The following is a 72089-nucleotide window of genomic DNA, read 5'->3' as shown; positions in this document are numbered from 1 at the left end:
ATGCTCCTAGGGTTTCATAACCTAGGAAGATTGGCTGCCCTATACATGGTTGACACGTGTATTAGGGTTTCCTTCATGCTAGGCATGTTTCCTTAATGGGCTTGGAGCCCTTCTTTTTCTGATATCTCTCCTTAGGCCACGTGTCATGCTCTTATTGGCCTTTATTTAGTTGAGCAGGATGCCACGTGTCGGCTTACTATTGGGCCATTTGTTAGCCTCTAATTTGTCTATAAAAGGGGGTAAAAATACCCCGAAACAATATGGATGAGAAGGTTTGAACCCTTGACCTCTTTGAAGAAATACTATTGTTTAACCATCTAGACAAATAGTTGATTATGCTTTAATGTTGAACACTAAATAATATTATTATATAAAAGTATTGAATAAACACACTACATACACTATATATTAAATACTATTTGTAGGGAATATTTCAAGCATTATCCTAAACTTGAACCCCACTGTGATCATACACTTAATTAGGCATGGTGGCGTCCAAAGGGAAGGAAGCTAGAGCAAAAGAGTCGCCAACAAGTTTTAGGAACTTGTAAACTGTTCACAGCAGGGTGAAGGTTACACCCCTTAACGATCCAAGAGATCGTTAACTCCAATAGGTCTGGAACCAAAATTGGAAGTTCGGGGATGAAGGTACAAATCCAATCTAAAAGAGAAAGAACCAGCCCTAATAATAGGTCTCTACTTTATTCTTCTCGTATTCATGTGCGCTTTCTGACTAACATGCAATCATTAGGTTAACCCTAAACCTGTTAAATCTATGTTGGTTGAATATTAAGGCACAATAAATCTATTATTGGCGATCACTTTAATTATAATCATATTAACCCTAAACAAGATTATTAATTATCTTATTAAGTGTGAGTACAAGTAAAAATTCCCTTTAAACATGCATAAAAGGTGTGGTCAAGCAATAACAAATCAAGCAACATAATAATAATCAAAATAATTATCATAATAATAATAACCATCATAATAATCATAATAACAATTATAAAAATAATCATGTTTACAATAAAGCATAATAATAGCAAGATCCTAGGCATGATACTAACAAGATTAATAACAAACCCTAGCATGTCACTAAACAATAAAAATTAAAGCTTTAGCCTTAACATGATACTAACTTGCTATTAAGAAAGAAAATCGGAAGCACCATAGAAGTCATAATTGATATAATTAAGAAACTTATTCTTACCATAAACATCATACTAAGAAAAGCATTCTAACATGGTACTAGGAATCAAAATAACAACCTAAACATGATATCTATATCAAAATATCAATAAAACAATTAAAGCACTTACTTGAATGCCTCGTACCTCTTTCTAATAACAAAATACACACGTTAGTAACTTCAAGGAAAATAATAAAATCAAATAATTAAATTAAATAATTGAAATAGAGATTTGGGACCAAACCCTCAGAAATATTAAACCTTTCACGTCTAGGGCGAAGGCAACTTCGAATTTGGCTAGGTGTGTCTAGATCTTGTGAATGCGGAATTTTGTTTGTAAAAGGGTTGGTTTAGAAAGAGAGAGAGAGAGAATCAAGAAATTCTTGATGAGAGTAAATGATTAAAAATGGAGGTCTAAGGACGCTATTTATAATGAAATAGTCCAGAATTGATAAAAAGAATTAGAGTTCGAAAAGGAATAAAATACGCCTCCGTCGCCAACAACAGGGTCTGTCGCCAGGCGACGCATAAGGTTTTCCACGCGTTTTTTACTTTTTTGATAAAATCAAGTCGTAAAAGTCCGTACGAAGGGTAAAATCGTAATTTCATTTAAAACACTTCTTTTATTCCAAATAAAACTCATAAAACATAATTGTCAATCCCAATCCCATTAGGATTAAAAATAACCTTCTAGAAGATTCCAGAAAGCTATAATCATTCCTAATTGCATTAGGAATGATAATTCATAATAGGCCCTCCTCTAGATCATTGGGCCGCGTATAAAAACCAAACCGGGCCCAGTTTAGTATTTAGGCCATAACTTCCTCATTATTCATAGGAATTGGGCTTATAATATATCGTTTAAAAGCTCTTTTCGAGCCCAATACAACGACACCATTATTGGAACCTTGTGATGGATTAAAATAAACTGGATTAGCTATTTTCATAAAATAGAGTAGGAAAAGAAATATTTTCACTTCATTCGATTATGATTCGACGCGGAGGGTATTCATCACTGGGTTTGGTTTTGGGGAGACACAAATGGGTGTCTACAGAAGCCCCCACCTTGACTGAGTTTGGAGAAACGCGAGTTTCAAAAACAAAAGTCAAAGTAGCGATAGAGACGGAGAATGATTCAGAACGTTCTGCAATCCTAAATCATTCTTGTAACGTCGATACCTGCAAACTAGCATTAGTTAAAACAGATAAGAGAGTTAAGAAACGCGTATCTTGCACCGTTGAGCACACGTCTCTGTAGGTAACCGATTTGCTGCATTTGCTGTTGTGTCAACCTTCCACAAGCTAGGGAATGCTATCTTGCTGTTTTGACGATCTTGCTCAAGCTAGAGGATACTTACTTAAGACTGCTTCGCTTGTAACTCCCTCCAATTTCCGCTGCGATAGTCTTTTGCAAGCCAGAGAATACTATCGAAGATTGCTTCGCTTGAAACGATCTTTTACCGCCTTGTGACCATCTTCCGCAAGCCAGGGAACATGATTAAAGATAACTTCGCTTGAAATCACCTCCAGTTGTTTGTGAAAACCTTCCGCAAGCTAGGGAACGTTGTCGAAGACATCTTCTCTTGAAGTCATCCTCATTTGTTGCGATAATACTCCGAAGAATATCACCGAAGATTAACGCTTGTCGATCCTTCAAAAGTTCGCTTAAACTTTTGCCTTTGCTATGCCAGTGCGTCGGCACTTTTGCTGCTTGTGAACTGTTATGTCGTTACTTCTGCTATTTATGAACCATTATGTCGGTGCCTTTGCAATGAGCCAATGTTTAGGCGCTTTAAGCTAAGTGAGACGATCATTTATCAGGTCGATCACTTAATGTGATTGTAATCGTGCCGATTATTAAATCATGTCAAGTTGATTAGAGGGGCTAACTGGCATAACAAGGAACCCGAAATTGCTGTATGAGGTCCGCATAACCATTTTACGAGGCCTCACGTTCTGTCGTCGTGCCAAAGGCTGCTGGAAGTTGCTGTCGCCGCAAATTCCTCCTGTCGCCAGACGACAGACTCTATCGCCAGGCGACAGATTTTTCGTGCGGCGCTGCACTCGGGATTTCCGAATAAATCCCCTTTCTTCTTCATTTCGCCGTTGCTGCTGTTTTTGTTCGTAATTCGCCTCAAAACTTCAACTTACTCGTTCTTGCTCATTTCTCAACCAAATTTGCTCAAACGTTTTGCAAATCAAAGCTTAGTTCATCATCTATGCTGATCTATGTAAGTTTTCTTCAAACTCACTCGAATTTTGCTGAATTTTGACATGTTAATTCATGAATTTTCTGAAAATTCAAAATTCATTTTTCTTAAATTGCTTTGTTTGTCGAATTTTATACCATGAAATTGTTTTATTATGTTTGTATATTGCCTTGGGAGTATTTTGAGACTTGTTTGACTCAATTTGGTGGAGAAACAAACAATTCACCATTGTTGAACCCCTTGAGGTCGTGAGAACAATGCGGCTTGTTCGTCGCGTTTTTGCTAGCTATTTTTGTCCGATTTGTCACAATAATTGTCATAGTATTGCAAGAAATTGTTTGACTGCTTGAAAATGCTATATATGCTTGAATTGAAATCGTGCTCTATTTTAGTACTACGTACTATGTTTTTTGCGAACATAGTATCATGCGGCTAGGCGAACCTTGGATACTATAGAGCCTTAATTTTTGTTAATTTGCATAATGTAGCATGGCTAGACAACGCGGTTCTGGTTCCCGCTCTAGAGATACTCGACGGGAGCACGAACCCGTGGATGAGGGAGAGGAGCCATCCACCTCTCTTAGTCCCTTCCCTAAGTGGGATGAGCGGACTTTGTTTTTCGCTCCCGAGCACCACATTTCTGAGCGGGTGCGACGCGTAGCCACGGCTCCAGCAACGAGTGCATTGGCTACTTGTATGACAAGTATTTCCGCAATGATGAGGGATTGCGACGACTTTGGGACTCTTGTGGACCACTCAGGCCATGTACTCTTTTTACGCGAGCCATCACGTGGTTCGAGGTTTAGTGGAGTTCTTCTGGGACACCACCAATACTTTTCACTTTCCCTGGGTGAGATGACTGTCACCCCCGCTGACTTCAATCTTATCTCGGGACTGGAGTTCCGCTCGACTGCGCTGCCATTTAACAGTACGATTTTTGTCCTTTCTCCGATAGTTGAGGAATTGTTGGGTCCGATTACTGTTCGGGCCTGTGCCGAGGTTGAGCCGTCTCGACTTAGCGCTCGGTGTATCTGCCGATCGGGCTATGGCTTTCGAGGATGATGCGACCACCTGTGAGCAGCGGGTGCGCATCTTCGTTCTCATCTTGTTGTCAAGGACTTTTTCCCATGACAAAGGTAGTCGGGTACTTCTCTACTACCTTCCTTCTCTCCGCGACCTTCAGCTGGTCAAGACCTATGACTTGGCATGCTTGGCCTATGTTGATTTCTTGTGGGGCTTGCAAGGCTCCTGTCGTCACAGAGCCTTCACAGGAAACATCGCACTCTCCATCTTCTGGAGAATCGTAGAGGTATACTATATATCTTTTTAAAAGTTAGCTCTAGATTCTTATTAGCATTTGCTGATCTTCTTTTGTATTTGTATTTGTTGGCGAGAGCATCTTCTCGCGAGCTCCCTGTTTGCGCCTATTGGGGAGGTCGCATCAATGATCAGGCGACTACTGCCCATGTCCAAGAGCTGATCCTCTGGGTATGTGTAGACACCCATATGTGTCTCCCCAAAACCAAACCCAATGATGATTACCTTTCACGTCGAATCATAATCGAATGAAGTGAAAGTGTGGAAAGTTTAGTGTTGCGGAAAGTTTTAATTTCTTTTCTCTTCTCTCTGTTTTTGAAAACCTATTTTAAGAAAAAAGCCAATTCAGTTTGGTTGGTCCATGATATGGGCCCAATAGTAGTGTATTTGGATAGGGCTTGAAAAGAGCTTTCCAACGATATATTATAAGCCCAATTCCGATGAATATTGAGGAAGTTATGGCTAAATTACTGACCTAGGCCCGGTTTGAGCCTTATATGCGGCCCAATGATCTAGAGGAGGGCCTAATTAGGATTTATCATTCCTAATGCAATTAGGAATGGTTTTAGTCTTCTAGATTCTTCTATAAGGTTCTTTTCATTCCTAATTTAATTAGCATTGATAAATTGACTTTTGTTGACTTTTTAGAGTTTTTATCAGAATAAAAGAACGTTTTTTGAAGAAAGTACGATTTTATCCTCCTGTACGGCAATTTCTATCTGATTTTAAGAAAACGCGTCAATTTCTTAGTCAGCGCCAAACGCCAGCAGTAGCGCCTGACGCTACGCTTGGCGCCTGGCGCTAACGTCAGCGTTTGGCGCTAACCTGGTTTTGCGCGTCAGAACTCTGTTTTTGGTTTTTCTATCTTTTTGGCTGATTTTCTCTATAAATAGCTTCCTAAAAACTTTGTTTTCATTCACCAACTCTCATCAAGATTCTCTTGATTACTCTCTCTTTCTCTCTTTTCTAAACTAGCCTTTTCTCAAATATAAAAATTCCGCATTCATTAGATTTAGAAACACCTAGCCATATTCGAAGTTGTCTTCGCCCTAGACGTGAAAGTTTTAATTTCTGAGGGTTTGGTCTCAAATCTCTCTTTCAATTATTTAATTTAATTTAATTGTTTGTTTATTATTTTCCTTGAAGTTACTAACGTGTGTATTTTGTTATTAGAAAGAGATACGAGGCATCCAAGTAAGTACTTTAATGGTTTAATTGATATTATGATGTAGAAATCATGCTTAGGTTGTTATTATGATATTCCTAGTATCATGTCTAGGGTAACTTTAATATTAAGTATGATTAAAAGGATGATGCCTTTTATATTCTTCCTAATATTTATGATTGTTAGTATCATGTTAGGGTTAAAGCTATGATTTTTATTGTTTAGTGACATGCTAGGGTATGTTATTAATCTTGTTAGTATCATTCCTAGGATCTTGCTATTAATATCATGCTTTACCATGATTATTTTAATTATTATTTTAATTATGATTATTATTATGTTGCTTGATTATTTTATTGTTATTGCTTGATCACGCCTTTTTGCCATAAACCAACCCAAAACAACCACCCTCATTCAGCCCCAAAATCACCCTCACTCACCCTAAACCAACCCAAAACTACCCTTACCCACCTTGAACCACACGAAAACCACCCCAAATTAGCCCACTCACCCCTCAAACCATTAGATCCAAAAAATTAAAAAAAGAAGAGAGAGAAATGAACAATATGGGGCGACTTTGAGTATGGTGATGAGCGGCGATGAAGTTGACGATGGCGGTAGATGCAGCGGTGACGTTGAGGGTGGCGGTAGATGCTGCGGCAACGTTGATGGTGGTGGTTAGATGCGGCGGTGATAGCGACGTTGAGAGTTGAGGATGGGGTGTTGGGTGTTCTGACAATTTTGTGGGAGTTACCCACTTGAAATCTTGAATGAATCTTTGGAATGGAATTGTTTTAATTTATGTTATTAGTTAGATTATGAGTTTAATGAAATCTGATTTAAGTAGTTAATAGTAATTATGAGTTTTTTAGTAAGGGTATTTTTGTACATTCATTTGAAAAAACTTACTAAAATAGGAAAAAAAAATGGAAAGTTGCAACTAATGTGTAGCACCCCATTTTGACAAAAGTTGCAACTAATATGTAACGGTAGTAGATAAAAATGAAGAAAAATAAGAGAAAAATGTAGAAATTGCAGAAGTGAAACAATTGAAGAAAAGTTGAAAAAGAAAAGAGAGAAAATTAGTAGAAACTACAATGGAGAAGAAAAGGAAATTGAGTTGAAAATAGCGGTTATTTTGGAATAAGAAAATAGAGTTGAAAATGGTGGAATAAGTGGAAAAAATAAATATGGCCCTTTTCTAAAAACAAAATAAAAATGGGCCAGGCCAGAATTTTAACTCAGTCACACAATCTCTTGGATGCAGACGTCCACACCAAATAGTTTGTGAATATTAGTTCATTTTTTTTAAAAGTGTTAAACTTTCATTGACATATAGATTCAGGAAATAATATTCTTAATATATGTACTCTAATTAAAGGGTTATCCTTTCATTGACATTATCTTTAAAATGAAGTCTATCATGATTAAATTAAATGTAACACTAAAAAAAGGAGATATGGTGTCTTTTATAAATAGTTTATTACTCGGTACAAAAAATTATATTTCTTCCGTTTTTTATTTGCATTGTTTTCCTAAAAATGAAGTTTCAAATTAATTGTATCACTTTTCTTTTTATCTAATAAATTCTCCCTAACTCTCTCCTACTCCCTCCTTTTTTAAATACTTGTTCCATTTCTCCATACACGAAATTTTCGAAGAAACTAGATAAAGTAATAAAATATGGAGGTAGTGAGATAGGTAGAATAAAAAAATTGTAAAATGAAAAAGTAGTTGAGAGGATTGGAGGAAAGAGAACATGAAATTAATATAATATGATTTATATTGGTTCTACACTTCTACTAGTTGAGATTAATGAATTATATATTGTAAAAAGTTTTCCAAATAAGAAAATGAAAAAAGTATTTAAAAATAGCCGAAAATGAAAAGTAAAACAAGTATTTAAAAATAGAGGAAATATTATTATTATTTTTTTCTCTGTACCTCTCTCTACACCAAAAATTATTTAGAAATTCGTTAATACGAAAGTAATGGAATTAAAAAGACGGAGAAAGTAGTTGAAAATTTTAACCTAAACATAATACAGAGTAATCAAATTATGTGTATAATTGTATAAATAATGTAAAGGTAAAAGTTATCAATTAATCTATTTGTAAAATAGAGGGAGTACCAAAACATCACTTATCCTTGTAGAGTACTCCGTAAATTTTTTTAATTTACCAAGTTGGTTAATTAGGCTAGTTATTAGGGGTGCTAATCGAGCGAGTTGATCACGAGTTGAGAAGTGCTTGACTCGACTCAAAAACCATTTACATGCGCTCAACTCGTACTTGCTATACTTGCTAAAGTTTCGAATCAATAAAACCTGCTCGACTCATGCTCATTAAATTTCGAGTCTAAGTCAAGTAGAGTACCTCATGATATGCTTGTTAAAGTTTAAATTTCAACCCTTTTAAAATCATAGGACTTTATTTATTTTGTTATTCACTTTGTATACTCCCTTCGCCCACAATTATGTTCAACAAAGGGGTAATATTTGTAGAGTGATACTGGTCTCATAGTTCCTATATGCATTTGTTGCATATAGGGGGGCAATTCTGTAAATGCTCCTTGGTTTGTGTTATTTGACTTCATGTTGACCCCGTTCTAATTTGAAATGTTACGGGGATGCTTATTGGGGATATGAAAAGGGTATTTCCTTCTCTTTCTCTTATTTCGACTTCCTAAATTCTCTCTCTCCTGAAACTCCCTCTTTCTCTCTCACTCTGTCCAGTAATTGAAACTCCGGAGTTGTCCCACTTTCGTCCCTGAAAAGGCTCCGGAGCAACCGGATTTTTGGTGTTGGTGCGGCGTTGGCGATTTGCATCATCCGTTGTTGCGATTTTGGTGGAATTTGTCGCGTTTTGTAGGTACGAGTATCACTCTGCTTCCATGTATTATTTGCCGTATTTTTTTCAACTTTCGGAATCGTTGGGGTGGAGTGATTTTGATTTCATGTTGTGGTTGGTAGTTCGCGAATTAGGGTTCCAATTACTCGTTTCGAATTGTACATCTTAGTTTCTAGGGTTTACATTCATAATATTCATAGTATTGTTGTTCTCATATGTTATCTTGCGTGAAATTGTTCTTATGTGTTAAATTGTTCTCAAAATAACACTGAGATACAAGTTTTTTGGGTTAAATTGTGTAAAATTGTTGTCATGTGTTTAATTGTTCTAATGTGTTAAATTGTTCACATGCTTAATTTTGATAGCTTTAACTAATTTCAATTGAACATGCATAGTTTACTTGTTGTTAGTTTGGCATGGTTTATTTTGTAATTGTTGGGTTTGTTTTTGAGATAATTTTTCCTTGTATGAGTTAATTCGTATTTCCAACCCACTGTGTTATTGCTTCATTGCTACTTGGGGGGGGGGGGGGGGGTCTGAAGCATGTATTATTATTATGGCAGCGGGTTTAGGTTGTTCTTAGGTTGTTGGTTAGTTCTGATGCGTCTGCAAAATTTGCGGATTTGCTAACCAAATGATTAATTTATTGAATTGTTGTAAATGTAGTTTTAAATATGGAATTGATTATTTTCTATAATTTAATTATACTGTGTATGGTCTGAGGCATTTGTGTTATATTAGAGTTCCATCTCTAATCTTGTAGTTGACTCTGGTTTATTTCCTAATTAGATTAGTGTAGTTTTTGATTAGTTATATGGGTTTTTGGAGCAAAGGCTTAAAATTTTTGGAACTGCTGCATTTGAGGTGTATTGTTTGTTAATGTATGGTACTATGTAGTTGTAATGGTATGTAAATTTTGATCCATTGGAAGTGTTTCTACCAGAGATGTCAGAGTATATTGTGAAGTAGTTTTTATTGATAATTGTGGTAATTTTTATTATTTTCCAGGGTATTTTGTGCAATGGTGAAGAGGAAAGTATCAGGAGTTGCTTCTAGCAGTATAAATAGGAGGGTATGTGTGTGGATCATTTATATGGTATTGAATTATGTTTTATTTTTTATTATTTTTTTTGCTGATGTTATATGTAATGTGTAGGGTCAGTTAAAAGGTTTGAATGGAGAGGGTGTAGTGCCTATCAAGAAGGGTCTAAACAAAGGGAAGAAGAAGGTGAGAGAAGATCCAGTCTTTGAGGAAGAGGAACTGGAAGACACAAGTAATGAGTATGATGATGAATATGATGAATATGATGAGTATGAGGATGATGAGGATGGAGTAGAGGATGATGAGGATGCAGAAGATGATGCAGATGAAGAGGAGAACGAAGAATTGGTAAATCAAGCAAGAGTCTAGGGTATGTTCCTGAAGTTTCTTCAGGAACAAGCTAAGTATAGAAAGAGGAAAGCTGGGGGAGGGGTTGGTAAAAAAAGTTGAAAAGAGCAAAGGTATGTGTTAAAAAAGTTGTAAAATGAATTTGAATACAAAGTGAGGGATGATTATTAAATTTGGGTGTCATGAAATGATAATGTAGGTTGAGTCTGATGTGAATCTTGGTCAAAGAGTGATGCAGAAAGGAGTTGTTATCAAAACTCAATCTCGGACAACACAGAAGGTAAAAGAAATTATGTTTTGGTTTATGTATCAATTTAGATGTGCGTAGATGTTTGTTGGTTTCTTCCTAGGCTTTAGTATAGGTTTTACATAATTTTCATGTTATATCTCTGTTGGCAACTTGAAACTAAGGAACTGTTTGATTTAATATCCCCTACCTTGCTATTTTTCGAGTGGGTGCCTCCCTTGTCATATAATTATAAGTGGTTATCTGTTTTAAGATACCTCTCTGCCAATTGTGTTTCCATATGCCTCAACACATGGACTATAGTATAATTGTCCCATAACCTTATTTGAATCACTTTATATGCTTTTCAAATCCAAGTGATTTATATGTTAATTTAGATGGTAGTGTTAATTTTCTACTTTTTAGGTTAATTGGACTTAGTATTGGTAGTACATTGATGTATGGATTTAGTATTGTACACTGAGTATTTCTTGTATCTTGTGTATTCTAGGCCCCCAACTTGAATGGTGTAAAGGCTTTTGCAAATCTGGTGGTTCAGTTTGATGAGTCTAGGAAGAAAGTCGTAACTGAAATGGGTTTTGGGAGCCTGTTAAAGATACCGGTAACTTGTTTTCCTCGTAAATTTGCGTATTGGCTGTTGACTAGAGTTGGTGGTGATGGATCTGTAATGTTTGGGGATGGATATGTATTTCCACTTAGCCCTGTTCAAATCCAATGTGTCCTTGGCATCCCGATGGGTTCGAGACAACTGCCGTCGAACATTCCGGATGATGATAATGTGAAGGCTGAAGTGAGTCGTATTAAGGGTTTGTTTGCTAAGGGGAATAGTATATCAGTGCCTATTGCAGGGGCTACTTTGTTTAGGTGGGATAGTAATGCTCAGTTGGTGCCGCTAAGATCTGAAGCGGAGAAGTCGCATTTTAGAATTGCTTTTCTCATAGTTGTTCTTGGGTATTTGCTTTGTCCAACTACGAACACAACCAAATTGGCAAGAAAATTGACACCAACTTTGATAGTGTACCAAGAAACGGGGGAGTATGACTGGTGCAGTTGGACTCTTGATTGGCTTTGTTGTGCAGCAAACAAGTTTCAAAAGAAATTCACAAGCAGAGGATATGTTGCGGGGTCTGGGGGCTGCTTTCTGTTTTTGTTGATAAGTTTTCTCTTGGTTTCCATTGTACCCTTTTTTAATGTTAATATTTATCTTTGACTAATGTCAACTACTGCATATCTGTCATTTAGCTTTTTTACATCGACCATTTGAGGCGCGTGCCGGTGCAATGGGGAGTGATGCCGAGGATTACGGTATGGACTCCGAAGAAAATCAAGGACGCGCTTAATGCCGACATATTTCCCAGTGGTGATTATGGGAAGATGAAGGTACATTTTATTTTTTGCACAAATGTATGGCATACAGTTGTATTTCAAATAGGATGATATATATCAATGAATTTATTGTTGGTGTAGTCAATGAATGTAGCATATGGTGAGGCGCATCCATTAGGAGATCGTGATACAACAAAGAGTGATGTGGATCACATAACCGCGGTGGTATGCCCTAAAATTTGTTGCTGATACTTTGTTTGCTTTAAAAGCAGTTTCATCTATGAATCCAATTTGTTGGTGTGTTGTGGCTTTGTGTAGGTTGCGGAGAGGGTTACTCCCCAACTAATGTCTGCGGTTGATGTAAAATTGAATAGTGTCATTGAGTCAGTCAAGTCTATGAAAGATTTGTTGACAAGGAGCTTTGGCTCTGGTACTAGCAAAGTGATAGAGGTAATAGACAATGGTAAAGAAAATGAAAGTGAAGTAGAGACGGGGAATGTTGGTAGTTTAGATAATAGGGATTTTAAAAGTGTATGTGATGCTGCTGCTTTGGAATATGAGTATGAAGCTGGAGGTTTGGTCCATCCTGGTTATGATGGTGTGGACCAGGGTGTGGATCATGGTGTGGATATGGGGCTTGGTTGTTATAATGCTGTGGATCATGGCCTTCAAAAGGGTGAGGACCATGTCAATGAAATGGGTCAGGCTAAGGGCCTTGAAAATGCTCCGGAAAATGTAGAGACTGAGGTCACTTCTGGCAACAAGGTTGGTGATCAATGTAACATCAAGGGGGTTGAGGACTTAATTCAGTCTGAGGAGGACGATAAGTCTGAGCCGGAAGATGAGGATGCTGCAGCAGAGAACCCTTGTTCACAGGTTGTGGTGGGGTTGGTTGGACATAGGGGCACGAAAGTGTGGGTGGATAATGGAGTACAAGAGACAGAGAATTCATCTGAATCTGAAGGGGAAAACTCGGGGCCCGGTGATGATGAGGGGATGGGCAGTAACCGAAAGCGGGCCGTAAAACCAACTGAAGCAGCCTTGTGTGCCAAGTCTTCAAGTACACGAAGGCATACACCCTTTGAGTCTCGAATGTTGAAGTTTTTTCGCGGATGGAAAGACAGCCGTGACCCGCTAAGGTACTGATGGGAATTCTCTCCTTATTATAAGTCTTTGGTTAGGATATCATGAATTTTGCCCTAATGTTGTTGACTATTCCTAATACTTTTGTGAATTATGTCCTTCACTTGCATCCGTAGCCATGGTCCGGTGATGATTTGCTGCGAAAAAAATACAGCCACCCAGAGGGACTGTTTTGGTGTTGTTCATCCACGATCTCGGGTAGGAGATGGATATGTACGCACTGTTAGTGCCTTGTACAACAAGCATTGGGCCACAAAACAGTTCGTGAACAGAAGCAAGAGAATTATGCTTGACCCGAGCTTCTCGGTGAGTTTGCTTGTGATGGAAATATATTTTTTCCCATGTTCCAGCCACTTATTATCATAGCTGAGTTGTTATGTATTTTGTAGAATCGAATTATGCTAAATGAAAACAAAGATGAGCACATAACTAAGAAGTATGGGAAGGCATTGCTTGTTCATAAACTATGCAAAGTTCGAACTGTAAGTTTTTAAATAGAATTAAAGGTGTTGTCATCGAATATAAAACTTTAGAGGAGGCATGTGATGTTTACCTATTTCTGTTTTGGACAGGTTTTCATACCAGTGTTGGAAGTCCCTCCTAAATCTCCGGACGATTCCCATTGGTGGTGCCTTGCTATTGACTTGAAGGGGAGAAGTCTTTGGATGATAGACTCATTGTTTCCAGATCCCTATGCCAAACATGAAAGCATAATTGAACTTCTGGTTTGTATTGCAGTGCCTTCTTTTTTAAATTAGTTGTGCAACTGCTTCCCTGTGGTGGTGCTAATACATCATATAATAATTTCAGGTTAGGGGCATTGATGTTATGTTCAGTTTGTGTGATCCCGGGTGGACTACTGGTGAGATGAAGCAGTGGACACGGTCGACAATATCAGTGATGGAGCCATTTGACACGTGAGATGATTATCCTCTTACATTAACATAGACTTTTGTGGGCAAATCAAAATTTTTAATGTAATAAACCTTGTGGTTGCTACATTGGCAGGTCATACTGTGGTGTGTTCATGTTGGCTTGTATCAAATTCTGTGCCCGTAGGTTCACTACAAAATTTGGTTTGGTGAGTCATATTAACTGAAAATGTTTATTATTGTGTCAACTGATGGTGATTACTTGAGCATTGATTTAATAGTTTAAAATAATGTGCAGGGAAAAATTTCATCGGCCAGGGAAAACCTTTTCTTGGATGATCTTCTATCGGATGAGAACGAAATGAAAGAAAAGTTGGAAAGCATCCTACCTGCTCCCAGGAAAACCAATCGCTCTCACTGATTTTTCCAACCAAAGTGTTAAGGAATGTAAAAACTACTTTGTTATCTGTTTCTGGGGTTTGTGAATTTATGTTGGAGGAAGACTATGTGTTGTAAATAAGTTGGTATTTTATCAGGTGACTTAGGACTCGACACTCAGTGATTTGGTCACTAAAGTTGCAGTATTACTGGTGGTACAACTGGTACAATTAACAGTATTTTTGGGTGCCATTATCCATGATCATGGTACCTTTTTTGTGCTTTATTATGTCAATGGCACATTGTATTGTGCTATTTTATCTGAATGGTACATTATGATGTCTTCTATTTTATGTGATGGTACATTTTGTGAATGATATTTGCCTTTAGGTCCCTGAATGGTACTACAGTTTGTGGGCAAATACTGCTGGTGCAATTATAACAAATTAAAATAATATTAATAAAACATTGCGAATGGAAAGTTTGAGGTAGTGCAGGAATCGGAATCGAGTTAAGCATTACATTGGATAATTAAAAGAAGTCTTTGAGGATAATAGGCCTTAGGAAATACATAAAATTCAGAAATACGAGTTAAACAGTTCAGTTTATTAGTTTACGAAGCTGGAACAAAGGAACTTCAGCAGTGCACACTCCAGCTCGTTCTTTCTTCAGCATAGGTCCTTGCCCATTCCCAAATGGTGGTAGGAGCCATCGAAAGCCAATCCGGAGTTGAAAAAATAGCTCCCTGGTTCAGCCTCTTCGTCGGAGCTACACGGGTCATTGTTGAACTCCACAGGGGGCTGGTAACGCCGTGGAGTGTAGCCTGGTGGTGGCCTTGCCTACAAACATACAAACATAAGGACATGTGTGAGTAGGGAATAGTGGAATAGATTCACACATATTAATATTAGAAATGGTACATTCGTGTACTTTTAAATCAAAATGGTACAGTAATATGCTATTTATTTTAGTAGGGTACTTAGAAGTACTGTTTTCTCATACTGGTATACAAAATGGCGTATGTAATTGCCTTTATATTTTTCCCTGAGATTTATGATTGTTAATGGTACACAGTAAATGCTATTATAGTTTTAATAGTATAAATAATTGTATTACAAAGGTGAACTAGTGAAATAAATCAATGGGTGGTGCTATTTTACGGCTTCAGTATTACTTAATCAAAAGGTTGAATTCATAACCCAACCTATTACTTATCACAACACAGTACATCCATAAAGGTACACAAAACTAGTAATTAGGATGAATGTGATTGAAGACATTACCTTGAAAACGGCATTCAAAACCATCCCGGTTGGGGCATCCGAAGTGTACAAGAAGTTGCCCATTAGAGCTCACGGATTCCACAGCACCAACACCCCACCTGGCCTTCTTTGAGGTCCACAGTGATGCACCTCATACGAACCAGGTAGATCATACATAAGATATGTGGTAGATTCGGTAAATATTCGGGCTTCCAGAATGATGAACATCAAAGGGTTGAACTTATCAAATAGAGTTGTGAAGTGCTGAACAAACGAGGGCCTGGTGCATCCTCGGGTATTCCAAAATAGAACCACGGATCCATGATCTAAAAATGAATCAACACTAGACGAAATGTATTCTCCCCTGTAACTTATGCGTTGATAGCGTTTACGGATAGGCAGATGTTGTTGGACTTTTGGCTTCAGTGTGGAACCCTTAACTTGGACCCTCAGTTGTGTGTAAGATATGTCGACTCGCATCACGTGGAGTGTATCTGTGTACGATCCTACAAAGATATGGCGCCAATTCATGGGAAAGCTATAAATTGGGGTGGTTTCCATGTTGAGAATGGGTTTCATGTCAATTGCTTCAGCCAAATCGCTTGGTATAGTTAACCCAGTAGATGAGGAGTAGAACCCTTGGAGCATCCAATACAACAGGATACAAGCCCCTTCACTATAGCAACCCACCAAGTCCTTGATCAGTGGGAGATGTCCTAGAACAGGGCTCCCATCTGGCACAACCATGAATTCGGTTGGCGAGCACATTGACTGAAGAAGATATGCTCTTAAGCTTTGTGTAGGGTAGCTAACCCCATTAAGCAGCTCATCATTCCCCTTGAAATATTCAACAAGGTTAATGTTAATTTCATTATCTTCCCTTTGTAATTTTTGAAAGTACATAATGGGCTTTTCTGGGTGGCATGTGTTAACATCAAGTGTCGGTGTTTGTGTCACTACAGAGGTGGAAGCACGGTGGAGGGACTGACTCATGTTGTTGGAGTGAAAAGGTTGAAGCAGGGGCGGGGATTGGAGAAGATGATAGGAAGAGTTCTAAAATTAAAGAACAAGGTGGAATAATACGGTCAAGCCTTCAAGAGCGGGAAAATTCTTTTTCATCAAATTTGAATTTTCTAATATATACAAAACTCACAAAACAGAAGGTTACTGAAAATTGTAGGGTGGTAAAATAGAGTGGTAAAATGTATCACTACCTCTCTCTTTTACAGAAAATGGAAGTTAAATTAACAATATTAAAATTATGTGGTACAAATATGTTCTTCCATAGGTTGTAATAATACCATTAACTATCATGTTGCAACAGAGAGGTACATAGAATAATTAAATAAAATAAATTATTTAGTTGATATAGGGTGATTCGTGATTGATAGTCTACGCACCTAGGGACTGTACTGACTTGACAACACGTCAGGACAGTCAAAACGAAAACCAAGGTGAAGTACTACAGTGTACCATTTTAGGTGTAACTTGTACTGCAGAATGGGCAGTATGTACCGTTTTATAATTTTCAAACTCGTTAAAAACACAAAGCGACTAAAGTCAGAGTGCACCATTATTAACATAATGGTACATTATACAACCACTTTGTATGTTTATTGTACCATCACAAACTAGTAAAGTCCCAACTGTAAATGGTGCATATATTCTGTTTCTGGGGTTTTTTTACAATTTTTTTTTACCATTTTACATTTTACTTAGCCAAGTCTACAATTTAACACACATGTCTACTTCCTTGGCTTTAAAACCACTAAAAGTTCTCTGTTTATCCTGTTACTAATAACTCTAAACTCCAAAAACTTACAACTATGGTGAAAAAAAAGGAAAATAAAACCATGATCACACCACCTGGTGTTATGGAAAAGTTGGAAAAATGGAAAAAACAGGGCTACCATGATGCAAATGGTGTTGTTAGGGACTTGTTCTTTCTTCGAAGGAGTAGGGAGATGATTTTTTGCCATCAATCCGCTACTATTGCACGTGGTGGTTTAGAAAAACCCATACTCGGGATAGATTTCCACCCTGAGTACCCTTTCCTAACCCCCTTTAAAATTGGTAGGGCACAATTTTTTAGGAAGGAAGCTTTTTGTTGCATGCACTACCTCGTTAATGCATGCAAAATTGTTGTTGTTGTCAATTTCAAAGAGTTCTTAAAGGACTTGAAAGAGTGCTTGCAATACATATACTGGGTCACTTACTTAACCAAGTTTTGGGAGTTGTTCCTACCTCTTCCACTGTGGCATAAGCATGTTGAGTACATGTTGCAAACACATTGCAATGACACAGATGAGTACGGTTTGCTTTTGCTAGGCCGCAACTTCGGCGCTGATCAAGAAAATGGTCGTGTCAACGTCACAATGGAGTGGCTTAATCTATCTGAAGAGGATCCTTACGAGACTATAGTACACCATGAAGAGGAGCGCATGCATTTTAGGAGTCAAATGTTGGCAGAGAATGGATATGATGAAATGAAGCATTTGAAATTAATCACAGCTGAGCCGTTTACCTACGACGACTACCCAAAATGGTATGTGAAAAGGCTTGAGGAAGCAACAACTCGGTTTCAGAACAAGACAGGACTTGACTCAGCAGACTGCTATGAAGGGGGGTATGCATCAAGAGACCATGAAATGATGAATGAACAACCTTGGCTTGTTTATGAATGGGATTGAACAATTCAAGTTGACAAGAGTTCTCAATTTTTTGGTTTGTTACCCCCTGTTTTAAAAATTTGCCCTTTTGTAAAGTTCAATTCAGATTATGGTTTATCGAAGTATTTTGTATGATTGGTGAACACTATGATGGGAGTAGTATTATTTGGTAGGGGAGTGTTTTTTATTTATTTAGCCAATCCCCAGTATTTCATATTTTGAAGGATCAGGGAGTAGTCGTTCGTCGTAGGGCATTGTAATGTGACTACATAACTTTTTGTACATGAAATTGTTGGTGTGTTGAATGGATAATTAGATTGATCTAACAACTAAAATGATTGCATTCAAAATACATTTAATTGAACGAGTTCATCATGGACAATAAGTACTTATCACAACACAGTACATCCATAAAGCCTAATACTTTAAATACAATACAACTGCTATGAGAAACAGAGTAAGCCCGATTTTAACTAAATTTATATTATGGTGTTCCAACACCTCCACCCTTTCAACAATTGCAGCAATATTAGGTGGAGGACCGTCTTTAACGAGGTCACCATCGACAGCCCATTCCCAGTTGCCGCAAAGACGACATTTGTAGTAAGGCCTCATTGGATTCATCTCGGACATTGATATCCGGAACTCCACCAAGTTTGATCCCGCTCCGGAACAAGAACAATTTTTGGCCGATATCCATGACGTTTCAGCAGTTGCAACCGGTCGCCTAATAGATCGTCGCACCGAGGAGGATGATGTGTTTGATTCCATGAACAGAATGCTTAAGTTTGATTTCATAAGTGGTGAGTCAATTGGGAAAAATGACAAACATATTTATAATAATTTTAATTATTTACTATTGAAAATACAAAAACTCATACATTCACAAAATACAAGGTAGGGTGAAAAATGGCGCCAATACACGTTACCCTTTCGCGCCAAATCAACAAACGGGCACCAACCCTTGTTAACCACAAAGAGGTAAATTTATCATTACATCGGTACATTTAAACTACCATTATTATGTCAAATTTTTAGTGGCGGTACAAAAAAGTTCCACTAATAAAGCATTTGAGATACACAAGACACTAAAGGGGTTTGAACAAATTAAAAATGGCGGTAAAATTTGTTTGGTCTACGCGCCAAATGAGCAGTGGGGCCCTACCATTTTCACATCACTTATGGTACAGTAGCAATTTCATAAACAAATACAATGTACCGTTAAGTATCTTAACAACAAATTATGGTACAAAACTATACTAATATTAAAGCGTTGGGTTGTATAGGACATGTCCATCATCTAAATGTTATAGGGACTTAAGTACATGATCATTTTGATTTATTTACTTCCAAAAGGTTGAGCCAAATTTGTAAAACCATTTGAATATGTAATGTTACTATGGAAAGTTCTATAAATTCAATTTTAAGTTATGTTCATTTACAACAAAACTCGTAATTCAGTATCCAAGTGCAAGTACATATGGGTACAAATGAGTTCCTCACCTACTATGTCTGACTACGTGAGTAGTTCATGAAGCGTGGTTTATAACTTACCAATATTAGATTTGATTATAATTTTAACTTGTTACAGTGCTTAGATTGAATATAACCTATCCTCCTAGGTTACACAAAATCATAATGAGTCCTTTAATATTCATTAAACTTACTTTAATGACGATTTTCATTGACACAAGGGTCATAGGGTAAAGAATGGTACCCTATATCCACACCAACCCTGATAGTGGTACCCTTGGTTATTTATCCATTGCAACGTTGGTACAATATCCTCCATAATAGTACAATATGATACCACTTTATTGCTGAGTTATGCTACCATACCGTTGATGGTACATATGAAGTCCTGTTAATAAGGTACACTACATGAATCAAAGGGCCCCAAATGAATTCATATATATATTTATGGGATCCAAACTTAAGTACAATGCGAATTCATAATCCAACCTAATACGCAACTCCAAAAACCACTAGTCAGTCACTGTTGTATACATCTATGGGTACATGGGTACAATTCGATGATTGACGCATGGGTGCCATGGTGGTATGTAGGTCTTTACTTTGCACTTCGAGTGGATCATTAATTTATTTTAATATTACAGTACAATACCTTAAGTAGGCATGGGTGATTTCACGTTAGTACATTATAATAATACTTAAGATGGTTAATTGTCATAATTAAAAAATTGCGCCACATTGTCAATTTTTAAGGACAATTACCAAAGTACACAACTTATACATAGGCGGGAGGAAAAATGGAACATTAAATTACCATTCCTGAAAATTATAAAAACTGCAGCCTCAATGGTACAAAATAGTACACCTATTGTTAAAAAGGTAAATATAAAGTACCATTACATAACAAGTAGTCAAGTAATAAGTCATAACGGTAATTAAGAAATACCACCTTATAGGGCATGCACAACTTTTGTTGCTTATCAACAAAAATCATGTCAAATTACAATATTACCGACAAAAATTCCACAATCACATTCATAGAGTAATAACCAAAACATACGTAGTCTACATATTAACTGTCGTACCCAGTACAAGTGAAGTTTGCTATGGAACCATCAAGGTCTGTCATGTGCACTCCAGCAGACCTGATATACTCATGGCTGGACAATGTGACACTAGTGGTGCTGTTTTTAGCAGCTAGCTTCTTCGCCGCGTTCTTAGCTCTTGCTGCCTTTTGTTTTCCCTTTTTCTCCGTGCATGAAGGATATCTTTTATTAGTGGTCCTGTGATTCTTCTTCTTAGGTAATGGTGGATCAGGAATGACACCTAATTGGTCAGGAATGGCACCAGATAGATCAAGAATGGCACCTGATAAATCAGCAAAAGACCCTTCACAACTACCCTGAAAAGCACTACTTGGAGTTACAGGAGCTGTGTTACGTGCACTGTTATGTGATACCTTGTTCTGTCCCACAGATGAAGGGGTAAGTACCAAATCTTTCCCACGCCCACCCTCATCCTCAGGTTGCTGTTGTTCATTACCATTTTCCTCCATTTCCTGTTTTCGCTTTTTTTCGACCATAGCAATTACCTCGTCCACTCTAAGGTCCATCAACTGCAATAAATCATTCACAGCAGCCACAGCCTCCTTATAGGAAGCTGCTTTAGAACAAATCGGTTCATAAGCCCCCATAAGGTTGTGGTACTGCCGAACCTCATCTGTCTTGAGAGGGTCATGGTATGCCACTTTCACTCTTGTATGCTTTCTCTGCATATCTTTCCTCTAACGGCGAAGAATGTATTTCTCAGGTACTATACCTACACCAGAAAGATCGTACACAAAGATCATATGCCGACAAATTATTACATGGCATTCAAAATGCTTACAGTCACACGCTGCCTCAAATGTACTACTATCATACATAACCCTGTAACATCTACGAATTTTCGTTACACTCTCCTTCCTCGCATTCTTCGGCTTGATCCAAACACGATCTTCAAGAATGTACTCCACAAGTTTGTCAGAAATTTCTATTTAATCTATACAACGCACATACAAAATTTTTTTACACTCCTGCTAGACTTCTTTGAATTTTGAGTCCGTATAGCACTTTTGGAACACCTCCTCGGCAGGAAATGCTGTTGCTAATTCCCGAACATATCGAAGCGTGTTAGAGTCCGCAATTCTTTCTGCTTCGGCTCTAATCTGCATGGCATCACAATATCGGAGCACAAACTCTGACAAAGTGGTGTTCTTGTCAACATAGCCTTTAAAAAAATGATTAAAACTCTCGGACCTCTAAGTCGTTCTCATCCCTGCCCAGAACAGATGTTTCAAGTATGCTGGCACCCACATATGTCTTTCCAAGTACAAACCTGCTCAGAAAATATGTTAACTTTGTAACAAAATTCCCAACAAATGGCACTTCATTTTATAAGCATAAAACACACATGATACAACAAAAGCAACAGGCAACGCATTTACAATATACCGGGGGGAGGGAGTCGTAATAAGAGCTATACTTTTAAGTCTATGATCACCACAACAACAACCATAAAGTATACGTTCACATTCTTCAAATACAACACCTAACACCAAGTTAGGAACAAATCATTAACAAAAAATTCTAGTAAGGAACAAATCAAACACTTTCCCAGATATCTATTAATTAAAACACAACCATAATGCAAATTAAAACTATAGAACCAAATAAGAACTACCATACCTTCAAGCCAATTATTATTTTGCAACTTATAGTGCTCAATTGCATCCATCCAACGATCATCAAACTCCTCAGGAACTAAACTCCCATATATTATATTTTCTAATTCATCACTCAATTCTTCATATTTCTCCAACTTCCCAAGATACTTTCCAAACTTCTGCAGAATATGCCATATGCACCACCTGTGACATGTTTGATTCAAGACCAAATGAACAGCTTTGCGAATGGCAGGATCTTAATCCGTAAGTATGGATGTTAGAGCTTTATCACCCATGCAATTCAGCCAAGTCTTGAACACCCACGCATACGTCTCGACAGTCTCACGGGAAATCAACGCACAACCTAACAATATACTCTGCCCATGATGGTTAACCCCAAGAAAGACAACAAATGGGAGATGGAATCTGTTCGTCAAATACGTATTGTCAAAGCATACAACGTTGCCAAATTCTTCATAGGCAGCCCTACTCCTTGCATCAACCCAAAGAACATCCTGCAATGCACCATCCTTCCCAAACCTACAGAGGTGGAAAAAATTCTGATTGTCGGAACTCATTTTTTGGAAATACTCAATCATACCATTTGCGTCACCCTCGGTTAACTCCAATTTCTTCAACTCAGAAACTGCATTCTCCAAATCTTTTTGCGTAAAGGCCAACTGATCAACCCCATTCCTCTCCCGAGCAATACAACTGTACGTTTGTGAAATTTTCACCCTTGACTTCTTGGCATTACAGGCCTGTTTAACCAAATGCTTATTTTTAACAACCAACTCATGCTTACGAAACATGGCAACATCCCTTGCTTTTCTTGGAGTGACTATGTGCCTTTTATATTCCAAATAAACCTTGCGAATAACCCAATCCCCCGCCGCATTTACACTAGCATACAACTCCACAGGGCATGAACACTTCTTCGTTTTCCTTTTTTCAACAGAGTCATCATCTTGCGCCAATCCTTCCTTAAGAGGATCAACCTTTCGCTTCCTAGAGGGTACACCATAACACTCACAAGTCCACTTCGCATTCCTCCTTTGTTGGCAAAACTTACCATTTCCCAATTCACTCTTCACCTTAGCCCAACCAGATGCTGCTCTAACTATGCCAAATCCCTTCTGCCTCGCATACCTCCAGAAGTAGCTATCAACTTCATCCCAACTACCAAACACCATACCAATGGCAGGTGGTTCCAGTTCCTCTTCCTCCCCTACAAAGGTATCAACCATTACCTTCCTCTTGGGGGTAACAAAGGAGGAACCCCCAACATTTTCACCTCCACTAGATACCCCACCATCCTCATATTCCATTTCAATACCATCTTCAACCTCTTCCTCGTAACTAAATTCCCCATTTTCTTCACCCTCACCCTCTTCCTCACACCAGATTTCCTCAACATCTTGACCATCATCATCATCACCATCTTCCTCATCTTCATCAATCATATCATCATTCCCAAATTCTACACTACCCTCCCTTTCATTTGATCCATTTAGCCCCACAACAGTATCATCAAACCCACAACCCTACAATAAACATAAAGGCACAAAAAAATACACACAAATTCAATACAACATCCAACCAATCAATAACATCAACACACATTCTTTAACTCAACACACATACAAAAAATCAAATCAACTCCATTATCAAAGGTCCATATTTTCTACGACACATTCTGTTAACAATTCTCCATATCCACACATTCAACATTTTAAATTAGCATTTCCAAACCTAAATGTTGAGCAAAATTTAAATCAATTATGTTGTGAAGACACAAAATATTGAATTCTTCTAAAAAACCATGTATTAAATGAAATTTAATTGAATCTACTACTTACATTGTCATTGTCGAATTGAAGCTCTTTCGCGCAACCTAAATTGGAGCCTTCACTCAACGCCTCGGCTAAATCAACGCCAAGCAACTCCGACAACGTCCTCATTCTTCACATATCAGCCCTCCGACTGCAATTTGAAGGCTAAAAAGAGTTCAAGAAGTACAGATGCATGTCTTGTTTGGAAGAGAGAAAATGCTACAGTATTAATGTTTCCCCCAAATCAATTTCCCTAATAATTTAGTGAAGACTAAATGAAATTAGATTTTCCCGCTTTACAAACAAAGCCCGTTACACTCATATTGCCCCGTTATGCTTTTCCATGCCAACTATACAAGGCCCCACCTTCAACTTCTATTTATTAACACTTTTGCCATCCTATGGATTTCTTAATCCATAGGAACTATGCGCCAGAGGTTCTCCATATTTGTAAGATACTTCATCCGTTTCTTTTTAGTTGACATGTTTCTTTAATCACGTTTGTCAATGCATTATTCAATCATTAATATCTTTAATTATCAATAAGCAAAAATTATGAAAAGTTGATATTTTGAAAGTATATAACGTGACAAATCTAACAAGATCACACATGACTAAATTTTTCATTACGTATAAAGTGCAAAACACGGTCAAAGGGAGATGTGTAAATAGTGCTAAAATCAAAACTTGTCAACTAAAAAAATGTAGGTAATATAAAATATTCTTTTGTTGCATATAATTGTGGACGGATGAAGTAGTTTTCTTTTATTTATTTATTTAGTTATTATTAAATATTTATACTTTCTTTTTTGATAACATAAATTAACTCTTATAAAGTGTCAAATTATTTAAAACATGGTAACTTCTTTTGTAAATTATATACTAATATAATGTATTATCGAGTTGCTTACAAGTATATCGAGTTGAGTTAGATCTTACTCAACTTGTACTCGTTAACGTCTCAAGTCGGGCCAACTCAAGCGAACTTTGACCAAGTCAAGTTCAATTTGTTCGCGAGCTGCTCAACTTGATTATCACTCGTAAGCTAACTCTTAGGATTCCTTGGTTACTTTTTCTTTTAACTTTTTGGGAAGCCTCACATTGTAGGGCAACCATCTTTCTCCTTCCGTCAGCATTCAGCAACAACACTGTTCCTCTTCCTCAAATAATCTTCCAAAATCACCTGAGTTCAATACAACAGAAGACAACCCAATTAAATAAAACAAAACCCTTCATTTTTTTTTTATTAATTATTGTTTCCTTTTCCCAAACAGAGCTCGATAACGACACCGTTCTGTCCTTTTGCCCTCCTTCCACAATCTCTCTTTCTTCTCTCCTTGCTTCAACAATTACAGTTAAAACTTGCCTCACCGACCCTAACCCGACTCGTCCAATAATCAAGTCTAATACGGTTAAACGGATAGAAGGCCGATAATCGGCATCTATTTCATCAAAAGCTGCCACCTTCATATTTTTCATTCATTCAGCTACAAAAAATTATGAGTAACCCATGCATGCATAACTCATTAGTGCACGCAGTAACTAATCTAATGTGCACGGGATCAAACTCGGGAGTCGTCTAGACCGGATGAGAGAGAAAAAAGAAAAAAGAAAGTGTGTAAATGTGTAATTGTATTATTTGTAAATAAACAAGTATTCTCTATTGTTGTTGCAGAAACAAAAGTCACGGGTTTGTCTTGAAAGTCCCTTTATTTTTGCACAGTCCCAGACGACAGACATACTACCAGACACTTATTCTCTCTCTCTTCTAACACCTCATTTACCCAAATTTTGCTCATTTCAAAAATTAAAAACCCCAAAAAAAAAATAAAAAAAATACAAAAAGGCCTTAATATAATAGGGTATCTCCTTTTTCTACTCACAAAGTCTTGAACCTCCTTTTTTTTCATTCTTTTACCTTGTCTGTCAAGCTAAAGTTTTCATTTTCTCTCTCCCAAAAAAAAAATTGGCAGTTATGGTGGACAATTGTGAAGCATTAATGTTGTCATTAGACAACAGTAAATCAGTTCCAGCACCATTCCTTACTAAAACATATCATTTGGTTGAAGATCCTTCTACCAATCACATCGTTTCTTGGGGCGAAGACGACACCACCTTCATCGTCTGGCGTCCCCCGGAGTTCGCCCGCGACCTCCTCCCAAACTACTTCAAGCACAACAACTTCTCCAGCTTCGTCCGCCAACTCAACACCTATGTACGTCCATAAAAACACAATGATGTAGACGAGATTTTAATTTAATTTACACATATTTAATTAATGTGTTTTTTATTTAATTTTTTATGTTTGTACTAATAAGAAATTCATTTTATTGTTATGAAGGGTTTTAGGAAGATAGTACCGGACAGATGGGAGTTCGCGAACGAGTTCTTCAAGCGAGGCGAGAAGCATTTACTCTGTGAAATCCACCGGAGAAAAACAGGACAACCACACCAACCGACTCATTTGAATTTTGGTCATCCATCAGCCGCCTCGTATTTAGGCGGCTGTTTCCCATCCGTAAGCCTATCACCACCAAACTCAACCGATGACGACCACCGTGACTTCGACTCATCTTCCGGCTCTCCGCCTTCATCTTCACCTTCAGCCGCCTCCAAATCCTACACCGACGCCCTCACTTCCCTCTCCGAAGACAATGATCGTCTTCGGAGGTCCAACACTATGCTCATGTCCGAGCTAGCTCATATGAGGAAACTCTACAATGACATCATTTACTTTGTTCAAAATCATGTCAAACCTGCTGCCGCCCATGTCACTGCTAACTCTTGTTACCCGTCGGCCTCATCGCTGTTGCTGTCATCTTCTGCTGCTAATATCAGTAATACTACTACCACTACGACTACTACCACTACCAATAATATCGTGGCGAATCAAAACTACCCGTCTAGTAATAGCTTTAACCAGTTTATCAAGAAGGGTAACTGTAGCAGTAATTACAACAACAATGTGGGTGATTTTGGTCTATTTTCTTCATCTTCAACTGCTACAAAGAGGAGTAATTTGAGGGTATTGGAAGATAATGAGAGTAGTTGCACAAACTGTAAGACCAAGTTATTTGGTGTTCCGATTCAATCAAAAAAGCGATTACATCCTGATCAGATGATTGAGAACAATTACAAGGCTCGTTTGGTGTTAGATAAGCATGATCTTGGGTTAAATCTCATGCTTCCATCTCCTTCTTCTTAGTTTAAAATTAGTTAGTTTTATTATTATTAATCTCTTTTTTTTAGAATATATTGTTAAGAAGAAAAAAAAAATGGAAGATTTTGTGAAAAGTATGTGCTACTACTATGTAATTTCATGTACATAAATTAGCTAGACCCCGACCTAATTAAGTAGCATTAATCGAACTTGTTTCGTAAATTCTTGTATTAGACGGTCTAAGGAGTTCGAGTATGTACCTTAGAATCCTATTTTCCCACCTCAGAATATTCATTGAAGCAAGTGGGTAAGTTTTGGTTTAAAATTAATTACGGATAGTTCAATTAATTAAAGTTCCATTTATTATTATTATTATTATTATTATTGTATTATAATAATACTGTATATGTACTAGTTACTGTATAAAATTTGATTGCTTGTCTTTTCGTCTAATTCCTTATGAAATCTGAAATTCATGTCTGAAATGTTTTTCAGTTTCATAAATGCAGGGATGAAAATGACAAGAAATGTTTGTTTTGTTGTGTCTGAGAGTTTCCATGTTATGCGTATAGAAAAGCAGAGAAATTAAAGGACTGCTGCAACATTGGCGTTTCCCTCTTTTGCTCTATTTTTTCTTCATGGTTGAACACATTAATGGGTGATATTGACAGTAATGTTAGGTTGGACTATTAGGTAACTTGTCTCTAATTCTTTCAATCTTTACCAATGACCACTATATATAATTGTCCATGTACCAGAGAATCACTATCAGGATAACTTCATCATGTTTTTTTTTTTTTTTTTACTCCATAATTATTTCAAGAGGATAGCTTCATTAATTAACCATCTGAAATTAATATTCTGTTTTATGAAGCCATATTTGTGTTTTATGAATAATGGTTTGTTCTCTCCAAAACTTCTGCTCCAACCATTTCAGTTTAATTCTTATCTTAATTTATTTCTCACGTAAAATATTCAGTTCAGTTCAGCTTCAATCAATTCAATTCAATTCAATTCAGTTCAGTTCAATTCAGTTAGAATAGGCCCTTAGATTTGATTATCATTTATTACTGAACTGAGCTAAACTAAACTGAACTGAATTTATTAGAGCTGAGCTGAACTGAACTGAATATTTAATGAGAGAAAGAAACTAAGAACTAAACTGAATTCATTGGAGTTGAACTAAACTGAATTCGTTGAAGCTGAGTAGAACATGTCATAATTATTCATAGAATATGTCTTAAATCAATTAGCCATCAATTAGCCACAACCATCTTCGAAAGACTACTGTAGTTAGTTGGGGTCGGTAAGGGTTATGCCCCAAACCTTACGGTAATTGCTACTTCGTATATAGGTAACGATTTTCTGTTATTGAGCCTATTTTCATTGTATTGTTTTAAGAGCTAGTACAATATCAAATCTGTTAGGATTAAACTTAGCGATTTACCCTAGTCAGTATTATGTAATCTTATCCTTTGTGAACCATTTGTAAATTTAGTATTCTTACTTATTGATTTCTTAATCATTCTTACATCCATTATAACAATTCTTTTTTGAAATATATTATTCCAAAATTAATATGAATTTATCATATATACTCCCTCCATTTTAAAATAATTATTTCGCTTTTCATTTCCGACAGCTTTTAAATACCTGCTTCATTTCCTTATTTGGAATGTTTTTATACTCCCCTCCATTTATAAATACTTACTCAATTTCTCCTTTTTTACACTATTCATTTGTCTACTTTGACTAAAGTTTGTGATTTATACATAAGAAAAAATATAGTCTTGTGGGTACATGTTGGAATCGTCTCATTAGATAAATTTTTAATTTTAATTGTTAGATTTTGTACTTATTGATAATTAAAGATATTATTGATAAAAAAATTAGCATCGGCATACGTACCCAAGAGAATTGAAGCAAATATTAAAAAACGGAGGGAGAATTCATTTCTCTTCACTATTAAACCCAACATTTATTAACTATTACTAAAACAAAAATTGATGATGTCATCAATTTCTTAAAGTGCTTACGTGTCAAACTCTCGTAAAAAATTTTCCCTCCAAATTTTACTTATGATGTCATCATTTTTTTTTTTTTTTTTTGTGTGTGTGTGTCTTTTCAAGCTTGAAACTAGGACCAATTAGGTGTGAAATTTGAATTTGACAACAATATTGTTGTATATACTCCACACTACTTTTGGATATTCAAATACAACAACATTAAATAGACATAGATATTGGTAGCTAATTATACACATTTTTTTTTAACAAATTAATACACATTTTTTTAATAGTACATACACATTTATTTAGCTTCCACTCTAAATGTATAAGCTTAATGAATTATACATTTATGCAACATTAATATATTTGATCTAACCCATCATTTTATTATATTTTTAATAACATAGTAAATATTGCATTATGATGCATTATTTTATAACTATTTTTTTAAGGACATGTTTTTTTTTATTTATATATTTATATAACAAATTTATTTTAAAAAAATAACGAGGCAAATCATATTAGAAAGTTATCAACAACAAAAAATAAATAATTTTAGAAAAATTACTAATCAACCACCGTGCAATGCACGGGTACTAATCTAGTAAATTATATTTTATTAATTTCATATTCTCTCTCCTCCATTCTTTCAACTAGTTTTGCTTTTTACAATTTTAAAATCTTTTACCTACCCCATTACAGGCCTATTCTAATTTACTGTACAGAACTGAGCTGAAATGAATTGTTATGAGAGAAGGAAATTATGAACTGAACTGAATTTAAGTGAACTGAAATTAAGCTGAAGAGAACAGGTTCTACTCCATATTTTATTACTTTCTCTAGCTTCTCCTAAAACTCCGCGCATGAAGAAATAAAGCAAGTATTTTAAAATGGATGGAGTAATCACTAATTGTATGTGATAATTATGAAGTACTCCCTCCGTCCCATAATACTTGACTTAGTTTCCATTTTCGCCCGTCCCCACAATACTGTTTCTAAATATGGAATAGGACTATTAATAAAAAAATATATATATATTCCCACATTTTATTTTTACTCACTTATCTCACTTCCACCTCAAATATTCTTTTCTTACAATATAAAAATACAAAAGAAAATCTTTTATATAATAAACACATGTTTTAATGGACTCACTTGTTTGTTTTCTTAAAATGCGTGTCCACCGTACCCCAACGTCCCAAATATAATGGGACGGAGGGAGTACTTGAAATAAATCACTTATTAATTAAGGATGAATAATCATAAAATATTTGTAATGTGTATGTTATATCAACCCCTGAAATGAAAAATGAGAACTTTTTTTTATTAATATTCATACATCACATTATTGTTTACACTTTGTTTGGATAGGAAGAAATGCAAGGAAAAGAAGAGAAGAGAAATGGAGGGGGACAAAATCTCTTGTTTGGGTAAAAGATTGGGGGAAGGAAGGGGAAGGAGAGGGAGGGATCCATTTTCCCTCTCTCTTTAATAACCATAATCTCTCTAAAATTGGAGAGATTTGGAGGGAAAATGTAGCTCACCTCCCCCTCCCTTTCTTTTCCCTTCCCTTCCTCCATTTTCCCTCCCCTTCTTTTCCTTCCTTCTTTGCTATCCAAACAAAGCGTTAAGGTTTAAGATCCTGTAAAAAAAAAAGTTTTAAGATACAAGATCATATAGTATTAAAAATATATAGTTATAAAATATTTAAACACGTAGTTAGGGCCTATTTTTGAATCAAGACAACCAAATTTAACTTATTAGTCCAGGCCATGAATAAGGGTCGTTCTGTTCAGCTTAATTTCAGTTCAGTTCACTTTAGTTCAGCTCCAATGATAGGCGTGTCGCGTACCTAACAAAAATAAACCTAACTAGACCACTACTATGTAGAAGGGCAAGAAAGGGTCGGATCCCAAGAGACTATGGTTCAACTAATTAAATAGACTCAAGCAATTACTAAGCAAGTAACCAATTCAAATAAGTGAGAATCAATAACTAAAGAACCAATTAAAACGATTAAATCAAAACAATATGACAAATCTATGCTAAAAACATCCAAGATCAAGCATCACCACGAATACAATTAATGCAATAGTCGTTCTACCCCTAACACATAATTTAATTGATTAAAGAGGAAAAGTAATCCATGAACAATACCAATGGTCTCTCCCGAGTTATCAATGGCTTCTCTAATCACAATCAAGCCTACTTCCGTGGATTCATGTAAATTAAAGACCTTAAGCACATTACTCTAACTTCCTAATCATCCATTCAACTACTCCCGTGAAGAACTTCAAACCCTTAATTGATTTATTCAAATCCGTCAAAACCCAACTCCCGTTGCGATTAAAACAAAGGATTAATAACAATACCAATTATCCCTAATCTAGTATTGGCATAAGCATAATCAATTAAGCATATCAATTACAATTATTATTAGAGAGTTTAAAGAATTAAATCATGCATTAATCATATTCGGGATCCGCTAGATCTTGGAATAAAGAAACTACTCACACATATTAACGAAAGCAAAAACAATATTCAATGAAGAAAACATGATTAATAAGTAATAAAAAGTAAAAGAAGAAATAAAGATGAATACTAATTGCTTGAATGAAGAAAAGTACCAATTGTTGATGAACAAAGATCAAAGCTTGAAAATGCAAATTAATCTAGATCTAGAGAGAATATTAGGGTTCTAATGAATGTTTAAAAGCTGCAAAATATAATAACTAAGTATGTTTAGTCGGGGTTTACAAAGGGTATTTATATCCCTTAATTAAGAAATCCCGAAAAAAATAAGAAAACGGGGTCTTCGACACTCTGCCCGGTCTGACCGGGCAATGCTGCCCGGTCGGGCGCGTGAAGCAAATTCGCCTCCTCGCACAATACCTTGCTCGCCCGGTGACAGGGTAAAGTCGTATCCCCTAATAAAAAATAATTCCTAAGTCCTCTAACTAAAGTAGATAGGGAAGTAGGGTCGATCTCCACAGGGAAACAAGTCTTTTTACTCCTAATTAATTATTATAATCTAAATTATTTAAGTAACCAATATTTATAAATAAGTAAGAAACTAAACTACTAAGGTTAAGAATAGGAAGATAACAATATATGAAAGGATCTAGGGCATAGGTTCACCAATAAATAATATTACAGGGTAAAACATAGTAATCAATCATTGACATTGCATAAATAACATGATTAACAGGCTCTCGCAATTTATTAATCAACATAGATCTAACAGGCTCTCGCAATTTACTAGATCTAAGCTCTTATTGAAAATAGCCTTTAATATCAAATTAACATCTGCTCGATTCATCAATTTAATATTGCTATACTTTTACAAGCCGCAATTGTAAAACATTAAAACAATCCAATAAGAAATTATCATGGAATACCAATAATCAATAATAGTCAATCATCAATGCATCAATTAACCAGATTGTAAAGGGCTCTCGCTACGTATTACAATCATACAATTAATTTACCGGTATTAAATCTCATCTCTCGAATCTTGACTTAACCATTTATAAATTAACTTGCCTATTGAAACTAGACCTAAACATTAATTCTCATCTCTCGATTCTTGAATCAATATTGTCAAACTCATGCATAAAAGATAGGCCTAATCTAGTCACAGAGCATTAAATCAATCAATAGGAAATTAATCTAGCATTGATAATCAACAACAATAATTTACCCCTTCATATTATTTATTAGATCCCTATAAACCCTAGAAATAAAACTACTCACACATCATCATGACTAAACTAATCAAATAAATAAATAAAAGCATAATCAAGGAAGCAAATAAAATAACTGAAGTTAAAGGGGAAGAAATTGTTACCAAAAAGTAATCTGGAATTAATGGAAGAGTTAAGAACAAAGGTTTAGAGAGAGAATTCTAAGAGAATTATTAAGAGAGTAAAGAAAAGTGAAAAAGAGAGAAGAAGAGATCCTAAAATCGTATTACGGAGGATTATTTATACTCCGTACAAAATCCTAAATTAAAACAAATTAAAACTACGTTAAATGTCTCCTAAGAAATACACGCGCCCGATCGGGCGAGGCACCGCCCGATCGGGCGCGCCTTTTTTGCTCATTACTACTAATCTCGCGCCCGGCCGGGCGCGTCACCGGGCGCCAGCCTAAGCTTCTCTCGCCCGGCCGGGCGCGCCTCCGGGCGCCAGCCTTTTTGGCCGGGCGCCGACCTTTGCTTCTCCCGCCCGGCCGGGCGCGCCTCCGGGCGCCAGCCTTTTTGGCCGGGCGGCTCTCTTGGGCCACTATTTGGACTACGATTGGGCTCCAATTTTTCGGGCCAATCTGGGTTTCCTCTTCCGGTCTTGAATACTCGGTCCAAATGCCCCGGATCACCTATACCGAGCCCTTAATCACCGGTTCGATGGCTCTAACCGGCCCTGGGCTATAAACTCTGGTCGTGCTTCTCCAATGTTCGTGATTGCTCCAAAATATTTCGGGAAAATACTCCAAAAGCATAAATCCCTGCAAAAGTCAACCAAATCAACGAAAACACTAGAAAACACCAATTAGTAATAAAGTGGCTCTAAAGAGCCAAAAACACTACTAATTATGACCAAGGGACGGGGGTAAAATACTATATAAAATAGACACATCAAACTCCCCCAAGCCAAACCTTTGCTTGTCCCTAAGCAAAGATCTCATCAATGAATCAATAAATACACTTCACCCCAAAAAGTAAAAATCAAGCACAAACAATCCAGGGTAAATCAAATAAACATGCTTCAGAGTCAACCAATCAAATCCCTCTAATTACCAATCTTCCCTAACAATTGTCAAACAGAGCAAACCACAAGAGCATATAGAATTCAAGACTAGTGCTCACGCACTCAACTCTCATTTTTGTGGCGAGTAAAAGATGTACTCGATCGCTCTCCATCCAACCGCTTTATGTGAACAATGCCCTCCCAACTCACACTCTCGTGTGTTTAAAACAATGAACGCTCAACCTACTAGTCGACTCGAAATATGTCAAATCATAACTTGCATTGATAAACAACACTTTCACATTCATACAATTCTATGCACAAAGGTCGGAAGGTCTTTAAATCTTGTAATGTAAGGCTAGGGTGAAGGGTAGGATAAATTTGGGAATAAGTGAGAGAAAAGCTATGCTTAAAGGAGCCATATCCTAATAAAACCCATGATCAAAATAAATAATGATCAACATCTCCTACATAACCAACTCTAACATCAACCAAATATACTCCAATCATAATAAACAATCTCAACTCTTACATATCACTCATAAAAATATAATAATGAAGAAGTAGAGTGAATAAATAAACTTTATTTCCAAACTTGAATTTTTTTATTGAAGCTCAATTTTTTCTTTGATCAACCTCCAACTAGAACATTTGAACATTTTTTTCTTTTGAAGTTCACTTATTTTTTTCACATTTTTTTTTCTTGAACTTCTCTTTTTTTTTCATAATATCATGCTTTATTTTTTCAAGAAAATATAACTCTCAAACTCATCAAAAATAAACATGAATAACAACAAAACAACTTCTCAAAGTCCCACCCAAGTTGTGCAAATAATAAGCACACTACAAACTCCCTCACCTCACTACCTAATAGCTCCCCCAAGCCAAGCTTGGGACTAGTAACCAATGGGGCAAAATAGGCTTGTAATGTGGCTAATAAACAACAAAAAGGTCAAGGCAACAACATGGGTATCAAGAAGGGAACAAATGTATCTACAATATCTGGAGGCTACCTAAAAGAACAAATGCCTTCGTCCTCCACAATGTGCATAATAATGAATCATATAAATATTACTAATAGTTGCAAACCAATACTCAAATTCATTGACATACCAGGAACTATGGAACTATCACACATTTCCTAACCAAATCAACTAGTCAAGCACTATATTCACAAGTAGTTGGACAAAATTGACGCATGTTAAGGTTTCAAGATAATCAAACATCAAATCATGATAAACTAATCCACAATATTTATCATCAATAACCAAGAATCAAAACAATTTCGAAAAATTTTCATCAAGGGGCACAGGAAAGCATGATTCATAATTCATGGGAATAAAACTAACCTAAGAAAGCAATAAAATCTGTACTAAGAAAAATAAAAGTAAAAAGAGAAGAGAGAGAGTGAAAGATGTACCATACGAACACGAGAACCTCCCCCCCAAGCTAAATCAGACAATGTCCTCATTGTCTTAAAGGGAAACTAGTAGTCAAGGTGACTACTGTTCATCATCACCACATCAATGTCACAAAAGTCTCGAGGATTGCAATACATCTCTTTGGAACAAAATTGGGCAAGAAAGAAACAAAGTGTTAGTGGGAAAAAGTTCAAATTTGAGTCAGGTGCACTATTCTGATCATAACTTTTGATATATAAATGATAATGCAGTGATTCTAATTGCATTTGAAACTAGACTTAAAGAGATTTCCAACGACAGGTCACACGCAAAAATCGGATATGAAACGCAAAAGTTATAGCCTGTCAAAGTTGACTAAGTTTGCTGACGCGTACGCGCGCCCGATCGGGCGAGCTCTGCCCGATCGGGCCCGTGCTACTGATTTGATGGGGCAGCTTGCTGCTGCTAATTGCCCCGGGATTCCTTTAGCCCTTCGATCTTTTCTCAACTTTTCTAGTATCTCTGCACAAAATCACACTCCCACAAATATAAGATATACTCTCCTCTACCTCTCTAAAACAAAACAAAAAGAAAACACACAAACAAATAAATAAATAAATCTAAATAAAAAGCAACAAAATACGGGTTACCTCCCGCAAAGCGCTAGTTTATCTAGGTCCCGCTCGACCATACTCCTTCTCTCAATCGGAAGAATTCAATGCCTTGAGTAACTTATCAAACGCTCCTGCAAACATTTCATTAAGCACTATATAGGGCTTAATAACAAGCACATTTATCCCTACAAAGAAAAAGTTAGGAGCACATAAAGAGAACTCAAGGTAGAAGGAAAAATAAAAAGAGGGAGATGAAAATACACCACAACCTTCTACTTCCTCCGTTAAAAATTTAGAATTAATACAACGAACATGGAGGTAGTCATTGTCCTTATCATCCAATAATGACTTGATAATTCCACCCTTACGAATAACCTCATTATCAACAAAGGAATTTTCAACCACCGTTTCTACAACTAATGATTTTTCAATCACCAATTCGTCAACCAATGATTTTTCAACCACAAATTCTATAACTGATGGTTCTTCATCCTCAATAACATTCATATTATTATAGTGCCCATAGACTTTTTCATCAAGAGCCTTCCAATAACTTTCATTAGTAACTAATCGTTTCCGAATATGATCATATGTATATGGAAAGACTCTAAAATCATCCGGAGCACGCACAAAAAACTCACTATAAGGGCATTCAGGATTTTCATGACAAAGACGTTGACAACTACAGTAGTTAGGTGCTGCATAAAAATTATATAATTCTTGTAGTGACATAAGCATGAATATTTTCAACTCATAAAAAAAATAAAAAAAATAAAAAAATAAATAAAATAAAATAAAAAAATAAAACAAAATAATCTAGACTCTAATAATAATTAGAAATAAAAATAAAACCGTTTCCCCGGCAACGACGCCAAATTTTGACAGGGTAAAGTCGTATCCCCTAATAAAAAATAATTCCTAAGTCCTCTAACTAAAGTAGATAGGGAAGTAGGGTCGATCTCCACAGGGAAACAAGTCTTTTTACTCCTAATTAATTATTATAATCTAAATTATTTAAGTAACCAATATTTATAAATAAGTAAGAAACTAAACTACTAAGGTTGAGAATAGGAAGATAACAATATATGAAAGGATCTAGGGCATAGGTTCACCAATAAATAATATTCCAGGGTAAAACATAGTAATCAATCATTGACATTGCATAAATAACATGATTAACAGGCTCTCGCAATTTATTAATCAACATAGATCTAACAGGCTCTCGCAATTTACTAGATCTAAGCTCTTATTGAAAATAGCCTTTAATATCAAATTAACATCTGCTCGATTCATCAATTTAATATTGCTATACTTTTACAAGCCGCAATTGTAAAACATTAAAACAATCCAATAAGAAATTATCATGAAATACCAATAATCAATAATAGTCAATCATCAATGCATCAATTAACCAGATTGTAAAGGGCTCTCGCTACGTATTACAATCACACAATTAATTTACCGGTATTAAATCTCATCTCTCGAATCTTGACTTAACCATTTATAAATTAACTTGCCTATTGAAACTAGACCTAAACATTAATTCTCATCTCTCGATTCTTGAATCAATATTGTCAAACTCATGCATAAAAGATAGGCCTAATCTAGTCACAGAGCATTAAATCAATCAATAGGAAATTAATCTAGCATTGATAATCAACAACAATAATTTACCCCTTCATATTATTTATTAGATCCCCATAAACCCTAGAAATAAAACTACTCACATATCATCATGACTAAACTAATCAAATAAATAAATAAAAGCATAATCAAGGAAGCAAATAAAATAACTGAAGTTAAAGGGGAAGAAATTGTTACCAAAAAGTAATCTGGAATTAATGGAAGAGTTAAGAACAAAGGTTTAGAGAGAGAATTCTAAGAGAATTATTAAGAGAGTAAAGAAAAGTGAAAAAGAGAGAAGAAGAGATCCTAAAATCGTATTACGGAGGATTATTTATACTCCGTACAAAATCCTAAATTAAAACAAATTTAAACTACGTTAAATGTCTCCTAAGAAATACACGCGCCCGATCGGGCGCGCCTTTTTTGCTCATTACTACTAATCTCGCGCCCGGCCGGGCGCGTCACCGGGCGCCAGCCTAAGCTTCTCTCGCCCGGCCGGGCGCGCCTCTGGGCGCCAGCCTTTTTGGCCGGGCGCTGACCTTTGCTTCTCCCGCCCGGCCGGGCGCGCCTCCGGGCGCCAGCCTTTTTGGCCGGGCGGCTCTCTTGGGCCACTATTTGGACTACGATTGAGCTCCAATTTTTCGGGCCAATCTGGGTTTCCTCTTCCGGTCTTGAATACTCGGTCCAAATGCCCCGGTATCACCTATACCGAGCCCTTAATCACCGGTTCGATGGCTCTAACCGGCCCTGGGCTATAAACTCTGGTCGTGCTTCTCCAATGTTCTTGATTGCTCCAAAATATTTCGGGAAAATACTCCAAAAGCATAAATCCCTGCAAAAGTCAACCAAATCAACGAAAACACTAGAAAACACCAATTAGTAATAAAAGTGGCTCTAAAGAGCCAAAAACACTACTAATTATGACCAAGGGACAGGGGTAAAATACTATATAAAATAGACACATCACCCGGTCTACCAGGGCAATGTCGCCCGGTCCGGGCGGATGGGAGTTGAATTCTTCACTTCTTTTCTTCTTCGCTCTGGCTGTCAGGGCAATGTTTCCCTTCAGGGCGGACACGGGTAAAATTCTCCTCCATCTTAATAAGCTTTCGTGGCTATCCAAAACAAGTCCAAATCATCCGGAAATCTTCATATGCCTACAAAATCAATCAAATAGACCAAGCCACACTAGAGAAGAAAATATTAGCGAGAAATAGCTCCGTAGAGCTTAGAAATCATACGAAAATAGTTATAAATCGAGGGTAAAATATGGTATAGAATGTGTACATCAAATTCCCCCAAGCTAGCTTCTTGCTTGCCCTCAAGCAAGACAATCATTGACTATCAACAACCAAATAAACATACTTCACCCTATAATACATTTGAAAATACAATACTCAAAATCGAAATCGGACACACAAGCATCTTAGCCAACCAATCACCTCATTCAGACTATCAATCAACCTGAATGGCCATCAAACAGAGTCAACCATGTACACATAAGAAATCGATGACTAGAATATCTCACTTAGTGGTCACTCTGCACAATTTTATATGGCGAGCTAAAAATGAGCCCGATCTCTCTCCATCCCCACTAATAATGATAACCCCCCATTCTCACAACACTCGCGTGTTTAAAGGGTAATGATGCCGCTCAACCTAGTCAAAAGTCGACTCGAAATGTGACACATACTCCAGCATTTTGACAAAAGACTCGTTTCACATGAACACAATACTATGCACGAAGGTCAGAAGGTCTTTTTTTTTTCAAGCTTGTAATGTTGGCCGGGTGAAAATGGGTAGGAAAAATTTGGAAAATGTAGGCAAATATAGTCCCTCAGGGAAGCCATAAAAAATGAACAATACAAATCAAAATCACATCGAACTAATTCACAAGAATACACACTCCAAACACAACTTGAATTAAGAGCAACTACCACCTTATTCACCCTACATAATCAATTCATCACACTATTCTTATTTTTGAAGCTCTTTTATTTATCCTTCAAGAAGCTGAAAATTTTCTTTTTTCTTTCTTTTTTCCCTTTTTTTTTATTTTTTTTTATTTTTTTTTTTATAACAAACTATAAGAGCTTAAAAAAAAAGATCATATAGCAAAAATTTCAAGAACCTTCAAGCTTCAAATTAATCTTCTCCAAAACATCATCACAAACCATAGAGAATATCAAGATAGATGGCTCCCCCAAGCTAGACTTGGGATAAGTTACTAATTGGGGCCGATAGGTTATTTTTGTGACTTAGATGAAAAACATGGACAAGGCTACAACATGGGTAAGCAAGAAGGGGACAAACATTTCTAAATTCATCTGGAGGCTACCTAATGAACATGGCCTTCGTCCTCCTCATCGTGCATGTGCAATGTACCATGACACACTACTAAAAGTCTCAAGACAAAACTAAGATCAATGTCACACCAGGAACTAACACACATGAATAAATAATAAAGGCTCAAGCCTCACAGTTAGCACTATCAAGCTCCAGATTCATACACAGTTGCACAAAGTTGATTTCCATTAGGCCAAGACAATCCAATATTAGATCATGATCATTTAATCCGCATTGCAAGTCTTTCAATCAAAATCAAGCCAAAAACCTTTAAATCATCAAGGATAGGGGCGCAGAGAAGTAGTTTACTAGCCATTCATCGTCATGATTCACAAAGTAAGTAATCCTTCCCCCAAGCTAAACTTCACATTGTCCTCAATGTGAACATATATCGAATAAGAACAAGCAAGGGAAAAAAGAAAACTAGGCCCTAATGACAGAGGAGGGATCATACCTAAGGGCGAAGCTAGGACCGCCCTCAAAATAACGTCGCATTGTAACCCCAAAACACTAAAAAAAAAAATAAATAGAAAAAAATAAAGGGAAAATAAAATAAATAAAAAAATGGAATGGGTTGCCTCCCATTTAGCGCTTGTTTAAGGTCTTTAGCTCGACCCCTCTTTAGTAGCTCAACCTGGGTCACCACACGAAGAAGATACTCTGTGGTATTTCTCATCAATATATCCACCTCCAAACGACTCCTTCAAATTAGAGTTGATGTGCTTTGTATCCGAGCTTATTTTGATGTAGCTAAACCCATCATGTGGTGGAATATTGTCTTTTTTGCGCACATGATTTCTATTAGAAACATACTTATTAACCAAAGGGTTAGTAGCATCAATTCTCAAACAAGTACCACCATCAAAAGTAAAATTATGGTAATTGAAAAGCTTAAACACAACTTGTTTATCCTGAGCTCTAATGGTCACTTGTCCTTCAGGAACATCTATTAAAGCTTGACTTGTAGCAAGAAAAGGGCGACCAAAGATGAGTGGGATCTTATGGTCTTATTTCATATCCACTACAACAAAGTCAACAGGAAAAACAAGTTCACCAATCCCAACTAATACATCTTCAACTACACCCTTAGGGAGTCTAACAGTTCTATCAGCCAATTGAAGAGATATGGGAGAGGTTTTAAGTTTTTTCAAACCTAATTTTTCATACACTGAAGAAGGCATTAAATTAACACTAGCACCTAAATCACACAAGCCCCTATCAAAATATGTTTAGTTTATCATACAGGGGATAGTAAAGCTACCAGGATCATGCAATTTAGGTGGTAAGCTATCATGTAAAAGATCAGGACATTTCTCCTTTACTACCAAACTTTCTATTTTCTTATCATTATGATCATGATATAGAATTCCTTTCACAAAATTTGCAAATTGAGGCATTTGAACTACAAGATCGGAAAAAGGAATGGTAGCATATACCTTCTTAAGAGTCTCGGAATACTTCCCAAAATGCTTATCGAGCACAGCTTTTGATAACCTTTGCGGGAAAGGCATCGACTCCTCATATGCTTGTGGAGCAACATATTTGGGACCTTCTCTCTCATGCTTCTCAGTTCTTGACTCCACATTGCACACTTTCTCTTCTAATCTACCCGTAAACAATTCATCACTCTTCACAAAAATTGCATTGCATTGTTTCGTCTGGACTTTTGCTTGATCTTGAAGAGTTGTTAGATGACTCACTTGCTGTGAAAGTTGAGAAAGATGAGTCTCTATCCTCTTATTTTGAGCGGTGAGCAATTGGATTGAGTTTTCAAAGTACTCATTTTGCTTTGCTTGTAGCTCAAATTGCCTTGATATAAGCTCTTGTTGTTGAATTTGGGAGGTAGTAAAAGCCTTCATAATTGATTCAAGATCAAATTTTGAGGTTTGGGGTGGTGGTAGTTGTGTGGATTGATGATTGAAAGGTGCCCTTGCTTGAAAAGCAGGTGGTGGTTGAGGATTCACTTGAGCCTGATTGTTCATATATGAGAGCCCTTGATGATTTCTCCACCCTTCATCAAATGGCCTTGTGGAGGTTGTGGTATAAAAAGCATTAGCTTGCTCAATTGTCACTCCATCATAATTAGGTTGACACTCCCGTGCAGTATGGCCTTGCAATCCACACATCTGACAAGTTTCCAACGAGGGTCGAGGGGACTCAACTTGGAGTTGATTGACTTTTTGAGTTAGTGCCTGCACAGAACTAGTCAACATGGTTAGTGCATCAACATCATGTTTATTACCTGTGTTGATAGCATTTCGTCCCCTTGGATGGTAATTATCATTAGCCGCCATCTTCTCAATCAAATCCTTCGCATCAGTTGGAGTCTTCGTCATTATAGAACCTCCAGACGCAGCATCAATGTATATGCGAAACTCATGGGTCAAACCATTATAGAACGTTTAGATCAACATCCACTCTGGAATACCATGGAACAATAGCCAAAGCAACAAAATATATGCTTAGTAAAACGAATCACAAATAACTAGAATGAAACCGTTAGTCCCTGGCAACGGCGCCAAAATTTGATAGGCGTGTCGCGTACCTAACAAAAATAAACCTAACTAGACCACTACTATGTAGACGGGCAAGAAAGGGTCGGATCCCAAGAGACTATGGTTCAACTAATTAAATAGACTCAAGCAATTACTAAGCAAGTAACCAATTCAAATAAGTGAGAATCAATAACTAAAGAACTAATTAAAACGATTAAATCAAAACAATATGACAAATCAATGCTAAAAACATCCAAGATCAAGCATCACCACGAATACAATTAATGCAATAGTCGTTCTATCCCTAACACATAATTTAATTGATTAAAGAGGAAAAGTAATCCATAAACAATACCAATGGTCTCTCCCGAGTTATCAATGGCTTCTCTAATCACAATCAAGCCTACTTCCGTGGATTCATGTAAATTAAAGAACTTAAGCACATTACTCTAACTTCCTAATCATCCATCAACTACTCCCGTGAAGAACTTCAAACCCTTAATTGATTTATTCAAATCCGTCAAAACCCAACTCCCGTTGCGATTAAAACAAAGGATTAATAACAATACCAATTATCCCTAATCTAGTATTGGCATAAGCATAATCAATTAAGCATATCAATTACAATTATTATTAGAGAGTTTAAAGAATTAAATCATGCATTAATCATATTCGGGATCCGCTAGATCTTGGAATAAAGAAACTACTCACACATATTAACGAAAGCAAAAACAATATTCAATGAAGAAAACATGATTAATAAGTAATAAAAAGTAAAGGAAGAAATAAAGATGAATACTAATTGCTTGAATGAAGAAAAGTACCAATTGTTGATGAACAAAGATCAAAACTTGAAAATGCAAATTAATCTAGATCTAGAGAGAATATTAGGGTTCTAATGAATGTTTAAAAGCTGCAAAATATAATAACTAAGTATGTTTAGTCGGGGTTTACAAAGGGTATTTATATCCCTTAATTAAGAAAACCCGAAAAAAATAAGAAAACGGGGTCTTCGACACTCCGCCCGGTCTGACCGGGCAATGCTGCTCGGTCGGGCGCGAGAAGCAAATTCGCCTCCTCGCACAATACCTTGATCGCCCGGTCTGCCAGGGCAATGCCGCCCAGTCCGGGCGGATGAGAGTTGAATTCTTCACTTCTTTTCTTCTTCGCCCTGGCTACCAGGGCAATGTTGCCCTCCAGGGCGGACACGGGTAAAATTCTCCTCCATCTTAATAAGCTTTCGTGGCTATCCAAAACAAGTCCAAATCATCCGAAAATCTTCATATGCCTACAAAATCAATCAAATAGACCAAGCCACACTAGAGAAGAAAATATTAGCGAGAAATAGCTCCGTAGAGCTTAGAAATCATACGAAAATAGTTATAAATCGAGGATAAAATATGGTATAGAATGTGTACATCATCCAATTAATTCAATTCAATTCAGTTCTATTTATAATTTCCTTTTTTCACAAACAATTCATTTAAGCTCTATTCAAGGCATGTTCTGATTGACTGAACTGAACTTATTGGAGCTGAACTGAATATTCTATGAGATAAAGAAATTAAGAACTGAACTGAAATGAACTTATTAGAGCTGAACTGAATTGAAAATAATCTGAAGAGAACACGCGCTCAGTTCAGTTCAGCTCAGCTCCAATCAGTTCAGTTTAGTTCAGTTGTTTTCAGTAAATTGGAACAGGCCCTAATTCAAATTTATAATTTTTTTATTTTATGTGATTATAGATATTTAGCGATAAAATACCACACATAAAACGATAATTTGATCTGAACTTATTTTTTTCTGATTTGATGTGATATAACCTTATTTTTTTTAAATAAGTAAAAATAATTTGAAGTAAACAATGCGTGAGTACACTATCTATGTAAATAAAGTTTTTTATTTTTTATTTTTTATTTTTTCTAACTTTCTTGTACGTTTGTTAATTAAAGAAATCATCCTTTTACAGATTCCAATTACCAGAGTCATAATTAACTGCATTATGATCCCCATTATTGTCAAAAAGAAAAGTTACGTAATGATGTCAAAAAAGAAACTCATCATGTGCTTATTGATGGAAATTATCGTTTAAAGTTTCCATTACTTTGATTTTGTGCATTGGTTTGTCAATCACGTACGCTTAGTAAGGCGAAACACATTTTGGGTTTTCGATGATATTGCCTCTCACTTTTGGTTGTCAGCGATTGTTGTATCCAACTACTAAGATGCTTAATGTTTCTACTTCGTATGTTTTTATTTAAAGAATGAGAATTCTCCTTCATCAGAGGCATGCCTATGAAGGATGCAACCTAGTGTTAGAAATCATTTGCAAATTTTGTTTATATATGGAATTAGAGTCTTACCAAAACAATTCCCTATATAACTTACCCATACAAGCTGCTCGTACATGGCTCTCTCTCTCTCTCTCTCTCTCTCTCTCTCTCTCTCTCTCTCTCTCTCTCTCTCTCTCTCTCTCTCTCTCTCTCTCTCTCTCTCTCTCTCTCTCTCTCTCTCTATATATATATATATATATATATATATATATATATATATATATATATATATATATATATATATATATATATATTTAAAAATACCTATTGCCTCTATGTTTTAATAAGTGTTACACTTTGACCAACATATAGTTTTAAGAAATTTAATTGAATTAAATAAAATAAAAGTTAAGTGAGGTAATTAAAGTATTAATAAATTATAAAATAAAGATAATGATGTTTATAATTTATTGAAAAGTAATGAATATGAGAGGGGTATATATATATATATATAGGGTCAAATGAGAAGTTTCTTAAAATGAGAAGGATGAGAAGGATTTTATGTGCATAAAATTTTCACTGAATGTGCATATTTTTTGAATAAAATGTGCAAAAAAATATTTGACCGAAATTGAATGTGCATATTTTATGTACATAATGTGCATAAGTTCTCGTTTTTCCAAAAATTGCAAAAAAAGTATCAGATCCAAAGTCAAATATGCATATTTAGTAGAAAATATATGCACATTTAGTTCAAAATAAATGCATATTTCATCCTTCTCATCCTTCTCATTATAAAATCCTTCTCATTGGATCTCAACCCTTTATATATAGGGGGCGGAGCCATGAATTTTAAGCGACGGGAGCCGACGTTTTTTTTGGGCCGACGACGATTGAATCAATATAAAATTTTATAGCTTATTATTATAATTATTTTGTTTTATAAATTATTATATGACTTTTCATATTTCGTTTTATAAATTATTATATGACTCAAATTAAAATTTTGAGCATATGAGTAATAATTTAGAACATTTGTGTGAGTAATATGTTTAGAACATCTGATTTAAGAATTAGAACAACTTATTAAAAATTTATAAAATTTGCTTTATGAATTTTAAACATATGAGTAAAATTTAGAACATCTGATTTAAGATTATGAACATGTGAATAAAAATTTAGAACAAACTGATGTAGAATATAGAAAGTGTGAGTAAAGAATTTAGAACATACGAGTAAAAAAAATAGAACATACACTTTAAAATTTGGAACATATAATTAAAAATCTTAGAATACATGTTTTAAAGTTTAGAACATATAAGTAAAAATTTTGGAACAAGTTATTTAGAGTGTATGATATCAAACTTAATTAATTTATGGTTTATAACATGTGAGTACTAAATTTGAACATTTGATTTAATTTAGAACACTTAAGGAAAAATTTAGAACATCAGATTTAAAATTTAGAACATACGAGTAAAAATTTAAAACACAAAGAGTGTTCTCACATTAGAAATATTCTCACGAGAGTCTTCCCTCCCTATATAAAATTTAGAACACAAAGAGTGTTCTCACGAGAGCCTTCCCTCCTATATATATATATATACACACACACACAACCACACATATATATATAGTATATATCTATATACATATATGGTGTAAAATCTACTTAATGAATATCAACCACTTCAAAAATTAAGGGATTTTTTTTTATTATTTTACGATTATATCTATCATATCATGTTTAAAAAAAAAGGTGATCTATAAACAAATTAGAACTGAACAATTAGAACAAAAGTAAAAAATTTATTTTTTGTAAAATAAAGCTGGTAATTTATATATATATATATATATATATATATATATATATATATATATATATATATATATATATATATATATATATATATATATATATACACTGAAATAATTACACGATTAAACACAAATAGAAGATTTGATAAATGTTTAAAAAACACTTTTAGAAGAGTTGAAGAAGTTAATTAGAAAATTTTGGGAAAAAAAAGGAAGAAATAATAAATTGAAAGATATAATATTGTTGGAAAATTAAAGAGTCAAAGAGTTACCATAGGATAATTTTATTTTTTTCAAATATTCCCAAAAAAAAAAAAAAAAAAAAGGAACAAACAGAACCAAAAAAAAAAAAAAAAAAAAAAAACATATACTAGTACTAAATAGGATTGAACCTTGAGGAACAATACTAAGCCCAGTAAATAGGATTGTTTTATTATTATACGTAATAAATAAGAAAAAAATGCGTTTTTATTTGCCTTTATTAAGGCTCAAACCTGCAACCCTTGTGTAAAAATGGTATTGACTTACCTATGAACCAAAGGCATAGTTATTATATAAATATGAGGATTTCAACAGTATATAAGCTAATGTTTACAAGGGCCAAATTAAAGAGAATATGGGCCGCAGGATTGGGCTGCAGGGGTCAGGCTTCTGCAAGCCCCCCTGTAGCTCCGCCCCTATATATATATATAGGTTTAGGTGGAGATTATGAGATGAAGGAGATATAATATTAAAATATACTTCCTTTATTTTTTTTTTAATTATTGCATCATATATAGGGGTTGGGTACAAATATTTTGGTAGTGGAAAAAAGTAAGAGAGAGAAAGGTAAAAATACAAAATTGCCTATGTGACATATTGATAAACTAAAAAGTAAGTGTGAAAAAGTAAGGGTATATTGGGTAATTGTAGTGTGAACACAAATAATTTTTTTTCCTAAAGAGGAAATAATGCAATATTTGTGAAGCTTCCTAAAAAGGAAAGTGGTGCAGTAATAAAAGAACATAGGAAGTAGCTTTTTTCCCCATGGAGTGTTACATGTTAGAAGTTGGTTGGTTTTATGCTACCATTGTATATTTGTTAAGTTTATTTTTTAGGAGTGTTAAGCAAGTTAGGTCTCTTGTATCGTAGTATATATATATTGTCGTAAATATCAATAAAATGTCAAGCCATTTTCTCCAATATTTCTTGAGTCACAGTTTCTCTAATTTATAGAGATCGATCTTTTTTCGATCTTGGTTCGTTCATCAAATTTATTTTTTTTCAACAATTTTAAAGTAAGAATAGGGCTTAAATTTCTGTTTCAATTTCCCACACAATAAATCCGTTAATTTAGGGTTTCTCAAACCCTAATTTCATTAATAAATCCGTTAATCCGCGACATATGAGACCTCTTCTTCTTCTACAATTGTCAGTTTTAATGTAATAGGTACGGCTTCCGGTCGAACATCAGAATGGAAGGAGCGTACTTATTATAAGAAGTTTGGTCATGATAAGGACCATTGTTATGAATTGCACAGATTAACGGTGGAGGTCGTGGTGATCATGGAGGTTATGGTGGTTAGTCGTCGGGTAAGGGCAAGGGTGATGTTTCGGGGGTTTTTGTCCCTTGGGAGAGTTACAACACTGAGACTGGATTCAACAAAGGACGCCTGCACCTGCAAAGCAAACGGACCGCCGGATGGTCGGTGGTCCGCCTCCGAAGATTAAGTTAGTAAGCGTGCGGTAATAAAACGTGCGGAAGTAAAGTTTATCTGCTCGGATTCCAAGCTCAGGTAAAGTGCTGTGTGTTCCTTGAAAACGACAGCTCTGTGGTAAGTGACGTGTTGTCTCGTATTGCGTGTATATTCTCTGTCTTGTCATAAATGGAAGAATGTCCCTATTTATAGGGTCCTTTTGGAAAGTGTGCCCCTCCTAGGATCTGGTGACCTAGGAATTAGGTCACGCCGCTTTTAAGGGCCCCTTGGGATTTGGGCCTTGAAAGCCGCCAATCCCAGGGGGCAATATCTGCTCGACACGTGTCACCATCTGGATGGTCCAACTAAGTGCCCCTTCAAGTGACACGTGTCATGCTCTAATTAGGCCACTTGGCAGGGTATAAAATACCCAAATCATTTGCCCCTCACAGGGGTCACGTGTATTACACGTGGCACCTGTGACAGGTGTCAGTATCCGAGTGGTCGGATTCAAAAAGTTACTGTTGGAGGGAAATTTTTTAGGGTTTTACCCCCCTATAAATAGTAAGGTTTGACCCCCCCCCCTTTAGATTCACACCTTTGCGAATCTTTGGAGAATCTTGGACTTTTTTACTTAAAGAATCTCAAAATTCCCTAAGTGTTTTAACTTTTCAAGCATCCGACACTCGGCCAACTGTCCGACCGTTCTTCAGCCAACCAAGCGTCTTTCACCCTTCTTCTAAAGGTAACGCCTGTTTTTTCTTCATTTTACTCTTCATTCTCTCTTTTTTTTTTCGAAAAAATGGTTTCCAAATCGCATGCGGCACGGCATAGGATAGTGATCAGCCGGTCACCGGGGACGGCTGAATCTAGAACTAGCAGTGCCGAATGCTTGGCCAAAGACCCTGCTTTGCGAACTTCTCCGAATCCGACCGTTTCCGTGTCTGTGCAGGACACTATGGCCAGAACCAAAAGAACAACAAGACAATATAGCTCCGATGGAACTTTCTACCATTCGGATGGGTCGACTGTATATTCAGACGGCTCAATAAGAGTACCTCGAAGTGAGGTGTCGGAGCATCCTAACAGCCCTTCTTATCTTCCTCCAACCCCCCTATTACCATTCGCCCACATCTAGTGGGACTCCCAGTGATGGAATCCTGGAGGAGGCGGATGAACAATATCAACCCGGGCCTTCTAGACAGGCGCTGGAAGAGAGTCTGGGGGAGGACCCCGCTGGCACCAGTCGGCGGTCCCCTAGTTCTGATGAGAGCTCTGATGACGAGTCGGCCTCGTCATCTTCTTCAGAGAACGCCTCCATAACTTCGGAGGAGGCAAGAACGAAAATAGATTCTGCCAGGGAGTCCCTGGCAGTGGATAAGGGGGAAAGCTGGGCCGAGCCGAGCGCTTCCAGGCGCTTGGAGAGAGCCCCCTACTATCATCATGTTCCGCACAGCAGGCGGAACTCCATGAAATCCGGCCTTGCCAATTTTAGGCGCAAGGTCGTTCTGGGCTATGGCTATACTTTGTCGGTCCCTAACAAGGACGACACCATTACCTGGCCGAGCCTGGACAGCTATGAGGACAGAGCATTCAGCTGCCATGAAGTGGCCTTCCAAGCTGGCCTCCGCTTCCCTCTTCATCCGGCCGTGGAGAGGATCTTGGATGGATACCAACTGGGTATCTGGCAACTTGTACCCAACTCTTGGATTAATATTCTGGGGTACGTTGCCGCCTGTGAGATGCTGCAGGTGGAGGCGAGCTTTGAAGCGTTCGCCCACATGCACTATCTGAGTAGGGCGCCTGCTAGGGGCGGTGAGGGCTGGTACACCTTGACCACTTGCAAGGGGTACATGATGGCTGTTGGCAAAGAGAACAAGTGGAAAGACTGGAGGACTAAGTTTTACATAGTCAAGTCTGCCGACAGCCGCCTGAACCAAAAGTATAACAGGTGGAATAAGAATCCACCTCTCCTAGCAGGCAGGAGTGCATTGCCGCCTCTTCCTAAGCGGGCAAAGGAGGAGATCATGGACAAAGGGTTGTTTACCGTGTCCATAAGGACGAATGATGAGGGGGACAAGGAGGTCACCCCTCAATGCTATCTCCCTTTGTACAAATGGTTTGAGGAGGGAACGTTCTTAGCCGCTTGTGGGCTAAGCTCTGAAATGCCGAGAGGTAGTCAGCCGTTTGTTTAATATGCAATTTCATTTTGCTTTTCAATACTTGTTTGATGGTGCTAACACTTGTTCATTTTTGCAAACAAGGCAATGGAGAAGCTCTCGGCCTCAAGGAAGCCGGTTGTATCTGCTGCTCGATACAGATCAAATGTCCTAAACAGGGCAGAGGCAACCACCCACATCAAGGTGGATGAGCAGAAAACTGGCGGCACCCCCAAGGTGAGAACCTGTTATACTTGCCATTTCTGACTAATGCTAAATTTGTCCGGATGATTTCTGACTTGTTTTATCTTGTTGATGTAGGGTGCCCCTACCAAATCTCCCTCAAAACCATCCGACCCTAAAATCCAAAAGACAAGGGCAGGTGATGTGAGCGCATCCGGCAAGGGCGGCCGGAAGCACATTGCTCAGAAGCCCAAGAGAGGCCTAGACGCCTCTTCTCTCGAAGCTGATAGGGGGATCAGCAAACCGGATGTCCAGAGGACATCGAAGGGTGGCTTCAAGCAACCCACCACTGCTGTCGGCTCAGCAGGAGAGAGGAGGAGTTTGGGGAAAGAGGAGGAACCACAGGACGACGGTAAAAACCGTTCGCCTTTTTTGTTCTTCCATTCAGATATATTTGTGTTATTTTTCTAACTCTCTTTCCTTATCAGTCCCTGTGCAGAGGCCGACTGTAATCCAGATGGCCAAGTCCATGCTGAGGGCGGTTGATCCTGACGACAAAGCGTCTGTCAGAGGGGTCGGCACTCTGGACTTGGATGGCATCTTGGGGAACCTCTGCGAGGTATGAGTCTTAACTTAAGCAATTCTCTTTTTTTTTTTTTTTTTTTTTTTTTTTTTTTTTTTGCTCAAGTCTTTATCCGCCTGGTTTTAACCATTCGGCTCTTTTTGCAGGCCATGCTGCGTGTCCAAGGGCTCAGGCAACCCCTCAAGGACAAGTCCAAAGAGGTAACAGCCGCTAAAGCTCGGGCCGAGTCCGCCTTGGATCGAGCTCAAATTGATATTGCTCAAAATGAGCTTCTAACGCTTGATATGATGTATTTGCAGGCGGAAGCCAATATGCAGGTGAAGAAGGATATGGACTCGGCCCGCCTGCACATCACTTCCCTTAAGAAAGAAATCACAAGTCTTAAGGAGAAGCTCGAGCCTCTTCAGGATGCCAAGGAAGAGGCCGAGAGAGCCAAGCAAAGGGTGGGCCGCCTGGAGCAGCGCCTCACCAACAAGGAGCATCAAATGAAGACCAAGTTTGAGTCCGTAGCTGAACAAGAGAGAGAAGCTCTTGTTAAGCAAATGATGAGCGACTATGATGCCATCATGCGAGACACTTGGGCGGCTGTGCAGCCGGACTCGGACTATCAGACTTGGAAATCCAAGTTTGATGAAGCCAGCAAAGCATTCGACGCTCGCCTTCTTGACGAGGCTGAGAATGAAGCTAGGGCTGCTGCTGAGGCCGAGGAAAGCTCTGAGTCCGACTCTTCTGGGGAGTCGTCCTCTGGTGGAGAGGAGGAAGATCAGGTGGAGGAACGAGAGAAAAATGATGAAGAGCAGCCGAAGGGCAACAGGTCGGCTGCCAATGAAGAGACTCTCCCCTGATCACTTAAGATTTTTATTTTTTCTGCGGCCGAATGGCCATGTACTTGCTTTTCCGGCCTGCGTGCCGAGTATTGATGTTTCTTTACCGACCGAGGGGTCGGGTACTTTGACAATTTCTCTGGCTTTGCCAGAAAACAATCTTAACCAGTCGTCTGATGGCGATTGGTCTTTTTAATTTAAATCATTCGGCCATTTGGCTGAAGTTATTCATATTGTTGTCTTGCATTTTTGAATTTTTCATTGCATGTTTTTGGCTAAGTATTATAACCTGTATACCATGCGAATGTTCTTGCCCCTGGGCGGATGTCGAGTGGTTTCGGTTTATTGGATTGATTGACTTAGAAATTATTGATACTTAGAAGAGTATTCATGGTTTCTAAGTCAATCAATCACTATGGTGATTTCCCCAAACCACTCGGCAGACGTCCATTCAGAATTGGCAACTTAAAGTTTTCATTCGGCCATTGGCTCAAACAAAACTCAAATTTCCAACTTAGCAAATTTTGCTAGGGGAAATCTTCCGCCTGTTTTGCCCCGTGAGCTAAAAACATGCGCATCCGTCCATAGGCCTCTTTGAGATAAGATAAGTTTATAACTTAGCAAATGGTCTTTAAAAAGAATTGTCCGCCTGTCTTGCCCTAAAAGCAAAGAACAGGCGTCATCCGGTCAAAAGCCTCATTAGGTGCTTAAGTAGTTAACTTGTATATTAACAAGAATGTTCTGCCTGCTTTGCCCCTGGGCAAAAACAGGCGCATCCGGCTTAATGCCTCTTTAGCCTCTACTTATGAAACAGTGACCATTTTCGAGCTGTGCTAGAACAGTTAGAAAATTTAGGCCTTTTAGATTTCACTTTCGATTAAAACAAATGACTGCGAATGTTGCCTTAGCATTCGGTAGGGCCGCTTGTTATATTTGTAGAGCAATGTGCCACCCAAATGGGAGATGCTTCTCCTCGACGAATTCGCCCGAATGGACGTCGCCGGTTATCTGACTCATGTTGGAGCAGACGGTCATACTCATGTTGGAGCAGACTGTGACCATTCGGTCTCTTTTGTTTATTAATATCCGGCCATGGGCCTCATCATTATTTTATCTGGCCTTAGGCCTCTTAAATGGTTGAGTAAATATTTGTTAAGTGTCGATATTAACTTAATGAATTTCGTAGGAACGACTGTTCTAAAGCAATCGGCTCCTTCAGAAGGATTGGGGCGTCTGCTGTTGGGACAGACACTTTCCAAACGCATTGGCCATCTGTACTTTGTACAGGCGACACTAAGAAACTTAAATAAAAAGACAAGTTAGGAAATGAAGGCATATTCTCATTAACAAAACTTGAGATAACAAGATTAAAGTCTTTACATTCGTACTTAGAAGTAGTACTTTTTCAAGTTATCTACATTCCAAGTTCTAGGCAGCTGCCTGCCGTCTGGGTCTTCCAGGCGGTAGGTGCCGTCTCTTACTTCCTCATAGATTCGGTAGGGGCCTTCCCAATTTGGGGTTAGCTTTACCTGTTCATTCGCCCTACCGACTGCCTCCATTTTCCGTAGCACAAAGTCCCCCACTTTGAGAGGACGCTTGTGTACTCTTTTGTTGTAAGCCCGAGTCATTCTCAGACGGTATATCTCATGACGCAAGGCAGCATTGCCCCTGCGCTCCGGAAGTGAGTCCAATGCTAGGCGCATGGCCTCCCAGTTCGCCTCTTCATCATACAGCATGATTCGAAGAGTCGGCTCATAGTGCTCAATGGGCAGAACAACTTCTGCTCCATACACCATGAGAAACAGGGTTTCTCTAGTTGCCCCTTTAGCAGTCGTTCTGATGGACCAGAGGACGTGTGGTAATTCATCCGCCCAGAGACCACCAGCCCGTTCAATTTTCTTTTTAATCCCGTCTGAGATTAACTTGTTGAAGGCTTCGACCTGGCCGTTTGCTTGAGGCCGGCCGACTGATGCAAAGAAGCTTGAGACCCCTTGCTCTCCTAGCCAAGTCTTGAGTTGAGGCGTCTCAAATTGAGGACCATTGTCAAAAACCATAGACATGGGCACCCCAAAGCGAGTGATAATGTTCCTCCAGATGAAGGAAATGACATCTTTTGTCTTGATGTTTTTTATTGCCTCCGCCTCTACCCACTTCGTAAAGTAATCCACAGCCACCAGTATATAGCGCCTGCCGCCTGGTGCAGCTGTATATGGCCCCAGAATGTTCATGCCCCATTTGGCAAAAGGTATTGGGCTGTGGATGGCCGTCAGGTCTGTGGCCGGACGATGGATGAGCTTGCCAAATTTTTGGCACTTGTCACATTTTTTACCATTTCCATTACATCCGACTCCAGAGTTGGCCAGAAGTAAAGCCGCCTGGCCTTGGCAGCGAGGGATCTGCCGCCTATATGGGAGGCGCAGAATCCCGAATGCAACTCTTCGAGGACTTCCTTACCCTTCTCAGGGGTTACACACTTCAACATGGGTTTCAGAAAACCAGCCCTGAAGAGTTCTCCTTGTCGCAACTCGAAGTTAGCCGCACGTTTTTTCAGAATAGCCGCCTCCTGTGGTGAGTCAGGGAGCGTGCCGTCTGCAAGATAGGCCCGGATGCTGTCCATCAAAGTTGAGCTTCGGTCAAGAATTCCAATGGGGTCTTCCTCAGATATACTTCTTCTTTCCATGACCTCCCAGAAAACTGACCGAGGCGTTTCACAGGAGGCGGATGATGCCAGCTTGGACAGAGCATCCGCCTGATTGTTTGAAGACCTGGGCACCTGAGTTAGATTGAATTCTTCAAGTGTCTCAACTTCATCCTTGACCGCCTGCAAGTATTTAATCATGGTCGGATGAGTGGCCTCGTACGTCCCATTGACTTGGAGTACGACCAGTTGTGAATCTGAGCAGGCGTCAATTTTCTTTGCCCCTGCTGCCTTACAGTATCGAATGCCAGCAAGCAGGGCTTCATACTCGGCCTCATTGTTAGAGACCTGGAACTTGAACCGTAGTTCATACTCGTATTTGTCTCCTTCAGGAGACTGACAGATAATTCCTACACCACAGCCGTTCGCAGTGGAGCTCCCGTCCACATACACTTTCCAAACCTGACTAGTATCATCCGGAGCAACCGGCCTTGTCATTTCCACAATAAAGTCGGCGAATGCTTGCCCCTTTATTGCTTTCCTTGGTTCGTAAGTGATTTCCAATCCTTGCATTTCAATCGCCCATTTGAGCATTCGTCCAGAAGACTCCAAGGTTGTGAGTGGTCGTTTGATCGGTTGGTCAGTATAGAATTCTACCGCATGCGCCAAGAAGTAGGGTTTAAGCTTCTTGATGGCCATGTAAAGGGCAAGGCCGAATTTCTCAACCATGGGGTACCGAAGCTTCGCATTTCTCAGAACATGGCTAATGAAATACACCGGGAGCTGGATGCCGTCTCTTTCAGCTAAGAGAATGGCACTAAGGGCATGATCAGAGACGGCTAAGTACATGAAGAGCTTCTCTTTGGGCAAAGGGCTGACAAGCCTCGGCAAAGAGTGCAGATGAGTTTTTAGCTTTTGAAAAGCCGCCTCTGCATCATCCCCCCATTCAAAGTTTGTCTTCTTTTTGATTGCCTGGAAAAAGTAGAGGCACTTGTCGCCTGACCGACTGAGGAATCTCCCCAAGGCCGCCAGACAACCTGTTAGCTTTTGTACTTCCTTTACAGTACGGGGCAACTGCATGTCGATTACCGCCTGTATTTTCTCAGGGTTGGCCTCTATTCCCCTTTGGTCAATCAAAAATCTGAGAAACTTCCCAGACTCAACACAAAAGACACACTTTTTTGGGTTTAGCATGACCTTGTGCCGCCTGAGTGTGGCGAATGTTTCTCGGAGATCAGCAAGATGATCCGCCTGTTGTTTGGATTTGACTATCATGTCATCAATGTACGCCTCTACATTCCTTCCGATTTAATTAATGAAGACCGTGTTAATCATTCGTTGGAAAGTAGCAGGCGCATTCTTCAAACCAAACGGCATCACCGTATAATAGAACAACCCCTGATCAGTGACGAATGCCGTCTTTTCTTGATCTTTTTTCCACAGGGGGATCTGACGGAAACCTGAATCGGCGTCCATAAAACTCATCAAGGAATGTCCGGCTGTTGAGTCAACCAGACTGTCGATCTTAGGCAATGGATAACTATCCTTTGGACATGCCTTGTTGAGGTCTGTGTAGTCAACACACATCCGCCAAGTTCCATTCGGCTTTTTTACTAACACAACGTTAGCTACCCACTCAGGGAAATTTCACGGCCGAATGAACTTGGCATCTAACAGCTTTTTTACTTCGGCAGCTGTCGCCTGACTTCTTTCTTCGCCGTGGTTTATTTTCTTTTGCCGGATGGGCTTCTTTTTAGGATCTACGGCGAGTTTGTGGACAGCGAGATCCGGGCTGATGCCTGGCATCTCCTCCACTTCAAAGGCAAAGATGTCTTTGAATTCTCTGAGTAGCTGGTGAAGGCTTTCACCCAGCTTTGCAAATGCAACCGTCCCCACCTTAAAAGTCCGTTCTGGACGGCTGTCGTCCAGAGGGATATCAATGTGTTCACCAGTAGGCTGGGGACGGAGGTCATCCGACCGTTCCCCGGTCAGTGATTGCTATTGTTTTTCTTTTTTTACCACCACCAGCTGATCAGTCTTTCTTTTCTTTCCGGCTGGTGGGGCCGACTGTTCTTCCTCGACATCGTCAAGGTCGATTGTTTGCTTGCCCCGACCGGATACTACGGCCGCGGGCTTGACGTCCGAGAGGTAACACTCTCGAGCCGTCTTTTGGTCCCCATTAAGGGAGCCGACTGTTCTATCATCCTTCTCATACTTGAGTAGCATGAGAGCAGGGATGATGACGGCCTTACACTCGTTAAGAGTGAGACGGCCAAAGATGAGGTTGTAAGCTGTGAGCTCTTCAACCACTAGGAAACGGATGGTCATGTGCCGACCGTTTCCCCTGCTTCCTAGGCGGACAGGTAGGTCAATTCGTCCGACTGGGTGCACAAGTCCTCCCCCAAACCCAACAAGGGTGTGGGAGACCTCCATCATGCTATCCGGTTTGTACTTGAGATTGGATAAGCATTTGAGGCTGATGAGGTCAGAGGAGCTTCCTATGTCAATCAGAATTCGCCCAACCAACTGGTTGGCGACCTTGCACTCAATGACAACAGGGTCATCATGCGGCCGACGGACTTTGCCTCTGTCCTGCTCGGTGATGACAACTTTAGGGAAGGTGGATGTGCCTGCCGCATCCCCTTCCTCAACAGAGTTGACCATATTTCTCAGATGGTCCTTGGTGCCCCGAATGGTCGGGCCACCACCGGCAAATCCGCCTGCTATGGTGTATACCGGATCTTCATCAGTTTCGGCACTCACAGCAGGCTGGGGAGTCTTTTTCTTGGACTGCCCCAGATTTGCCTTTGAAGTCACTTTGGACTTCACATAGGACTTCAGCTGTCCTTTGTCGGCCAGACGGTCGAGCTCCTGCTTGAGACTAAAGCAGTCGTTCATGTCATGGCTAACATCCTCATGGAAATGGCAATGCTTGTTTTTGTTCCGATTTTCAGCGGAACCTTTCATAGGAGTCGGCTTTTCAAGAGTCAACCGATCCTTAATTTCCAAGAGGATGGAGCAGCAGTCCTTGTGGAATTCGTACTTTGGAACATACGGTTTCCACTCCTTTTTCTTCTTCTGGGCCGGTTGATCAGAGTTATCAATGGCCCAGACTTGCTTTTTCTTTTTTCTCTCTTCTAGCTTAGGAGCCGGCTGAGTAGGTCGACTCTCTTTCTGCCGGACGGACTTCTTATGGTCCGACTGCTTATTGGAGGAGCAGAGTTCGGTCGCCTGTATATAGGCTTCCGCCTCTCGCAAGGCTCCTTGTAGAGTAAAGATTTGTTTGCGGACGAGTTCGTACTTAAAAGTAGACCCGTCCTTCAGACCCTTGAAGAAGTCTGTGAAAGCGACCTCATCAGACAGCCCATGAATTTGGATTCGGACCAGATTGAACCGCCTGACGTAGGAACGCAAGCCTTCTCTATCTCCCTGCTGTACATTGCCCAAGTCAAGACTTGTCTTTTTGGCAGGGATGTTCATAGAGAAGTTTGAAGCAAACAAGAACGCAAGCGTCTTGAAGCTATTTATGCAACCAGCCGGCAGATTGCCAAACCACTGCTGGGCTATGCCCTTCAGGGTGGCTGGAAAGCAACAACACCATGCGGCATCATCCAACCCCTGTAAATACATGAGGTGGGTGTATGCTAGCAGGTGGTCTTCTGGGTTGGAGGTCCCGTCATAGGGTCCAACCAGAACGTTTTTAACTTTAGCCGGCTGTACGGCTTCAGTTATTTCCCTGGAGAAAGCAGAGGGTTGATCTCCAAGGTGTTGCAGCCTAAGCTGCCAGTCCATCGGCTGATAGCCGTATGCCGCCTGTCCTCCAAAGAGGGCAGGTTGCATGTAAGGTAAAACTGGCGCCTGGTACAATGGTTGTGCCATGTACTGGGCCGACTGAATCATATGAGGACCAGACTGAACCCGTTGGCTGCTTGCTGGAGTCTCATGTACAGACTGGGAACACCTCACAGAGGTATTCCGAAAGCTATTATGATAAGTCGACGTTGAAGCCGACTCTGATAGCTGGGTTCTCTTCTCCTCAATGTATTGCCGAGCGTCAGAGAACGTTTTCTTGCTATCATCCGGCTGTATGTGCCGGATGGCTTTTCTTGTGCCCATTTTTGGGAAACGGAGCCGAGTAAGGTCAAACTGGGGTCGGGCCTTCTCCTTAGGGGCAGGATGAGGAGTTGGCTGACGGTCCCTGACCGACTTCTGTTTGCCAGCTTGGGCTGACTTCTTGGCCGACTGCTCCTTTCTAGGAGCAGGCGACTTCTTTGAGGCGAGTTGTTTGATTTCACCCCTGAGGCTGCTCAGGAGTGTCATTAGTTCATCTCGAGTGACGGGAGTCGATCCTGCCGCCTGGGAAGGATCAACTGGCCGCCCCGAGGGCTTCTTTGGCTGACCAGCAGTTTTGCTTGGGCCTGCCTGGTCATGGTGGCGCTCCCGCCTCTCCTTACTGCGGATGCGTTTAGAGATGAGGGATCCATTTGGATCCACATAGGTTTCGACATCAGCGTCGTCACCTGAGTCATGATCCGTTTGGACCTCTACGTCTTCTGGAGGCCGATTGGCCTCTGGGTTCGGTACAGGTGGTTGTGAAGCCATTTCAGAGGTACTCTCCCCACAGACGGCGCCAAATGTTTCGGGGGTTATTGTCCCTTGGGAGAGTTACAACACTGAGACTGGATTAAACAAAGGACGCCTGTACCTGCAAAGCAAACGGACCGCCGGATGGTCGGTGGTCCGCCTCCGAAGATTAAGTTAGTAAGCGTTCGGTAATAAAACGTGCGGAAGTATAGTTTATCTGCTCGGATTCCAAGCTCAGGTAAAGTGCTGTGTGTTCCTTGAAAACGACAGCTCTGTGGTAAGTGACGTGTTGTCTCGTATTGCGTGTATATTCTCTGTCTTGTCATAAATGGAAGAATGTCCCTATTTATAGGGTCCTAATGGAAAGTGTGCCCCTCCTAGGATCTGGTGACCTAGGAATTAGGTCACGCCGCTTTTTAAGGGCCCCTTGGGATTTGGGCCTTGAAAGCCGCCAATCCCAGGGGGCAATATCTGCTCGACACGTGTCACCATCTGGATGGTCCAACTAAGTGCCCTTTCCAGTGACACGTGTCATGCTCTGATTAGGCCACTTGGCAGGGTATAAAATACCCAAATCAGGTGAGTTTTTTGGTGCTGCTGGTATCTCTAAAGATTCAAATGAGCAAGTTTTTTATTTTAATCGTGGGAGTGTTCCGACAATCTTTGATGCTCTATGGAAGGAAACCATGGTTGAGGTAAAGGGTGCTAAGTCTGGCTCTTCATCAAAATTCTATTGAGTGGCTCATTAACACTGGAACTCAATCATATGTCTGGTAACATTCATCTTTTCACTGATTTGTATGATGTTTCCTCGCTTGTTGGTTTGCCCAATGGGAAAAGCACAACAACTACGAAAGAAGGTTTTTTTTTTTTTTTTTTTTTTTTTCTGATGCTTAAATCTTGATAATGTTTTCTATGTTTCCTACTCTTAAATGCTACTTGTTATTTGTGTCTCAATTGTTATAAAAACAATGTTATTTTATTATGTTCACTGACAAGCTATGCATTGTTCAGGATCGCATGCAGTTTGAAGAGCTTAATTAGAGCGGGGGAGCAGTGTGATGGGTCTATATTTTTCGTTCGGTTCGTGCTCAGAATCTTCAGGAGAACACAGTAGTTATTTCATATGCAAGTGTGTTATAGCATAGGCGTCTGGGGCATCCATTAATGCAAGTTGTGAGCTCTCTTCCAAGAGTTTCTAGTAGTCGTATAACTCATAGTAGTAACTCTAGTTTTTCTTTTGATTATGACATTTGTTTTATGGGGAAGTAACCCCGAAATACATTCTCGTTAAGCTTCAATAAAGCATCTGAAATTTTTTATTTAATTCATTATGATATTTAGGGTCCAATTAAGATTGATTCTAGTTGTGATGCTAGCTATTTCCTAATCATTGTTGATGATTTTTCTCGTGCTACTTGGGTGTGTTGGTAAATACGAGGCTTCATAGTTGATTCGTAAGTTTGTGCTATGGTTAAGACTAACTTTGGTTGGAAAGTGAAGGTGGTTTGTAGTGATAATGACCTAGAGAGTTTCTTAGTTTGTGGTATTTCTTTGCTAATAAAGGTATTTTACATCAGATGTCGTGTGTTGACACGGCTCAGCAGAATGGCCTGGTTGATCGCAAACATTGACACATTTTAAATATGGCTTTTGCTCTTCTATTTTAGGCTAAGTTGCCCAAGTATTTTTGGGGTGAATGTGTTATGAATGCGGTGCATCTCATTAATCGCACCCCTACTCCGGTTCTTAACAGAAAAACCCCACATGCGTACTTGTTTGGTCATCGAAATTTTGTTGATTATTAAGTGTCAGATATATGTAAATAAGGAGATAATATCAACAAAAATAAGATATTTATCTTCAAGATCTCGTAAAATATTTGATAGTTTTCTTGTTTACTACTCTACGAGACTTTATATAAAGAGAGTCGTTTCTAGGGTTTAAGCAGGCTCAGATGAAATAAGTCACAAAGACCCCATCTCCTCCCCACTACCAAACATTGTAGGTATGTAGTATGGATTAAGCCGAAAAGGTCCCGTACTATAAACATATCAAAACCCTAACCTTCTGGTGAGATGAATCAAGATATCTACAAGAGTTTTTACCCAAAAACTATCAATAAAATTATTATTTCAGTATATTTTTCTACCTCTATATTTGTATATTGCAAGTTTGAATTTTATAGTTTACAAATTGTCACGCCCAGTGGGACAATTTTCGCTCTTCATCTCTGTTCTCCAAGTTTAAAAATCCGTGGAATAAATGGAGGCATCACAAATTTGCTTTCAAATTCTATAAGAAAATTTTCGAGCCCAACATGTATCCGATGTCAAATCTCTCCAACAAGTCTCAAGGGGGCATATGTTGACACCGACATTTTGTTAATAATTAAGTGTCAGATTTATGTAAATAAGGAGATAATATTTTGTTTTCTATAATATTTTACGACAATATAAGATTTTGTTTTCTATAAAATATTAAACAAGGAGATAATATAGACTCTCTATATATTATTGTAAATATCAATACATGACCAATATGTTTTTCCAATATTTCTTGAGTTTAACATAAGACTTATTTAAACAAGGCCGCGTTTGGTAAGTGTAACATTTATTATAACACGACGGGAACTCTATTTTGATTAAGAAATCTATGAAAAAAGTGGGGGGGTGTCGTCTTAATTGAGCAACTAGCTTAAGGCTCGTGCCATGCAAGGTAGTCTAATTTTTTTAAGAAACAAATAAAGTTTGATAAAACATACAAATCAAATATATATAAATTATAATGTCATAATCTATATTAATAGGAAAAGCAACAAATCATCTAAAAAATGGACTTTATAGTCTACCCGATCTTGAGAATTTTTCAGGCAGGCCTTGATCAGTTCTAGTGGTCATATTAGTGAATACTTATTTATAAATGCATTTTTCATAAACATAAAAAAAGTCAATCAAACAACAAACTAAAATCTCCACTAAAATTATTAGCAAAAGTACAAACATACACAAAATTACAAATAATATATCACATGTATATCAAAAAAATCATTTGTTAAACACAACATTTGTTTTATTGCTATACTATACTCTATAAATCAATTTGTGATAATATGTACGTATAGTAGTTTCATAAACAAATTGTAATTAACTTGAATATATAGTCATATTGAATTGAAATTGAAATAAAATATTAGCCGGAGGTATTTGGAAAAAAAAAATTAAGTGATGTTTTAAAGTAATTTCTTTAACATATATTACATGAATCAATTTATTATATCTTTTTTTGACAAAATCTAATAATACTCCATTTAAAATATAGTTAAAAATGAGTTAAAATAAAAAAAAAATTTGAAAGAAGTTGAAATAAGTATTTAGGTAAATATATACAGTCCGTCTTGTGTGTGGCTAGCCACACCGTAAGACCACTAATAAAAAAAAACAAAGTAACCCCTATAACACTGACTAAGTATCCCCTATTATACTGATCGAGTAACCCCTTTAACACTGATTAAGTAATATTACACTAACAAAGTAACCCCTAAAATGATTGGTCACACCGTGTGGCCAGCCACATATAAGACTTTGTGAAATATATATATTAAATAATTATGAACACCAAATAAAAAGGAATATATATTTGTCATGAATATAATATAAAAGATGGAATGATATTATTATAGAATCAAATATTAACAAAAAAAAAAGGGGGGATAGAAAGGGAAGGGGAGTTTTGGAGGGAAAAATAAGCATCAAGATGTGACGCGTATCACTCTTGGTGTCTGTTTTAGTATTAAGTTATTGATTGATACCTTAGGGTACTTGCATGACTGCCAAACAAGAAATTTAGTTTAGATCTGAACACCTTACTTTTGGAAAATAAAAGAGTTTTTATAGCAAGTGTAGTAAGGACTTGTTCTGTTCACCTGAAACAAGTAGATTTGGTCTAAATTTTTAAGGTCTGATCTGGTCTGATCTGAATTTTTCTGATTTGGTCTGGTTTGATCTGATTTAACAATTTGACTAAACTTTGACCACATTTTAATACTAATCTATAAAAAAAAAACATTATCCAAATGGATCTTGTTAGATTCATCTCATCATAAACTTTTTAATTATGTACTTTTTAATTAAAATTTTTAATTTGCAGTTAACGATATTTAACGATAAGTAACTGATAATCAAAAGTTTTGATCTGGTGTGAGCTGAATCTTTCTGATCTAGTTTGATCTAATATGAGTTTATTAAGGAATAAATAATAAGTATCTGAAATAAATGATTTGAAATAAATTGAAGAGAACAAGTCCTAAATATTGCTTAAAAAAAGAGTATAGTAAGTAAATGAGCAAAAACTAAGTAATAGTTTACATTTATTTTAATTACCTATTTTTTTAATGAACTACCACCCTCTTATCTATTTGTTTTTTGTGCGTTTTTCAATTGTTTTAGGTTTATAATAACTCTTCGTCTACTAGGAGGAACATTTCTCCCTCAAAAGACAAGATTTTTCTTCTTGTTTAAGAGGATTTGGCTCCTTCGAAAGAACGGGTTTTTCTTCTCTCTGAGAGAAGATTTGCTCTTTTATTTCATAGATTGCTATAAAGTTGTTTCATGGATAAAATTTTGTGTGGTATCAAAAAAGGTTAATATTTCGATTACAATCTAAAAAAAAAGAGATTCAAATCTCAAACCTCTAATAACTAAGGTAAAAGTCTTACCAAGTAAGACAATATTTTGTTGGTATGTAGTTGAATATGATACCTTGATTCAATCGATTATTTCCATATGGAATACGGAAACTAATCTATATCTATATCTATATCTATACTTAATATTTAAAAACACAAACCACAACTTTTTCAAATGACACGTGGCATCATAAGTCACTCATTACTCAAAAAAAAAAAAAAAAAAAAAAAGAAAAAAAAAAAACTATGCATTACACAAATATATGAATTATAAAAATTGTCTTTTCATCTCATGGACTTTAAATATAATCTTAATTAATATGTCATTTCATATTCCAGAATCTATATGTATATATATCTAACTAAATTCCTTCATCTTCTTTCACAGATCTATCCTCACTTTTTTTTTTTTTTTTTTTTTTTTTCTTTTAAGTTATAGAAATAAAGCATACCTACATATGAAAATAATTAACTTAAGTAACAACCCGTGCATTGAACGGGCCAAAAAGCTAGTACTGTATAAAAAGGAGTCTCCCTTGATCGATCTTTTTTATTGTAGAAATTTGTCAATTTTGTGCCAACGTAGCAATTAACATTAATAAGTGATAATTTTGTATATATTGGGATTTATTTTCCTCCTTCCCTCTCCATTGAAGCTCCTCCTCAAAGCTAACCATTTTCACCATCATTTTCAGAAAAAGGCATAATTAATCCTAAGGGAAGGGGTTTATCGTCCTCCTTCATTGAAGGTGCTCGTGAGCGTTCTCATGAGTTGTTTTGGTTCCTCCATTTTCTTTTTGAATTAAAATTATGAAGAAGAGATAATGGAGTTATAACTCATAAATTACAATTTGACCTATTTCCTCCGTTTTTATTTTATTGCACCATTAGGACTTTTACACTATTCACTTAATCTTCTTTGATTATCATTTGTGATTTATCCATTCGGAAAAATACAGTCATGTGGGATCTAGTTAGATTCGTCTCAAAATCATTTTTTCAAATATCAATTTTTTATAATTTTTACAAAAGTGTAATTGAAGATATTAATAGCTTAAAAAATGCATTGACAAGCGTAAAATTTCTCATAGTGCAATAAAAAAAGAACGGAGGAAGTATTATTTGTCAAAATAAGGATGATTTACAAAAATATGATTACTTTAAAATTTATTTACATTTTTGTGTCGGGATGAAACTTAATTACGAAACTGCGGTCGTAGGCTCGGGTGAGTTCGTTGATTTTTGTTTTTTTATTTTTAAGAGTAAAACCGCTATTTTTACCCTTTATAAATTGTTACTCCGTATCTTTACTTGGAGTACTAAAGATAAACCGCGGTTTTAGACTATAACCGCTACTTAAAGGCTTATTTGGCATCAGTTTTGGTTTTTAGATTCCTGTTTTTTTTAAAACCAAAAACCAAAAATAGGAAACAAGAAAAAGGTGTTTCCACTTTTCTGTTGTCAGTTTTCAAAATTATCATGATTTTAATAAGTTTAAATAATTTTTTATTCATTATGGGGCGTATATCATATACTTTTAAAAAACAAAAAATCAAAAAACAGAAAACCAAAGTAATGTCAAACGAACCCTAAGGTAGCGGTTTGTCTCTAAAGAAAAAATTACCTCAAATATATTACCGAGCCTACATGAGATGTTTTTTTAAAAATAAGTTTTATTCGAACAAAAAACCATAAGTTTTTTAAAACACTGTAAATCATTCCAAAATAAATCTTGTATTTTCTCAATATAAAAGGTGAAGAAAGAATAAAAAAAAAAAGGTCCATGAAAGTGGATACGAATCATCCGGTAATTAAAGATGCTCCAAGATAATCGAATTGTCGAATTGCAAAACAGCCATAGAGGGCCCGTAGATGCACTCAAAAGAGTATTAAGACTTTGATATAAGCAAAGAAAAAAAAGCAACAAATAAAATGCACTTGCTTGGTTTGAGCAATCTATCAGAAATCAGAATGCACTTTATTGACATTGCTCTTCTTTTGGTATGCCACTATCTGTGACAATTTTAAACAACATTTTGTACGTGGAAATAGAGGTTAACTTTCCAGGCTCTATCATTGACATATTTTGATCTTCAATTATTTTATAGATTCACTTTACTCATTCCTTTATTCTTCTCCTCTTTCATCTTGTCTTCTAAAAAGTAACTACACCCTTCTATTGCCGAGATTGCCCCCCACATGAATAATCATTATGAACTATGAAGTACTCGTTTCGGTTTTCTTCAATTGAAATAGTAATATGACTTGCTAGAAAATGAAGTATTAAGGTGTGAGATGAGAGCAATGGAAAAAAATTTATACGAGTGAGATCCATTATAAGAGATAAATAGTTTAAAATGTAATCCCTTTGTCCCCTTTTTTTTTTTTTTTTTTTTTTTTTTTTTTTTTTTTTTTTTTTTTTCTCTCTCCATTTCCAAAATTTGAATCAAACTTCAAAAATTTTGACCATTAATTCACATTACTATACAAAAAAATAATATAGTCATGTGGATCTAGTTTAATTCGTGTCATTATATATTTTATTAATATAATTTTTTTTTTTGTAATTGTCACGTGTATGAAAATAGAGATATAAATGTTCTAAAACGTGTCAATTATTTTGAAAAAGAGATGATATTTTTAGGTGAAGAGAACTAAACCTTTAAAAAAACTACTTGAAAAGTTCAACAACATAAAAAGTTGCGGCATAGTGGCTAAACATTGTTAATTTTAAGAGTGAATAACTCAAGTGGTTGGAGCTCCCCTCTCGATTCCAAAAAGATCTTGGGAATGATTCTCATCAATGACCCTTATGGCTCTCTAAACACAATAAAAAATAAAAAATAAAAAAAAATAAACAATACCCTACCCACCCTGTTCCAAAATTATGTATACATTAGCCTTTGCACCAGGTGCTAAAGTGATTTAATGGTTAAAGAGATGGGAGTAAGGACCTATTCTGATTTACTAAATTGAGTTGAACTGAACTGAACTGATTGGAGTTAAACTGAACTGGATTGTTTATGAGAGAAGACAATTAGGAACTGAACTGAACTGAAATTAAGCTGAAGAGAACAAGCCCTAAATGGGACAAGTTTTTAATTGAATAAGAAATAGTGTAGAGAGTAGAGACCAAGCTTTTTTACTCCCACCATCCCTTTTTGTTTAATGCGTGATTGGTGCATCCAAAAAGAACGTTAGGTATATTTAAAAGAACATGGGCGAAAAAAAGAACATTATACACATTTATAAAGAACGCAAGCATAATATGTTATTTGAGTTTGATTATTATGTTATTTGAGTTTGAACTATATGTTCTTTACATTATACAATATGTTCTTTAATGTATGTACATAAAAAAAATTTAATTTCAACCACCTGAGTAACCATGAATAAAAACATGTTGTTTAATGAATTATCATGTTCTTTTTGTAAAAACCTTCTTTTTTTTTTCTTTTTTGTAATGTCATTTTCTTTGTCAAATCCAAACATGTTTTTTTTGTCAAATATAGGGTTTTTTTCCAAACATATTCCACCACCTGAGTAACTATGAAAATGACCATGTTCCTTAATGTATTACCATGTTCTTTTTGTAAAGATTTTATGTTGTTTTCAAACACTAATATGTTTTTGGGAAATTCTACACAATAACCCTCAGGTTTTCACATTTCCACGTTGTGTCCCCTCCTTTTAAAAGTTCCACGCTGTAACCTCAAGGTCCATTTATTGATTACGCTGTAACCTTGTCATTAACTCTCCGTTACATGTTACCGTTATTGAGGCCTACTTTACACCTATTTAATTTTTTTCTCTCGATTTTCGTGTTTTACGTTTTTTTTTTTTTTTGCAAAATCTAAGATCAATTTGGACCCTTAATAGCTAAAATGACCTCTAAAACCTTAAACGGAACATTTTTTAGCACAAAAAATCAAGAGAAAAAAATAAAATAGGTGTAAAGTGGGCTCCACTAACGACAACATGTAACAAAGGGTTAACGACAAGGTTACAACGTAGTCAATAAATGGACCTTGAGGTTACAGCGTGGAATTTTTAAAAGGATGGGACACACTGTGGAAAAAATGAATACCCGAGGGTTACTATGTAGAATTTCCCTATGTTTTTTTTTTCAAACACTAGTATGTTTTTTTTTTCGCCCATGTTCATTAAAATATGCCTAATGTTCTTTCCCGATACACTATACTATTTTCACTTTTGTTATCATTGTATTATTCTTTGGGGTGCCCTTTAAGACTAATCTGGTATCAATTTTTTAACATAACTTACCACTTGCGCATATTAGTAAATTGATCAATGGGGCAACAGAAAGGACTGAGGGAGAAACCCTGTTTATGAGAGCTTCTCGATGTTTCGAGACTTGTTAAAGGACTAGCACAAATAAAAACTTATGCTAATGGTTGAGGCTAAAATATTGGTTAATACTTCTGACTTCTATCATACCCTTTCACATAAGAGTCTGTTACATTATGGACAGATGAAATTTGAACTTATGACCTTCTTATCACACTTGCTGTTAAAACCATGTAAGAGGATTAACTTAACAAAAAACTTAAGCTAATAATTAAGACCTAAAATGTTGGTTTATAAGTGTTGAAGCTTATATGTTTTGATGATGTTGAACTTAAACTAAAGCAAACTCAATTAATAAAGGTTTATAAGTGTTTGACTAGTACAGGTGAAGTTGACCTTGGAGGTGGAAAAGTATCTTGAACTATGAAGACATGAAGAGACTTTTAATGAAAAGTCAAACAATACAAAAGAAGAGTTCTCTAACAAGAACTGAGTTCCTTAACAGGAAAGTTCCCTAACAGGAACTTGGAAGTTGCAAGCTGAAGACAGTAAGTTCTGGAAGGAACTTAGTCTGCGAAGTTCCAGTTGAAGACTGAATAACTAGTGACAGCAGGAACTTGTTCCTGGTCTGCGTGAAGCCCAAGTAATTCAAGATTACAGAAACGCGGCACAACGATAGTAATTTAGTTAAGATTTTATCTTCTAGATTTATTGTTAAATATGTTAAGTAGATATGCACGAAATTTATTAGAAGCTTGATAAGATAATTGGCAAATTTAATCAAAACGGAAAAAGATAAAAGATAGATTTTAAGAAAAGATTTTCAAATTGATTTGTTTCTTAAAATGAGTTTTAACAAAAGATATTATTCTTTTTGCCATAACTTATTTTATCTTGTTTTCCGAAAAAGATTTTCTTTTAAGATTTACTTAAAACTTATTTTGTGATTTAGTCAATTTAACTTATTTACCTTTTGAAAAACCCTACTAGCTATACAAGTTAATCTTCTATAATTAGTAGAGATCACATCCTCATAAGTTTCGGTGAGTTTTGCGTGAAGAAATCTTTGAGCTTAATTTGTGTAAGTTTGCCAAGCTTTAATCTTGTCATACTAGTTTTGGATTTCGTGCGTTGCTTACTTAACATATTATAGGTGTTATATTTTCTGTAATTGGGGCCTGTTCTGATTAACTGAACTCAGCTGAACTAAACTGAACTGAACTGAACTGAGTTGAACTGAACTGAACTGAACTGAACTGAACTTATTAATTAGTGATTTTTAACTACTGATTAGTGATCTTTGATTATTTATTGATTATTTATTACTATACATATGTGTATATACAAATGTACATATTAAAATATTTACGAAAAATATACTATATAATTATAAAATTTATGGAAAATATATTAAAAACTTGAAACCTCTAAACATTTTAAACACATATATTATTATTATTATTATTATTATTATTATTATTATTATTATTATTATTATTATTATTATTATTATTGTTATTATTATTATTATTATTATTATTATTATTATTATTATTATTTATTGATGATTACTATTATTATTATTATTTATTACTTATTGATTATTATTATTATTATTATTATTATTATTATTATTATTATTATTATTATTATTATTATTATTATTATTATTATTATCGTTGTAATAAGAGCTTAAAAGACTGAAATTTGGCTTTATATCATTAGCAATATCATTAGACATAAATTAAGAGCTGAACTGAACTGAATTGAACTGAACTGAAATGAACTGAACTGAACTAAACTGAGCTGAACTGAACTGAACTGAAATGAAATGAAATGAATTTCAACGAAAGATAACAGGCCCTTGGTTGGGTTATTGGGTGTGAGTGTATGAAATTTATATTGCATACGGGTGAGGCAGTTGGAGTGCAAAGGTTGTGATGGTACTGTGAAAGTACGAGTGAATTCAAGTTAGGAACTTGAATTGGGTAGGACTGAGTCCTGCTGTGTAGCAAGTTCTAATTGGAACTTGTGAGTAAAGGTCTGTCTTATAATAGGTTTGTAACTTGGTGCTTGCTATATTATAGTGGATTGGTTTTTATGTGGAAATCCCTTAGAAGGGTCGAGGTTTTACTTCCAGTTGGGCCCTAGAAGGTTTCCTCATAAAATCCTGTGTGCATTGCAAAGTTCTTTTTATGTTCTGTTTTATAATTTGCAAAAGTAGTCACTAGGAACTCACCTACAATTCACCCCCCCTTCTTGTAGTGTTCCTTTCAACTAACAATTGGTATCAGAGCAAGGTTCTCACGTTTAAGCAGATAATTTTGCTGAGTAAGTTCCTGAGGAGAAATGAACTACAAGGAGAAACTTGAAGAAGGGTATTCCACCCAACGTCCATCTATGTTCAACGGTAAGTTTTACACCTACTGGAAGAACAGAATGAAGATCTTCATTAAGGCTGAAAATTACCAGGTTTGGCGTGTTATTGAAGCTGGTGATTTTGAGGTAACTGCAACCAATAACAAAAACAAGGTAGTTCCTAAACTTATTTCTGATTATGACAAAGAGGACTATCAGAAACTTGAATTGAATGCTTTAGCAATAAAGTATTTACATTGTGGACTTGGACCTCATGAACATAATCGTATCATGGGGTGCAAGACTACTAAACAAATTTGGGATCTACTAGAGGTAACTCATGAAGGTACAAATGAGGTAAAACAATCTAAAATCGATCTATCAATGTCTAGATATGAAAGGTTTGAAATGCAGTCAAAGGAAACTATAGAAGAAATGTTTACTAGATTTAATGTTATAATTAATGAACTGAGTTCCCTTGGCAGGCATATTCCTATTGATGAACAAGCTAGAAAGATCTTGAGAAGCCTACCACAAGATGAACGATGGAAATCCAAAGTTACTGCAATACAGGAAGCAAAGGACTTCACTAAGTTCAGTTTGGAACAGCTAGGACGATCATTGATGACTCATGAACTACACCTGAGTTCCAATACTGAAAGTTCCAAAAATAAAAATCTTGCTCTTAAGGCTCAAGACTCAGAGGACTCAGAAGTTGATGAGGAAGAGATGGCCATGCTAGTCAAACGATTTAAAAAGATGATAAATAACAGGAAGTCTAACAAGAACAAGAAGTACACTAGTTCCAGAGACACTACCTTTTTCAAGTGTGGGGCAAAAGATCATTTCATCAAAGATTGTCCTCTTAAGGAAGGAAAGAACAAAGGAAAAGAGCAATCCAAAGAATCCAGAGTATATAAGCCTTACTTCACTAAGGAAAATGTGAAGAAGGCAATGCTAGCTGCCTGGGGAGACACAGATTCAGAAGAGGAAGAAGAACAACCTCCTGAAGAAACTGCTCATCTATGTCTCATGGCCAAAACTAATGAAAAGGCCAAGCTGAAGGAACTTGAGGCTGAGGTATGGTTTTCTCAAAATGATTTATAAAATTTTTCTAAAGAGAATCTAATATGTGTTGTTTAAGATATTCAAGAGGAACTTAAAGAATTGCATAGAGCTAAACAGCAAAGTGATGAAGCTTTGACTACTTACAAAGAAAATAGTGGGTGGGTTGATAATATGAAATTTGACATTCAATACAGGTTCTTTAGTTTTTTTTATGACAACATTGTTTTAAAAGAGACTATAGAAAGATTGAAACATGATAACTTACTCTTGAATGTGGAACTGTCCTTGTTAAAACTTGGTATTGATACTCCTAATTCTGAAGTTCCTTCTCTAGCTCATTTCACCAATTTTGAAAAATTAAAATCTGATTTAGAAAATGCAAAGATGGAGAAAGCTAGACTTGAGGGGGAACTTGAGAAGGTTAGGAAAGGAAAGCAACCTGTTGAGTATAGAGTTCCTGACTGGATCACTAATTCTCAGACCAAAAGAACAGAGGGATTAGGTTT

At 37.1% G+C, this 72089-nt stretch overlaps 2 protein-coding genes across 2 annotated transcripts; one reads left to right on the top strand and one right to left on the bottom strand.

Annotated features, from left to right (window-relative positions):
* Nucleotides 1–21276: 21276 nt before the first annotated feature.
* On the bottom strand, nucleotides 21277–24158 carry LOC145640019 (protein FAR-RED IMPAIRED RESPONSE 1-like). The gene is made up of 7 exons (XM_081691330.1): nucleotides 24057–24158; nucleotides 22528–23741; nucleotides 22220–22401; nucleotides 21986–22082; nucleotides 21791–21869; nucleotides 21616–21699; nucleotides 21277–21501 (listed from the first exon to the last, which is right to left on the bottom strand). The coding sequence occupies exons 1-7, from the start codon at nucleotides 24156–24158 to the stop codon at nucleotides 21277–21279; spliced, it is 1983 nt and encodes a 660-aa protein (XP_081547456.1).
* A 1231-nt stretch (nucleotides 24159–25389) lies between these two features.
* Nucleotides 25390–27570, top strand: LOC145640927 (heat stress transcription factor B-4-like). Its single transcript, XM_081692160.1, has 2 exons — nucleotides 25390–26244; nucleotides 26371–27570. Exons 1-2 carry the CDS (start codon nucleotides 26005–26007, stop codon nucleotides 27232–27234), a joined length of 1104 nt encoding a protein of 367 aa, XP_081548286.1. The 5' UTR covers nucleotides 25390–26004; the 3' UTR covers nucleotides 27235–27570.
* The last annotated feature ends 44519 nt before the right edge of the window (nucleotides 27571–72089 follow it).

Source organism: Chenopodium album, chromosome 7 (genome assembly GCF_948465745.1).
Source record: "Chenopodium album chromosome 7, dcCheAlbu1.1, whole genome shotgun sequence".
NCBI classification, from domain to species: Eukaryota; Viridiplantae; Streptophyta; class Magnoliopsida; order Caryophyllales; family Amaranthaceae; genus Chenopodium; species Chenopodium album.
This window is presented reverse-complemented; position numbering and strand designations above follow the sequence as displayed.

Bases quoted from the DNA above. Each gene is read 5' to 3' on its own strand.
- LOC145640019 (XM_081691330.1), bottom strand. From the start codon at position 24,158: ATGAGGACGTTGTCGGAGTTGCTTGGCGTTGATTTAGCCGAGGCGTTG. The intron at 21,870-21,985 runs GTATATTGTAAA...TTTTCTGAGCAG, and splicing joins ATTACGACTCCCTCCCCCCG to GTTTGTACTTGGAAAGACAT. The intron at 21,502-21,615 runs GTGTTCCAAAAG...AAACTTGTGGAG, and splicing joins CAGCATTTCCTGCCGAGGAG to TACATTCTTGAAGATCGTGT.
- LOC145640927 (XM_081692160.1), top strand. From the start codon at position 26,005: ATGGTGGACAATTGTGAAGCATTAATGTTGTCATTAGACAACAGTAAA. The intron at 26,245-26,370 runs GTACGTCCATAA...ATTGTTATGAAG, and splicing joins TCCGCCAACTCAACACCTAT to GGTTTTAGGAAGATAGTACC.